Source organism: Triticum aestivum, chromosome 3A (assembly GCF_018294505.1).
Source record: "Triticum aestivum cultivar Chinese Spring chromosome 3A, IWGSC CS RefSeq v2.1, whole genome shotgun sequence".
Classification (NCBI taxonomy): domain Eukaryota; kingdom Viridiplantae; phylum Streptophyta; class Magnoliopsida; order Poales; family Poaceae; genus Triticum; species Triticum aestivum.
Genome location: NC_057800.1, coordinates 334,728,688 through 334,800,286, shown reverse-complemented (window position 1 = coordinate 334,800,286; position 71,599 = coordinate 334,728,688). Strand labels below are relative to the sequence as shown.

The 71,599-nt window shown below is 49.0% G+C and overlaps 2 protein-coding genes across 4 annotated transcripts; both read right to left on the bottom strand.

Annotated features, from left to right (window-relative positions):
- Positions 1–14,921: 14,921 nt before the first annotated feature.
- Positions 14,922–65,097, bottom strand: LOC123061257 (protein FAM91A1). Of its 3 annotated transcripts, none has more exons than XM_044484267.1 (10): positions 64,702–65,097; positions 52,760–52,877; positions 50,433–50,529; positions 29,847–29,953; positions 27,453–27,575; positions 27,177–27,330; positions 17,922–17,982; positions 17,442–17,806; positions 15,639–17,178; positions 14,922–15,398 (listed from the first exon to the last, which is right to left on the bottom strand). In XM_044484267.1, the coding sequence occupies exons 1-10, from the start codon at positions 64,818–64,820 to the stop codon at positions 15,152–15,154; spliced, it is 2,931 nt and encodes a 976-aa protein (XP_044340202.1). In that variant the 5' UTR covers positions 64,821–65,097; the 3' UTR covers positions 14,922–15,151. The 3 variants fall into 3 exon arrangements, with proteins under 3 accessions (XP_044340202.1, XP_044340203.1, XP_044340204.1); XM_044484268.1 differs by lacking the exon at positions 64,702–65,097 and adding an exon at positions 53,039–53,308; XM_044484269.1 differs by lacking the exon at positions 64,702–65,097 and adding an exon at positions 45,609–50,256.
- Positions 65,098–66,828: 1,731 nt separating this feature from the next.
- Positions 66,829–70,629, bottom strand: LOC123061256 (uncharacterized). Its single transcript, XM_044484266.1, has 3 exons — positions 70,456–70,629; positions 67,806–68,152; positions 66,829–67,728 (listed from the first exon to the last, which is right to left on the bottom strand). Exons 2-3 carry the CDS (start codon positions 68,145–68,147, stop codon positions 67,066–67,068), a joined length of 1,005 nt encoding a protein of 334 aa, XP_044340201.1. The 5' UTR covers positions 68,148–68,152; positions 70,456–70,629; the 3' UTR covers positions 66,829–67,065.
- Positions 70,630–71,599: the final 970 nt, after the last annotated feature.

Below are 71,599 nucleotides of genomic sequence, written 5' to 3'. Positions count from 1 at the left end.
TCTGTTTGCTATGCTTTTGTGTGCAAAGAGGCATTATTTTCATTCGAGGACGTGCCTTCCTCTTTGCCTCCTGCTGTCACTAACATTTTGCAGGAGTTCGCTGACGTTTTTCCACAAGACGTGCCACCGGGATTACCGCCTATTCGAGGGATTGAGCATCAGATTGACTTAATTCCCGGTGCTTCACTGCCAAACCGTGCACCATACCGTACCAATCCAGAGGAGACGAAGGAGATTATGCGTCAAGTACAAGAGCTTCTCGACAAAGGTTATATACGCGAATCCCTTAGTCCTTGTGTTGTTCCTATTATTCTAGTGCCGAAAAAGGATGGTACATCACGTATGTGTGTTGATTGTAGAGGCATTAATAATATTACTATTCGTTATCGTCATCCTATTCCTAGGCTAGATGATATGCTTGATGAATTGAGTGGCTCTACAATATTCTCCAAAGTTGATTTGCGTAGTGGCTACCATCAAATTCGTATGAAATTGGGAGATGAATGGAAAACAGCATTTAAAACTAAGTTTGGATTATATGAGTGGTTAGTCATGCCTTTTGGGTTAACTAATGCACCTAGTACTTTCATGAGATTAATGAACGAAGTTTTACGTGCTTTCATTGGACGATTTGTGGTAGTTTACTTTGATGACATATTGATTAATAGCAGATCTTTGGAGGAACATTTGGAACATTTACGTGCTGTTTTTATTGCTCTACGTGATGCACGTTTGTTTGGTAACCTTGGGAAGTGCACCTTTTGCACCGACCGAGTATCTTTTCTTGGCTATGTTGTTACTCCACAGGGAATTGAAGTTGATAAAGCCAAGATTGAAGCTATTGAGAGTTGGCCGCAGCCCAAAACGGTCACACAAGTGAGGAGTTTTCTTGGCCTCGCTGGATTCTATAGGCGTTTTGTGAGAGATTTCAGCACCATTGCTGCACCTCTCAATGAGCTTACAAAGAAAGATGTGCCTTTTCTTTGGGGTACCGCACAGGAAGAAGCCTTCACGGTATTGAAAGATAAGTTGACACATGCTCCTTTACTCCAACTTCCTGATTTTAATAAGACTTTTGAGCTTGAATGTGATGCTAGTGGAATTGGATTAGGAGGTGTGTTATTACAAGATGGCAAACCTGTTGCATACTTTTCTGAAAAATTGAGTGGGCCTAGTCTGAATTATTCTACTTATGATAAAGAATTATATGCTCTTGTTCGGACTTTAGAAACATGGCAACATTATTTATGGCCCAAAGAATTTGTTATACATTCTGATCATGAATCTTTGAAACATATTAAAAGTCAAGCTAAACTGAATCGTAGACATGCTAAATGGGTTGAATTCATTGAGACTTTCCCTTATGTCATTAAACACAAGAAGGGAAAAGAAAATGTTATTGCTGATGCATTGTCTCGTCGCTATACTATGCTTTCACAACTTGACTTCAAAATATTTGGTTTGGAGACCATCAAAGATCAATATGTGCATGATGCTGATTTTAAAGATGTAATGCAGAATTGTAAAGAAGGAAGAATGTGGAACAAGTTTGTTGTTAACGATGGATTTGTGTTTCGTGCTAACAAGCTATGCATTCCAGCTAGCTCCGTTCGTCTTTTGTTGTTGCAGGAGGCGCATGGAGGAGGATTAATGGGACACTTTGGCGTGAAGAAGACGGAGGACGTACTTGCTACACATTTCTTTTGGCCAAAGATGAGACGGGATGTTGAGCGTTTTATTGCTCGCTGCACTACATGTCAAAAAGCTAAGTCACGACTCAATCCTCATGGTTTATATATGCCTTTGCCTGTACCTAGTGTTCCTTGGGAGGATATATCTATGGACTTTGTTTTAGGTTTACCTCGAACAAAGAAGGGGAGGGATAGCATATTTGTTGTCGTGGATAGATTCTCGAAAATGGCACACTTTATACCATGTCATAAAAGCGATGATGTTGTTAATGTTGCTGATTTGTTCTTTCGTGAAATTATTCGCTTGCATGGTGTGCCAAATACTATTGTTTCAGATCGTGATACTAAATTTCTTAGCCACTTTTGGAGATGTTTATGGGCTAAGTTGGGGACTAAACTGCTTTTTAGTACTACTTGTCACCCCCAAACTGATGGACAAACTGAAGTAGTCAATAGAACGTTGTCTACTATGCTTAGGGCTGTTTTGAAGAATAATAAGAAAATGTGGGAGGAATGCTTGCCTCATATTGAATTTGCTTATAATCGTTCATTGCATTCTACTACTAAGATGTGCCCTTTTGAAGTTGTGTATGGTTTCCTACCTCGTGCACCTATTGATTTGTTGCCTCTTCCATCTTCGGAGAAGGTTAATTTTGATGCTAAACAACGTGCTGAATTGATTTTAAAAATGCATGAGTTAACTAAGGAAAACATTGAGCGCATGAATGCTAAATATAAACTTGCTGGAGATAAGGGTAGAAAACATGTTGTGTTTGCACCTGGAGATCTTGTTTGGTTACATTTGCGTAAGGATAGATTTCCTGATTTGCGCAAATCAAAGTTAATGCCACGTGCTGATGGTCCCTTTAAGGTGTTAGAGAAAATAAATGATAATGCATATAAACTTGAGCTGCCTGCAGATTTTGGGGTTAGTCCCACTTTTAACATTGCAGATTTGAAGCCTTATTTGGGTGAGGAAGATGAACTTCCGTCGAGGACGACTTCATTTCAAGAAGGGGAGGATGATGAGGACATCAATACAATTGTTACACCCACAGCCCCTGCTGCTATACATACTGGACCAATTACTAGAGCTCGTGCACGCCAACTAAATTACCAGGTACTTTCGTTTCTTGGTAATGATTCTAATGTTCATGAGAATATGATGCTGCCTAAATTGGATACATTTGTTTTGCTTACAAATGAAGGGCCTAGCTTGGAGAAGGATGAACATTGGAGCAAGAACAAGCATGGAGATGATGGCATGCGCAAGGGGAACAAGAACGGAGTTACAAGTGATGATTTCAGGACTTTGAAGCCACCATAATGGGTGCATGAAGCCTTGGACGAAATATACAAGATGCCACTTCATAAATTTCATCCCGAGGCTAATTTAGGTGCTGCGTCACCTTATTATTGGGCCAGGCCCATGTAATTTCGAAATACATAAGTATAGGCTATTTTTAGAGTCCGTATGTGTGGGGAAAGAAGAGATAGGGTTGATTTCGGACCCCTCCACCAAGGGCCATGAAATTCCCCCCTCTTCCTCCATATATACAGCCCTTAGGGCATCGTTTAGACTTTGGGTTTTGTTTAGATTAAAAGTTCGCCATAGCTGCAACTTCGCGTACTTTGTTTGTGTTCAACGACCAGACAAAGGCGTCACAGAACCCCACCTTGATCAATAAAGCTTTCATCTTATATTCGCAATATCCAGATTGCAATCTCAGTTTCTTGCTTGTTCTTCGTTTGCTCGCAGGAAACAAGCCCTCGTGGTCAGGTTGATCGTGCTCCGGCGTGGTCAATAACCTCTCGGAGTTGGTTTAGCGATTGCTAAGGCGCGACGTCCTCGCACGTTCGTAGTCGGATCGTCAAAGTCGACTGCCACCAAAGCGATATCCATCATCTCATCGAAAGACGGGACACCTTTGCCTCTATCACAAGGGCAACAATCAAGTGTCAAGTACACGCATCGCCACCAAGCTCAACATCAACAAGACACCAATGGTGTTCCAACCAGGCGATCTTGTATGGCTTCATCTTCACAAGGACCGCTTCCCCAACGAGCGGAAGTCAAAGCTACTACCACGAGCCGATGGACCCTTCAAGGTGCTAGCATGCTACAACGACAACGCTTACAAGATTGACATCCCATGCGACAAGTACAACGTAAGCGACATCTTCAACGTCAAAGACTTGTCCAAGTACCATGATGATGAAGATCACGATCCATGGACGGATCTCTCCCAAGGGGGGGGTGATGCGGAGCATCCTTCCATCATTCCCATGGACTCTACACCAACACATCAAGCACCACGTGGACCCATGACAAGAGCTAGAGCACATGCAATGGAAACTGAGGTGAACTCCTTCCTACTTGATATGCATATGGACACAAAAGAACTTGGTTGCTACCGCACCAAGATACTCTATGCCTCATTACGTATCAAGAGGAACACCACCAAGAAGCTAAGGAGCATCACCAAGTCCAAGGAGAAGCGCCCCAAGTCGCCAAGGAGGAAGGAGTCCCCAAGAATTTGGACAGAAGGTCCCAGGCGACCCCGTGCCCACGGACTACACAGGGAGCTACAGCTGTAGCACCTCATGCGCAGGGGCGTGTACCGTGCGCATGGGACCCCCGTGCGCACGGACCCTACAGGATGTGCAGCTGAGATTGTTGTTTGGCCTCCACTTCGCATCCACTCCGTTTCCTACCTCCCCACTATATAATTCGTACCTAGACCATATGTTAGGGTCAGCAAAGACATAGATGAGAATTTGAGAGCTTTGCTCCTACCAGCTCCATTGGAGATCAAGGCCCCTTAGGAGAGGATCCACTTGTGGAAGACCTCCATCTTGGAGAAGACTACCATCATCAAGACCTCATCTCCTAGGAGTGGGAAGAACTCTACCATTGTATCTTTCCTTTGATTGAGTTTGTGAACTTGTGGATCTTGTGTTGCTACTCTAGTGGATGTGTAATTGGGTATTGTTGGAGTGAATTCCTCTTTGTGTTTTCTTGGTGTTCATCCATTTTCCCCTCCAAGTGTGAAAAGATCCATCTTAGGGTTTCACCCTACAACACTGTCTTGGATAAGAACAACTCCTCAACCAAGATACCATCCAAAGATTTTATTCTTAAGCAATATATTATCTTTCAGATCTTTTTATTATTATCAACTGGCACATCTAATTGGACCAACCCTCTATACATTGAATCTGCCATGAATTTACCACTCGCATTTAGATTCCACCCAAATTCATCGCAGCCTTGATGTAGGGTAGAACCCTAATCGCCCGATCTTTCACGAAAGGAGCGGATCCCGCGAAGAATGTGAAGAACACGAGGAAGGAAACGAGGAAAAACACAAGGGGAAACACAAGACGAACACTCAAACTAACAAGAACAAGTCACACATGTGCTAGACCCTCGGGTACATAGAACGATACACGAATCCACAGACAACTAAGGACGATACAAAAAGGTAGCCGGTTCTTCTCCGTGAGGAGGTCTTGAATCCACGGGGGGATCTTCTCCGCGAGGAGGTCTTGAATCCAAGTGGATCTTCTCCGAAGAGGGGCCGCGGTCTCTCTCGTGGAGTAGATCCGGATGGATGAGCGAAGCTCTATCTCTCAAATGAGCTAAACCAACGCTAACCCTAGAAAGTTGTACGGGATAGAGTATATATAGTCTAGGTGACGAAAGGGTACACGGGCCTCGGCCCAAGAGGCTGCGGGCAGGCAGGGCCGGAAGTTCCGGGCTAGGCCGGAAGTTCCGGGCGCCGGAGGTTCCGGGGAGGGTCCGGCCTAACCAGAGAGTTGGCGCGGAGGAGATGTGCTGGCATCCGGGGGCCGGAAGGTCTGGGCCGGCCGGAGGTTCCGGGCGCCGGAACGTCCGGGATGGGGTCCGGGCTAACCCGAGAGTTGGCACGCCTGGGCTGGTCGAAGTCATCGGCGACCGGAAGCTCCGAGTCGGCCAGAAGGTCCGGGGACCGGAAGTTCCGGGCTCTGGCCGGAAGTTCCGGGCTGTCCAGAGTGTTGATGCATGTCTCTTCATCTACAGTCCTCGGCTCTGAGTCTTGAGCGTTCTACCTGATGACACATAGTATATCGGACTTAGGCAGTAGCCATGTCTCACTTGAAGAGGGAGAAAACTCAAGTAGGAGTGATGTCACCTCGGATTGAATAGCACGTGCCCTAGCCCTTTTCATTGGTCCACTTGGAGCTTGGATAGTTGATGTGGCGTCCATGGGGATGGTCGTGGGATGCTCCACATCATCTCCCCTCCCTTGGGGAAGATCCGTCCGCGGATCGAGTTCTTCATCACCATGGAAGGGAGAGAGATCTTTGATGTTGAAGATGTCGCTCACGTTGTACTTGTCGCGCGGGAGGTCGATCTTGTAAGCGTTGTCGTTGTAGCGTGCGAGCACCTTGAAGGGTCCATCTGCTCGTGGTCGAAGCTTAGACTTGCGTTCTTGTGGAAAGCGCTCCTTGCGAAGGTGTAGCCACATGAGATCACCAATGTTGAAGACCTTAAGTTGCCTGTTGACGTTGAGCTTGGTCGCAAGGCGTTGTACTTGGCGCTCGATGGTGTGTCTTGTATCTTCATGCACCTTCTTGAGATGGGTCACTCGTGCACTTGCATCCAAATTGATTCGCTCTTGGAGTGGACGAGGTAGAATATCCAATGGTGACAAAGGGTTGAATCCGTAGACGACCTCGAAAGGGGACTTACCGGTTGTTGAGTGTCTTGCTCGGTTGTAGGCGAACTCGGCGATGGGTAGACACTCCTCCCACTCCTTGATGTTCTTCTTGATGAGTACTCGAAGTAGAGCGGAGAGTGTTCGGTTTGTCACCTCCGTTTGGCCGTCGGTTTGAGGATGGTACGCCGTGGAGAAGAGTAGCTTGATTCCGAGCTTGGCGCATAGGGTCTTCCAAAAGTAGCTAAGGAACTTGACGTCGCGGTCCGAGACAATTGTCTTTGGCACACCATGGAGACGCAATATTTCCCTACAAAAGAGATTAGCAACATGTGAAGCATCGTCTATCTTGTGACAAGGAATGAAATGTGCCATTTTGGAGAAACGGTCCACAACGAGAAATATGGAATCTTTCCCATTTCGAGTTCTAGGCAAACCAAGTACAAAGTCCATGCTAATGTCTTCCCAAGGTTGGTATGGAATCGGTAAAGGCATATAGAGACCATGAGATTGAGCTTTGGACTTAGCTTTGCGACATGTAGAACACCGCTTGGTGAAACGATTGACATCTCGAAACATCTTAGGCCAAAAGTAGCTTTTCGAGAGCGTGGCGAACATCTTGTCGCGTCCGAAGTGTCCCATTAAGCCTCCTCCATGAGATTCCTGCAAAAGCAACAAGCGAAGAGAGGACTCGGGAATGCAAAGTTTGTAGCTCTCATAAGGTAGCCATCTTTAATGTGATAGCGTTCCCAAGATGTATTCGACAAACACTTGGCATAAGGAATGGAAAAAGTTGTATCATGCTCATATAAGTCTTTGGTATGCTCGAAGCCAATGACATCTAACTCAAGTTGCATGACAAGCATGCAAATGCGGGAAAGAGCATCCGCTACTATGTTTTCTTTACCCTTGATGTACTTGATGACATAGGGAAAAGACTCAATAAATTCACTCCATTTAGCATGACGCTTGTTCAACTTAGTTTGTCCCTTAAGATACTTGAGAGTCTCATGATCGGTATGAATGATAAACTCGTGGGGACGAAGGTAGTGTTCCCATTCATGCAAAATGCGGACTAAAGCATATAGCTCTTTGTCATAGATGGGATAATTGAGTTGCGCTCCAGAAAGTTTCTCACTAAAGTAAGCTATGGGGCGCTTCTCTTGCGTTAACACACCTCCTGTGCCATTGCTACTAGCATCGCAATGAATTTCAAAAGGCTTGTCGAAGTTGGGTAAAGCAAGCACGGGAGCATGAGTAAGCAAATTCTTAAGCTCATTGAATGCGGTATCTTGGGATGGTCCCCAAATAAACGGCGCATTCTTCTTGCTCAAAGCATGCAAAGGCGAAGCAATGGTGCTAAAATCCTTCACAAAGCGATGATAGAAACCCGCAAGACCAAGAAAACTACGCACTTGATGCAAGTTGGTTGGTTGCGGCCAAGTCTTAATAGCATTGATCTTGGACTCATCTACATGAACACCCTTAGAAGAGACCACAAAACCCAAGAAAACGAGCTTATCAACACCAAAAAGGCATTTCTCCATATTAGCATAGAGACGCTCTTTCCTAAGAGTTTGCAAAACGGTGCGGACATGGGTGACATGCTCTTGGATAGATTTGCTAAACACAAGAATGTCATCGAAGTAAACCACAACAAATATACCAATGTAAGGGCGAAAGACATGATTCATAAGGCGCATAAAAGTGCCCGGTGCTTCCGAGAGACCCATAGGCATGACTAACCACTCATACAAACCAAACTTGGTTTTGAATGCGGTTTTCCATTCATCACCCTCTTGTATGCGGATTTGATAGTAACCACTTTTAAGATCAATTTTAGAAAATATAGTGGCACCGCTAAGCTCATCAAGCATATCATCTAGGCGTGGAATGGGGTACCTATAGCGAACGGTGATAGCATTGATAGGTCTATAATCGGAGCACATGCGAAAGCTACCGTCACGTTTTGGCACAAGAATGACCGGTACGGCACAAGGGCTCAAACTTTCACGCACATGTCCATGGTCTATGAGATGCTTTACTTGCCTTTGAATTTCTTTGGTTTCTTCGGGGTTGACGCGGTAGGGAGCTTTGTTCGAAAGCAGTGCTTCGGGGATGAGGTCGATGCGGTGCTCAATGCCTCGTAATGGAGGTAGTCCCGGAGGTAGCTCATCGGGGAAAACATCTTGAAATTCCTGCAAAAGAGAAGACAATACTAGAGGAGTGTGAGAAGTGTTAGTTTGTGGTGCATTGTCCTTGCACACGAGGACGTAGTGTAGGACACTAGATGGGTTCTCACACACTTCTCTCATCTCACGTTTGGTGGCAAATAGAACGAGGTTCTTGTTTTCGCTCATCGTTGAGGCACTCAATTTGGGCTTGTGGCGCTCACTCTCTTTTTGGTGGCTCACTCTCTCACCATTCTCTCCACGATGGGTGTCTTCTTATCGGCGATCACTTGGCTTGGAGACATAGGTCGTAACACAAACTCCTTTCCTTGCATCTTGAAGCTATAGTGGTTTGTACGCCCATTCTGGACGACTCCTCTATTGAATTGCCATGGCCGTCCAAGGAGAAGATGGCAAACGGTCATTGGGATGACGTCGCACTCCAAGGTGTCTTCGTAGGCGCTGATTTTGAAGGAGACTTGTACTCGGTGCTCTACTTGGATAGTGCCGGAGTCACTAAGCCATTGCACTTTGTATGGATGTGGATGCTTCGTCTTGGGCAATTGGAGCTTGGAGCAAAGTTCTTCACTTGCGAGATTGTGACAACTCCCTCCATCGATGATGACCTTGACGGATCGTCCACTGATGCCGGCCTTGGTGTGGAATATGGTGCATCTTTGGTCTTCATCTTGGTGATGTTGGAGAGTCAAGACTTTGGAGACAACAAGTGCGGGGCTTGAGTCTTCATCACAAAAGACTTGTTCTTCTTCATTGTTCACTTGGCGGTGCATGGCGACTTGCTCAAGGGCTTCCATTTCTCCTTCGCTCATGGACTCATAGGTGCCATCGTCGTTGAAGATCATGGTGCGCTTGTTGGTGCACTCATAGGACTTGTGGCCTCGGCCTCCGCAAGTGAAACACTTGAGGGAGCTCGTCTTGACGGTCTCATCGGTAGGGGTTGATGATGATGAAGCTCTCGGCTTGAAGTTGCTTGTAGTAGGCGAAGCTTTCTTGGAAGTCGACTTGTCGATGCTGGAAGTAGACGGTCTTGTAGTCGGTATTGGAGTCGTTGAAGCTTGGTTATTGGAGAAGCCGTAGGACTTGGATGAGAACTTGGCATACTTGAAATCATCTTGCACTTGGCGTTCCCCTTTGGTAGCTTGGTGCACGAGCTCGATGAGATTTGAGTATGGTTGGAAGTCGGCGATCTTCTTGATAGGATGATTGAGTCCATTCAAGAAACGTGCCATAGTTTGCTCATCATCTTCCGTCACATTGGCTCTTATCATTGCAATCTCCATCTCCTTGTAGTATTCTTCAACGCTCTTGGTTCCTTGCTTGGGTTGTTGGAGTTTCTTGAAGAGGTCGCGGTTGTAGTAGGTAGGCACGAAGCGTGCTCTCATGACATCCTTCATTTGTGCCCAAGTAGTGATGGGTGGACCACCTCTTGCCTCGCGGCACTCAATGACTTGTTCCCACCAAATGAGGACGTAGTCTTGGAACTCAAGGGATGCCATCGCGATCTTCTTCTCTTCTTCATAATTGTGTAAACGGAAGATCTTGTCAACTTTCAATGCCCATGAAAGGTATTCTTCGGGATCGTTGCTTCCGTTGAACTTGGGCATGGTGAACTTGAGCTTGCCGTAGCGTTGCTCTTCATTGTGTTGGGGTCGAGGATGATGACGCCCATGTTGAAGATGATTGTCCAACTCGTGGTGCTCTTGACGCGGAGGGTTGTCAACCTCGTGTTGCTCTTGTCGCGAAGGATTCCCATTGTTTTCATGCTCTTGATGAACTTGATGGTCTTGGCGAGCTTGTGGAGGAACGCGTCGAGCTCGAGGGGGAACTAGACGGTGCATGCGAGCTTGAAATCGTCGCTCGTGAATTTCTTCGCGAAGTGCTTCCTCTTCTTCACGAGCTTGTCGGCCTCGGTCGGCAACGGCTCGACTCGCATCGCGTAGAGCTTGTTGCGCCTCAAGTGCTTGATCGTCATGGTGTTGTTGTTCTTGACGTTGAGCCTCGCATCTTGTGCATTTTGGTGTAGACGCACGCGTTCTTCCTCTTCATGTTGGCGTTGTTGTTGCCATTCTCGAGCTAGCGCAAAGGCTTCTTCGGCTTGACGTCGTCGGCGCTCTTGAGAGTCGGTATCCCGAAGCGGATTGAGGTTTGCTTGACGGTCGGTGCGCGCGGCTCCACGAAGAGTGTTCGATGTCGGTGTACTTGAGTCGGAATGGCGACTTGAACGGCTCCTTCTTGAAGTGGAAGAAGAGCGGTTGAGCAACAAAGCGCGAATCTCGTCCATCCTTGCGCCATTCTCTTGTTTGTGATCGTCGAGCTTGTGGTCGAAGTAGTCCCTTGTACGTTGCTCGGAAAGTCACAAGTCGGCGGCAAGGTTGTCGATGCGTTCACTCATAGCTTGTTGCTCTTGATGCAAAGCACGTTGTGCACCAAAGAGATGACTCTTGGTGACGAAGGAGTTCATGTCGTCGTCTTGCTCCATGAAGAGTGGATTGGTAGAAGTACTTGGCCTATCCATCATTCCAAGACAAATGTGAGTGGTAGAAAGAGAGGAACGAGTACCAAATGTACCTTGACCGAAGTTGAAAGTGGATCGAGGATCACACCAATGTAGGACAAGGAAATAGCACAATTGGTACGAGTTCTTGTCGGTTTCTCACACCTACACAAGTAAAAGCTTTTGGTGGAGCTTGGTTAGGATGGTGGCACAAAATTTGATGTAATTGTAAGTGAGGTTCAATAATGTTGGAAAAGATTCGCAAGATGCAATGTAACAAGTAGACCAAGCATATAGGGTACACGGAAACACACACACAAAAAGATAAGTGGGGTTGTGCAACCAAGGGTGAGCCAAAATGTGGAATCCACAAAAATACTCTTGTTGCACAACACTAGAGAGACGCTAGCACGATTGCACGATAGGCGGGTACAAGAACTTGTGCACAACCTACTTAGCAAAAATGCAACGACTTCTATCCCAAATATTTTGAATGCAAGGTGTTGCTATGATATGATCCAAGATGATCGAGTATGACAATCTTAATGTTGTATGATGCTATGGTTCTTGCTTAAAAACTCTTTGCTTATCTTTCCTCTTTGCTTAAAAGCTTGGTTGGCTCTTTGATGTTTGAGCTCTTTTCTCATGCAATGCTTGACGAACCAAGATAGCAAGTGAGTATGCGATGACAACTTTGTGACACAAGAGATGATACCAATATAGGCAACAATGATGTATGTATGTTATGGGAAGTATGATCACTAATGTGCACAAGTCTCGTTGCCGGCAATACTCAATGACTAGTCTCGATGGGTAAGCAACGCAAAGGAGTAAGGCTATGATGGCTATCAATGTAGTGGCAAGAGTGATATGTCCAATACCAAGATGAGGTTACCGGTCTTGCTTCCGGTATGGTGTCAAAATGGTGGCACGAATACCAAGTCGTAGTCGAGGTGGTCGTTGTTGATGACGCGTCCGTGGCGGAGATGAGCAGCGGTGATGTCGATGTCGAACCGTACCTAGATAGCCGAAACACAAAAGGATACGGTACCGCAACTCAAATTCTCAAACTTCAAAGTAGCAATTGTGTCGGAGAGCGAAACGGTCTAAAAATAGTTGGGTTATGCGGGAGTGGAGGAGGTATGAGGAAGTATATATGGTATATGGTGAGCACCGGAACAAAATTTGGTGGAATTTGGGCGGAGTTGTGGAAGTAGTGCGAACTTTCTGTCGAAGCCGGAAGTTCCGGGCAAGACGGAGGGTCCGAGGTCCGGAGGTTCCGGGGAAGGCCCGAAGGTCCGGGGGCCGGAAAGTCCGGGCTGGACCGGAAGTTTCGGTGGTTGGGATTCCAAGAACAGAGACTTCAGGATCGTGGATTTGGGCAGAAAAACTGGGGGAAAGGCCCAAATCCGAAGGGGAAAAAGAAGAAATTGGAGGAAAAGAAAGGTGGGGAGGCTAGATCTACAAGCCACACACAAAATTCACGGATCAAGACCAACAAAATCTCAACACACGAACAAATCACAAAAAAAAATTGGGGCTATTTTTGGTGGGGATTTTCGGATTAGGACGAAAAACAACAAAATTAGGCTAGAAACACAACGGGGAGGCTCCGAAATCATGATCAACCTTGCTCTAGATACCAAGATGATGTAGGGTAGAACCCTAATCGCCCGATCTTTCACGAAAGGAGCGGATCCTGTGAAGAACACGAGGAAGGAAACGAGGGAAAACACAAGGGGAAACACAAGAGGAACACTCAAACCAACAAGAATAAGTCACACATGTGCTAGATCCTCGGATACATAGAACGATACATGAATCCACGGACAACTAAGGACGATACAAAAGGGTAGCCGGTTCTTCTCCGTGAGGTCTTGAATCCACGGGGGGATCTTCTCCGCGAGGAGGTCTTGAATCCAAGTGGATCTTCTCCGAAGAGGGGTTGCGGTCTCTCTCGTCGAGTAGATCCGGATGGATGAGCGAAGCTCTATCTCTCAAATGAGCTAAACCAACGCTAACCCTAGAAAGTTGTACGGGATAGAGTATATATAGTCTAGGTGACGAAAGGGTACACGGGCCTCGGCCCAAGAGGCTGCGCGCAGGCAGGGCCGGAAGTTCCGGGCGCCGGGGGTTCCGGGGAGGGTCCGGCCTAACCAGAGAGTTGGCACGGAGGAGATGTGCTGGCATCCGGGGGCCGGAAGGTCCGGGCCGGCCAGAGGTTCCGGGCGCCGGAAGGTCCGGGACGAGGTCCGGGCTAACCCGAGAGTTGGCACGCCTGGGCTGGTCGAAGTCATCGGCGGCCGGAAGCTCCGAGTCAGCCGGAAGGTCCGGGGACCGAAAGTTCCGGGCTCTGGCCGAAAGTTCCGGTCTGTCCAGAGTGTTGACGCATGTCTCTTCATCTACAGTCCTCGGCTCCGAGTCTTGAGCGTTGTACCTGATGACACATAGTATCTCGGACTTAGGCAGTAGCCATGTCTCACTTGAAGAGGGAGAAAACTCAAGTAGGAGTGATGTCACCTCGGATTGAATAGCACGTGCCCTAGCCCTTATCATTGGTCCACTTGGAGCTTGGATAATTGATGTGGCGTCTATGGGGATGGTCGTGGGATGCTCCGCATAAGCCTTGTGATAGATGTACCATGGCAAGGCGATTTATCAAATCGTTCCACGATGCAAATCAGGGGCCTATTAAATCTCATCTGAATGTCACATTCGGATGAATGGATTCCAGAACCACCATGGCGATAGTATCACCCTTATGATAGAACAATATTATATAAAGCTAGATATTGTTTTCGGAGTGTGGCATTACCTAGTGACTTGTCCTCCCAAAATCTAATTTCCAAACCATCTTTTTGATAGAGAATGATCCATAGAGAAAGAAATATCTTCGTAGCCATTAAACCAGCCCAAAAGTACGAGTCCTCAGGCCTCCAATATACTGGAACACTGCCTTTGAGCCAACATATTTTCTCATTATGAGGGTTTGTCATACACCATCTTTCGTCAGTAGCTTAAACAACCACTTACTGAGAAGGGAAGTGTTCTTAACTTTAAGGTCACAAATACCCAACCCCCCTTGGTCTTTGGGACGGAAATTCCCAATGCTACAAAACAACAACAACAACAACAACAAAGCCTTTAGTCCCAAACAAGTTGGGGTAGGCTAGAGGTGAAACCCATAAGATCTCGCAACCAACTCATGGCTCTGGCACATGGATAGCAAGCTTCCACGCACCCCTGTCCATAGCTAGCTCTTTGTCGATACTCCAATCCTTCAGGTCTCTCTTAACGGACTCCTCCCATGTCAAAATCGGTCGACCCCGCCCTCTCTTGACATTCTCCGCACGCTTTAGCCGTCCGCTATGCACTGGAGCTTCTGGAGGCCTGCGCTGAATATGCCCAAACCATCTCAAACGATGTTGGACAAGCTTCTCCTCAATTGGTGCTACCCCAACTCTATCTCGTATATCATCATTCCGGACTCGATCCTTCCTCGTGTGGCCACACATCCATCTCAACATACGCATCTCCGCCACACCTAACTGTTGAACATGTCGCCTTTTAGTCGGCCAACACTCCGCGCCATACAACATTGCGGGTCGAACCGCCGTCCTGTAGAACTTGCCTTTTAGCTTTTGTGGCACTCTCTTGTCACAGAGAATGCCAGAAGCTTGGCGCCACTTCATCCATCCGGCTTTGATTCGATGGTTCACATCTTCATCAATACCCCCATCCTCCTGCAACATTGACCCCAAATACCGAATGCTAGCACAAAAAAAAAGGAGCAAAAGGCTTGAAAACGTAAACGTCTACTTGCAAATTATGCAAACGGAAGGACTGGACAAATGCAATCTCCGAGCAATGTTTGGTCATTCATGTGAAAGACATCAGCTGACCTCACATGGCACATCAAACGGCACCGAACCCTTTGTACAACAAAATATTCCCTCAAGAGTCGAGATTAATGAAATAAGCCTTTCGAGAAGCATTAGTTGCAACAGTTTCAGTTCTGATTTACCAGCATAGACGGAGATATTGGAGCAAAAGCGAGATGACCACATGGACGCATCATATGAGGGTTGATGAAACTGTTGATGCCTCAGCTATCAACCAGAGAGGTTGGCGTGCTTGAAGACAAGCACCAATATCGAAGGGGTGTAATTCAACTCCGTCAAAGATAAGGTTTAGTCCTGGCAAGGTTACATCCTTGCTGTGTGCATCTTCTTGATCTGGCTTTCCTTCATGGGTGGATGACTGTTCGTCAGAGATGTGTTTGGTGGTAGCCTCTTCCTGCTCCGGAGAGAGTGAATATGACCTTTTGAGGTTCACAACATTAGTCACAAATAAATAAACATGAGAAGAATATGAAACATATGACATGAAACCATAAATTCACAAATACTTCCTCCATTCACAAATATAAGATGATTTGGATATTTCAATATGGATTACATACAGACTGAAATGAGCGAACAAACACACTAAAACATGTATGTATACATCTAATTCACAAAAAAGTTAGAACTCTTATAGTATTTGTGAACAGAGGAAGTACCTGACAGTCCTCCCATCAAAGCCCACAACTTCTGTGCCGCATCTCTGTCGGACAGCAAGTTTTAGCCTCTCGTGTTCACTTGGGGTTCTTGTGTTGGTTGGTGCTGAAGGATCATTTGCTGGATCCCATCTGCTACTAATACTATTGATTAAAGTGCGAGGTAGATCCCTTGAGCTTCCCCTCTTGTTATATAACTTAGCTACTGGTCCAGTTGCTTGATATTCACTACAAAGTTCTCTGAGACGCCTCCTTACATTTTGCATCACATCATAATGTTCAGTGAGATCATCTTTCTGAAGTATACGAGACGCAACCACCCTTTCACAAATCCTCTCACATAAGTTTGGATTGAACAAGGGAATTCCAAACTCCAAACTCAAGGGCACCCACTGGTAACTTGCATTTTCTGGGTGAAACTTATCCGATTCGACAAGATTGTTAAGTCTTAATAGACGAAGGTAGCCAAGCGTGGTCAACTGAAATTTACTGGATAGGTCTTTCAGTACTGAGGTCAAATTAAAGACCTGTTCCTTTGGCAAATTCGCTTGAGCTACCACAGATGCAATTGAATGATCATCATTCTTCAGGGGTAAAGGGATATCTACTGTGACAAGGCTTCCTGATGCGTTGAGATCATCTATTCTAAGCGGTTGCACTAACACGGCAGATTGCTTCAACATCGAGTTCAAGCAATGTAAGAGTAGATTGCCCTTGACCAAATTCCCTTCAAACTTCCCTCCTAGTCCACCAACCATAGAGCCATCCCAAGACCATAACAATGCTTTTTCACAACCAGCTAATGGTTCAGGAAGCAATCTGAAGCGTTGTCCTTTCAAGAAAACAGCAGATAGTGGTCCAGAATGGCCTGCAGTATACAATACTAGCTTCATCCAAGGTGTCATCGCAGAATAAGAGGGTGGACCAAAATGAATCGTGCCTGAAGGACCAGGAAGAACTGATGAAGAAGGAAGAGGAACCATTGACACAATAATGTCATAGTCACGGAGAAATAGCCGTTCTAGTGTTGCTGGAGCAAGTGAAGCAAGGCTCTCACATCGGAGGACATCAACAGTGTACTTCCTTTTTATCATCAACACATTGGTGCCAGTTGAGTCATTCTGAGCCTCAATTCTAACCATGTTTTCCCCACGTTCTGGTAAACCCATCGACACTGATGATATATTCTCATCTTTATTATCTAAAACACCAGTAGAGCAGTTATGCTGGGGCACTTTACCAAGGCCATCCTCAGCTCTGTCCTCGATGTTTGCATTGGCCAGATAGGCTGTAACATTTTCATGCAATAAATTTGTTGGAGTCTTTGTTTCACCATCTTTATCAGTACTATCATCGGTAGAAACTCCACCGGACTTTAAGCACTCGAGGGACCACCGCAGACTGAATGCATGATTAGCAAACTCCTCTAGCACACCCTCAAATTTCTTTCCTTCTAAACTAGCCAGATCACTGCATAGTTCCGCAATGCAAGAATCACCTAATTTTCCAGCTTCATACAGCGTGACAGCATGAGATTTTAGACCTGCAGTAGGTCAATTACGGTGCTTAGTAGTGTGCTTATTTAGGCAATACACTAGGTATTAAACTATTAACAAGTACTACAGACGTCATGTAGATCAGCAATGTACAGGAGAAGAAGGGATCACTATATTTCTATATATTATATAAATATACAGAAGTAAAATCTTAAACATGAAACAGGAAGGTGTCCCAAGAATTGGTGTTCAAGAGATTTCAGCTCCAAATCTCACAGGTTCTGCATTACAAATAAAGATAGTATCTAACCTGGGGACAATGAACCCATCATCAAGTATGAAGTAACATTGGCATCAACAACAAAACCTACATGAGCTGTCCCGGATATTCTCCTGGGTCCATTAGTATCGATGCTAAGCAACTGTTGATTGGACTTTTCTGAGTTGATACTTGCATTTGAACCTTCATCATCATCACTAAGAATGTTACTGAGAGATGGAGGTTCACCTTCGTCTTTAAATACAGAGTCACCATCCACAAGTTTTACAGCCCAGCCCAATCGGCAAGCAAATGATGCCGCTGCCTGCAGCTGATAAAGGTCAGCTTGTAAAGTTGCAGCCAATTCAGCAACAGTAGCATTAGCACTTGACACAACAAATACAGCATAAAGTAGCCTGCAATCAAGAAAATCAGGTAATGGATTTTATCACAATACAACAATGCAAGTGAAATATATATTTGAATAAGAAATGAAGGTCATCATCACACAGAAGGATTGCTAGCACTTACTCTTCGATTGGGTCTTCATAGGATTGATCCTTGTTAGAAACAAAGCCTTCAAGCCTAGAAACTGAACAAAAAGAAACAATATAGTAACCTGAAAACATGTTTTCTTAGCACAAATCGCAACGCGTGCTTATTACTTCAATCAAAGGAACAACATTACACGGCCAATTTACCAATTCTTATTACGAAGTAAGAAAATGACTAGGAGATTTTGATATGATGATCAGCAGCATTAAATTGACACCATTGCATTAAATGGCATTTCTTTTCAAACAATGCTCTTGGGCTTCATATCCATAAGAATGACTAGTTTTATATTGTTGTCTTTTCTAACAATACTAACATGGTGAGCTACACATAGATTGGAAAGCCATAAAAGATCTTGTTTTTAAGATAGCTTTGTTCGCCATCCTTGCATGCAATTTCGTATACTGTAGAAAGCAAAAGAATGTGATCCATGGCAAGGGGTCTCGGACCATGCGACCATGGCAGAGGCATTCTTCGATCACTTCCTCTCACTTCTTGGCTCAGCTTCCTTGGTTCCCACTCGAAAGACTGGACATTCGAGGGGAAAGCTGACATGATGGCAGGTGTTGGAGTACGACGATCCCTTTGCAGTTCGGCTAGGGTTATCGACAACGCACAGAGAGCAAATCCAACAGTTCACACGCGGGGAATTGTCAGGTTCGGGCGGCCATGGAGGCGTAAAACCTTACTCCTGTGTTTGGGTGGCTTGACTTGGGGCTCAAGTTACAAGTGCAGCTTGCCGGAAAAACGTGAACAAGCTGCAACTACTGTGTAAGCATGAGCAGGCTGTCGACCCGTGCCAAGGTAGCCATGGGCCTCCTTTTATAGACGAAAAGGGGTCACCACAGTGGCAACATGCTCATTACAAGTATGTGAATAGTAGTCTTGATGCTATCCACCCTAATCCTGCCGGAGTAGGACAAGGGCATCTAATGCACCGTGAGCTGGTGGCCATCCTTCGGCAAAAGGTGTCTCTCCTGTGCCGTCAACGTGGATGAACCTATCTTCTTGACACGTCCACCATACGGGTGTCAATAAAGTTGATCTGCATGCGAGGTGCCGACACGTGTCCTGTTGACTCCCATCGGGCCACCTGCCCGCTCAACACCTCACCTTGACAAGCCATCAGCTGGTCAATGAGGTGGAGCGGGCGGCGGGCAAGGGAGAGCTTTCCTGCAAGGAGCCTTGGCTTGCCGGTGCGAAGCTTGCCGTCAACTTAAGTCTTGTCCTTCAGTACTAACGCAGTACTTCTCGATGACCTGCCTAGAGGTCCTCTTCACGGTCTTGGTGTCCAAGAGGTGAGGCTTGGGTTGAGCTATCCTCCGGCAAGCCCTTGCCGTCCGGAGGGCTGCAACTGCCTATGCACAAGTCTGGAGTACTAAAGGACCCATGTTTTAGTACACCGACAGGAGCCCCCGGGCCTGGGCCGTACACGCATGTGAGGCATCATTGGGCTAGGCCCAAACAGTGCACAGGCACGCGTGGCAGGGAATAACTGTTGTAATCTTCTCTTTTACCACGCCCCCACAATGCGCATTAAATGCGGAACGTGAGAGAGGTGGAACGAAACGGCTGCCAGGGGTAGTGCACCTGAAAAGCGCAGCCACGTAGGACGGAAAAAAGCCAGCCTCCGCGCCTTCCCCATTAAAAGGAAACCGCGAGAGGCACTGCTCATTTACCCCCTTCCGCTCCCAATCTAGCAGCCGCCTCCTTCTGTTAGAGTTATATTATTGATGGCCTTTGGCCTTTTGTATTCTAGCTTCTTGGCATTCTCTTGTACATGTATATATGATGGCTTTGGCCTCCTAATAATATCAAGTTGCATATTCCTGACATGGTATTAGAGCCTAGGTTCTTTTTTTCCGCACGTTTGCAACTCGTGCTGAATCAATCGGCGGCCGTCTCATCCCCAACTTCGGTTGCCACTGCCCTCCGGTCGCTGATCTGGTAGTCGCCGTTCTCCGGGACCGTCCTCGAGTGGGTGTGCGGGGCGCGCTGCCTTCTCAGGCCCCTGCTTGTGTCGTTTTCTCTCCTCGCTGGTCCAGATTGACGAAGGGCTCGCCTCCCGGTCTAGATCGAAGAGGCTGGGTCTGGCAGCCTGTACGCTTGATCGCTGCTCCCTCCTGGCGCCGCAGCTCCTCCACCGAAGGGGTGGAGGAGCACGTCCTGTCGCCGCCCTGCTAGCTCCGGCCGCCGTTTGCTCTTCGGGCCGGCCGCTGAAGTCCGGCGCGGATCCGCCTCAACTACAAGCTTCGGTCGCGGTGCTCCTTCGTCCCTCAACCCGGCTGCCTCCGCCGCGGATCCCTGGCTTCCGCCGTCGTCGCTGATCTTCTTGCCGGCCGTCGCACCAGCTCCGCCGTTTCCGCTACCTTCTGTGCGCCGCCGCCATATCGCGTTGTTCTACTGTCGCGGAGGCTGAATTGCGTCGTGTGGGGTTTGGTCTTCCGTGAAGCAGGCTGGCTTGGCCCTTGGCTGATTAGAACTGGCCCGTTTCTTTCCATTAAAAAAAAGTACTATGTCATTGTCTTTAGTCACTGGTTGTCCTTTGGTCGTCAGCTCACAGAGGCAGCTTCCATCTTTGCTCGGTGCCCCTCCTCGGGCGTTGTTGTCTGTTACTCCGAATTTCTCAGATGGCAGTAGCCGCTCTTCATCGACTTCCTTTGCGGCCTTCACACGATATGGTGCCTGCTCTACGTCGACTTCTCTCGCGGCTTTCGCATGCGGTGGTGGTCGCTTGAAGCCGACTCCTCCCGCGGCTTCCACGCGCGGTGGCGGTCGCTCTACGCCGACTCCTCTCGCGGCTTCCACGCGCGGTGGCGGTCGCTCTACGCCGACTCCTCCCGCGGCTTCCGCGCGCGGTGGTGGTCACTCTACGTCGACTCCTCCCGTGGCTTCCGCGCGCGGTGGTGGTCGCTCTACGCCGACTTCTCCCGCGGCTTCCGCGCGCGGTGGTGGCCGCTCTACGTTGACTCCTCTCATGGCTTCCGCGCGCGGTGACCGCTCTACCTCGACTCTCGCGGCTTCCGCGCACGACGGTGATCGCTCTATGTCAGCTCTCCAAGTGGCCGGCTCTCCGTCGACTCGCTACTCTCAGTCGACTCTACACGCGGCTTCCATGGGTGGTGGAGTTTGCTTATTATCGGCAGATGTTTCTACCTCGACCCCTTCCGCCATGTCCATGTCTCCTCGTGAGATTGCGCAGCTGCAGTCTCTACTTGCTACTTGGGATTCTTCACCGACAAGATCTGCAGGTTCCGTGACTGACTCTTCTGGCAATAAGAAACCACCTTCTACTCCTTCAGGTACATCCCCATGGATTATTGATACTGGAGCATCTTTTCATATGACCTATGATTCTTCCACTTTGACCTCCATTCGACCTGTTGAGTCTCATGTTCGTGTTCTTACGGCTGATGGCACTCCCCTCCCTGTAGCTAGTCGAGGCACTCTTAGCACTTCTTCATTTCATGTTCCCTCTGTCGCTCATGTTCCTCGACTTACCATGCAGCTCATATCTGGTGGTCAGATTGTTGATTCTAATTGTAGGGTCATCCTCGACTTTGATTCGTGTTCTATCCAGGATCGTCGCACGGGTGCTCTACTTGGTGCTGGCTCTCGACGCTCTGATGGTCTCTGGGAGCTTGACTGGCTACGTCTTCCTTCCGCTGCCTCCGCTGCCAGTCTCGTAACCCCTGTTGCTGCATCTACCAGCTCTTTTCAACAGTGGCATCATCGTCTTAGCCATTTATGTGGTTCTCGTCTCTCGTCTTTGGTTCATCGCGGTGTTCTGGGGTCTGTCTCCGGTAACGCTTCGTTGGATTGTCTGGGTTGTAGGCTAGGTAAGCAGATTCAGCTACCCTATCCTCACAGCGAGTTGGTGTCTGAGCGCCCTTTTGACCTTGTTCACTCTGATGTTTGGGGTCCAGCTCCCTTTGCTTCAAAAGGGGGTCATCGCTACTATATTATCTTTATAGATGATTTTTCATGGTACACTTGGATCTATTTCATGTCTTCTCGTAGTGAGGTCTTATCTATATACAAAAAATTTGCTGCCATGGTTCAAACCAAGTTTTCCACTCCTATTCGTGTTTTTCGCGCAGATTCAGCTGGTGAGTATATCTCCCATGCGCTGCGAGGATTCCTTGCTGAGCAAGGTACTCTTCCTCAGTTCTCTTGCCCTGGTGCTCATGCTCAGAATGGTGTGGCTGAGCGCAAGCATCGTCACCTTCTTGAGACGGCGCGCGCGATGATGATCGCCGCCTCTCTTCCGCCTCACTTCTGGGCTGAGGCTATTACCACTTCCACGTATCTTATTAACATTCAGCCATCTGCTGCTCTACAGGGTGGCATTCCTCTCGAGCGTCTTTCTGTTCGCTCTCCTGATTATTCGGTGCTTCGCTTGTTTGGTTGCGTTTGCTATGTTTTGCTTGCCCCTCGTGAACGCACCAAACTAACCGCTCAGTCTGTTGAGTGTGTTTTTCTTGGATACAGTGATGAGCATAAGGGCTATCGGTGTTGGGATCCCATCAGTCGTCGGATGCGTATTTCTCGGGATGTGACCTTTGATGAGTCTCGTCCCTTCTACCCGCGTCCATCCTCCTCGGCCTTTTCCATAGAGGATATCTCTTTTCTTACATTTCCGGATACACCTCCCCCTGTGCCAAGTATTCCTACTCCTCGTCCTACTGTTGTAGATTCGACACCGTCCTCTCCTACGGTTTCTTCTCCTCCCTCATCACATGACTCCCCACCTTCATCATCGACACCTTCACCTTCTCCATGTTCATCACCGATACCTTCCCCTTCTCCACCTTCATCGATACATTCCCCGTCTCCATCTTCAGTGATTCCACCTCTTCCCTCCTTTCCTTTTCATTATACTCGACGTCCACGTATTGTGGACGAGTCCACTGATGTGCCCTCTACTTCTGGTGTGTCGTCTTCCTTCTCTCAGTCGACTTATGGTCTTCGTTCTCGGCCTTGTCCGCCCCCTGATCGATATTCTCCTTCTCGCTATGGTCTTTCGACCGTTCTTGAGCCGACTTCTTATCGAGATGCTATTGTGCATCCTGAATGGCAGTTTGCGATGGCAGAGGAGATTGCTGCTCTTGAGCGCACCGGCACATGGGATCTGGTTTCTCTTCCTCCCGGTGTTCGTCCCATCACTTGTAAGTGGGTCTATAAGATAAAGACTCGCTCTAATGGTTCTCTTGAGCGTTATAAAGCTCGTCTTGTTGCTCGTGGCTTTCAGCAACAACATGGTCGCGATTACGATGAGACTTTTGCTCCTGTGGCCCATATGACCACTGTCCGTACACTTCTTGCCGTGGCTTCTGTTCGCCATTGGTCCGTGTCTCAGCTTGATGTGAAGAATGCCTTTTTAAATGGTGAGTTGCGCGAGGAGGTTTATATGCAACCGCCACCTGGGTATTCTGTTCCTGATGACATGGTTTGTCGTCTTCGCCGCTCTCTTTATGGCCTTAAGCAAGCCCCCCGTGCCTGGTTTGAGCGCTTCGCTTCTGTGGTGACTGCTGCTGGTTTTTCGCCCAGTGCTCATGATCCAGCATTGTTTGTCCACCTTTCTGCTCGTGGTAGGACTCTTCTTCTTCTATATGTTGATGACATGATCATCACTGGCGACAATTCTGAGTACATTGCCTTTGTCAAGGCCCGCCTCAGTGAGCAGTTCCTTATGTTTGATCTTGGTCCTCTTCGTTACTTTCTTGGGATTGAGGTTTCATCCACCTCTGATGGCTTTTATATTTCCCAAGAGAAGTATATCCAAGATCTTCTTACTCGTGCGGCTCTTAGTGATGAGCGCACTGTTGAGACTCCTATGGAGCTCAATCTTCACCTTCGTGCTTCTGATGGCGAGCCCTTGTCTGATCCGACGCGTTATCGTCATCTTGTTGGGAGTCTTGTCTATCTTGCTGTCACACGTCCGGATATCTCGTATCATGTCCATATTCTGAGTCAGTTTGTTTCTGCTCCCACTTCTGTTCACTATAGTCACCTTCTTCGTGTTCTACGCTATCTTCGTGGCACGATCTCTCGTCGTCTTTTTTTCCCCGTTCCAGCTCGTTACAGCTCCGGGCCTATTCAGATGCTACATGGGCTAGTGATCCTTCGGACCGCCGTTCACTTTCCGCTTACTGTGTTTTTCTTGGTGGTTCTCTTATTGCCTGGAAGACGAAGAAACAAGCTGCAGTTTCTCGTTCGAGTGCAGAGGCCGAGTTACGAGCTATGGCTCTTCTGACGACAGAGGTGACTTGGTTACGATGGTTACTGGAGGATTTTGGTGTTTCTGTTACTACACCTACCACCCTCTTGTCAGACAGTACAGGTGCTATCAGTATTGCGCGGGATCCGGTGAAGCATGAGCTTACCAAGCATATTGGTGTGGATGCCTTTTTTGTGCGCGCTGCTGTGCAGGATCATGTTATTGGTCTTCAGCATGTGCCTTCCGAGTTACAGCTAGCAGATTTCTTCACGAAGGCCCAGACTAGAGCGCAACATGAATTTCATCTCTCCAAACTCGGTGTTGTGGATCCACCATGAGTTTGAGGGGGGCTGTTAGAGTTATATTATTGATGGCCTTTGGCCTTTTGTATTCTAGCTTCTTGGCATTCTCTTGTACATGTATATATGATGGCTTTGGCCTCCTAATAATATCAAGTTGCATATTCCTGACACCTTCATCTTCCTCCTCGCGCAAGAACAAAGCACTCTGCTCCTTCCGCTGCTGCTCCACCGCGCCATTCCTCAATCCCCAGCGCATTCACCATGGCCCCAAAAAGAGCGAAGAAGGCGATGGACCCGGAGGCAGAGAAGAAACTCAAGAGGGAGAAACAGCGGCGGGAGAACACCATCTTCCCGCCAGCGTTGACGGCCGACGACCTAACTTCAAGATATTCGTACGTCTGGTCGAGCCAGACCGACAATCATCCGGCTACAGAAGTCCTCCCGGGGTCGGCTGATCCAGCGGACAACCAGTTTCACTTCTTTGCCGGGTATTTCTATGGCGGGCTCTACCCACCTTTTTCAGATTTCTTCGTGGAGGTCATGCAGTCCTACGGATTTCATTTGCTGGATTTTGCTCCCAATGCCATCACTTGCGTGTCTATTTACGCACATCTGTGCGAAAACTTCCTGCGGATAGCACCCAATCTTGACCTGTTCCGGCACTTCTTCATCCCCCAGATCGAGAACGACGCTCTCTCCGGCAGCATTACCTGGATTCCAAGAACGCGGATGAAGGAGCACTATCTTGAGGGCAAGCTGCACACCAAGTGGAACAAGTGGAGGGCGGATTGGTGCTGGATTAAGCAGGATCCACAAGATGAAATCCCTCCCTTCTGCCGCCTCCGAACCCAGAGGATCGGGAAGGGGAAAACTTGGAGCAATATCGGGCCCAGCAACGCCAAGCTCGGGATGGCGCTGTACAGAATCCACCGTCTCAAGGCCGTCGGGCTGACCTTAAAGGTGGTTGGGGCGGATATCACCCGTTGCCGGATCGCCCCGCTGCATCATAGAGGAGGCCGAAGGGCATGGGAGTACCAGAACCCCAACGACCCAATGTGCCTGCACCCTGGGGCCGACAGCAACTTGCCGGTGATGGAGCACTACTTGCTCATATGCCAGCTCTTCAACAAGGGCTGCGAGTTCCTCTTGCCGGAAAAGGTGGTTCTGCTCTGCAACAACTCCACCAAGGGCGAGACCCTAGCGAAGATACCGGAGTGCAACGCCGACGCCAAGGGGGTTGTGGAGCGGTGGACAGAGCCCTCCAAGGCTGAGGTGGAAAAATTGCTTGCGGGTTTGAAGGAGAAGGCCGTCCGGGTGGAGAACGACATGGTTCACCCCCACCAGAGATGACGAGGCCGTCTTCCTCAAGGCCAGAGCAGAAGAGGCCAAGGAGGCTAAACGCCTCCAGCAAAAGGTCGACGCCACCGGCAAAGGGAAGCAGGTGGTGGAGCACAGGGGAGCACACTGAAGACGGGGCCAGTGCACCCATTGAGGATCACGCCAAAGAGCGGCTCGCTAAGGAAGATGCCGAAGAGCATACCGGCGAGACCACCGAGGATGACGATCCCGTCGGGGAGCACGAGGACGATGAGGAGGAGCTCGCCGGAGAAACGGAGGGAGATGAGTACATTCCCCCAACTCGCACCAAAAGTGCCTTTGCAAAAAGGCCCGACAAGAAGAGGGAAGCACGCCTTGATCTGCTAAGCACGGAGCTTGTTGGGACCCAGGTGGCCGGCAAGGCTTCTCGTGCGCAGCCTTCTCAGCGCCAACGCCCTCGCGTCCCAGCATCTCGGCAATTGACTTCGTCGGTTGCTGGAGAGGTGGGTGCTCCATAGCCCCCAGCTCCTTCAAGGATGAAGCGTGCTAGGAACCCGCCACGACAGGAGCCGAGGCGGCTGCGCTCTACGACTTGTCCGTCCTCAGCGAGCCTGATGAGGAAGAGGAGTAAGCACCCCACCCTCCTGTCATCACGCTTTTTTTGCATCGGTTGTTGATTCTGATCATCACGAACAACTTGTTGTTGATTCTGATCATCACGAACAGTAGGAGGCGGACGGCGGCGGCAGCAGTCAGAGATGCGGTAGCGGCGAGGGAAGAAGGGACAACAGCGGCCGGAAAGATGACGCTGCAGCGCGAGATCCGACCTTAGCACGAGTTGCGCATGCAAAAAAGTAAACTAGGTCTGAAACCATGTTAGGAAAAATGCAACTTGTATTTCCAGGTGGTCATAGGCCGCCAATATATTATGCAGAAAACCCCTTATAGAACGGAGAAAATACAACGGTTACACGGCTAAATATATATAACTCTAACATTTTTCAGTACTTTTCTAAAATGTACGGGCGATGTATTAAATGTTGAACCTGTCAAAGCAAAAAAAACTATTCACTCGCATGTTTGTACAACCTATATGTTTGGTTTCTATCAAAGATAAGAAATTTTAGGACAAATCATTTACGTCATAACTTGATCGAAAAGGGAAAAGGTTATCCAAATCATTTATTGGCAGTCACGAGACAAGATAATACATGCCCATGAAACAAAGAGAAAACATGAATATGGGATTTAGATACAAGACAGCATGAGCAACAACGCCAATCAATTAGAGTAATTTTAACATGAACAAACTAAACAAAGCACTAGACAATTTTAACCTAGGCATTACATGGGTGTCTTATCCTCAAAAAATATTCCATGAACTCTATATACCTTTGAAGCGGTCATCAGTGTAAACAGGCACATCAAAGTACACTAACCCTCTTTTATAGAGGTCATCTATAATCTTCATATCAAAAAGAATATATGAATTGGCTTCCTCTTTGCAGATTTTGTCTATGGTTGCTGTTTCTTCTTCTGAAAGTTTCTACAGTAGATTAATAAACATTAATTCTTATCAGTTCTACATGAGACTACACAAAGAAATGATAGCTTCATATAGACCAAACAAGAAGCTCATCTTCCATACTGAGAAAGAGGGAACCTGACCTTGAACTCTTCCAATGTAAAGTTAACCAGACAAACTCCCCACCAAGGCTCGACTGGGAAGTCAACAGGCTGTGTAGGCAGTAAATCTTTTGCGATTGATTTGTTCAGCTTCCACATTAGTTTCTGAAGAATTAAACAGAGGGAAACCCATCATTTACTAGGATGATCGATCTTGCTGCAAGATAGTTTACCAACATGATAAACCTCTCTAGGTATACTAAGAACAAAGTTAACCTGATTTTCGAGACTTATCATGAACTAAACTAACATGATTTTTTTAAGAGAAAAAAACCCCAGCCTGATAGTATATGCACGGTGTGGTCTAGAACATTATACAGCTCAGATTAACTTAGATTTCTCACAAAAAAAGAGTTGACTAACTTTTATATCTATGCAAGAGTTCATTTATGATCTTAGGATTAAGTTATTATTTATGTTCTGGTTATCTAGATAACACCGAGTAGTTATAGTTAATTACTAGTTATTGTAATAAGAGCATGTACAGTTTGCAAGCGCTCAGAGAGATGCTTAACAAATTAAGCTGATTTGATTTGCCATGTGGACCGCATTGTCGCTTATTTTTTTACTAGAATACACACAAGCGTGCGTATCTTATACTCCCCCCGTTCAATAATATAGTGCGCATAGATTTTTTGAAAAGTCAAACATTGACCAAGTTTATAGAGAAAACTTTGGCATTCTAGATGAAAATGTTTTACTCCACAAACTTGGTCAAAGTCTATGAGGTTTGACTTTTCAAAAAATCTATATGCACTACATTATGGAACGGAGGGAGTATGGAGAAAGGGTATAGAGCCCATCCATGGTACACTGTAACATAGGCACGATGTGCCAATCCACTTAATCCTGTTACATGATTACTCACCTGAACATAGGCACAATTTGCAAGTACGCACATTGTTGCTTATTTTTTGAAGCATGAGTGCTTGATAGGCACCAACACTTAAGAAATGCTTATGTATTTGATTAACACGAATTTCATCCAAGCACCAGCAGGTAGGGGCTTGCATTAATTAATCATTTATGTTCTGGTCTTCTCGATAACACCAAATTGTAGTTATCATAGTAAGAGCATGTAAAATTTGCAAGTGCTTAGAGAGGTGCTTAGCAAACTAGGCCGATTTTTGTCATGTGGGATGGCATTCGTGCTTATTTTGAATCATGAGCGCTTGATAGACACAGGTGCTTATGTATTTAATTAGCACAAAATTCATATATGAATCAGCTTTTGGGAAGGGGAGCCTTGGCGCAATGGTAAAGCTCCTGCCTTGTGACCATGAGGTCATGGGTTCAAGTCCTGGAAACAGCCTCTTACAGAAATGTAGGGAAAGGCTGCGTACAATAGATCCAAAGTGGTCGGATCCTTCCCCGGACCCTGCGCAAGCTGGAGCTACATGCACCAGGCTGCCCTTTTTAATCAGCTTTTTCCTTAAGTGCCCGAGGCTTGCCAATGGTAGGGGCTTGCATTGGAGTAGATAAAATTTACGTAAGTGCTTGATGATGTGGCTAGATACTCTCCCTTTAAGCACTCGCGCATAAGTACCTTGCACTATGCATGCGTAGGGTTCACCAGATTGATGGCTAATTGAATTTATTCTTGCATGAGAAAAGCTAGTATTTCATTTATTTTTCCAAGACTTTAAATCGCATGTTATTGATCTTTCTAATGGATAAATCAAAATCCCGCATAATCAACTATTTAGGCCGATACTAAAAGCAATAGGGCTCAGATATAAATGCATGTGCAAACAGAGGACTAAAAACACAGAGGAAATTAGATCATATCACAGAGAACGTGCAAGAGCACATCCTATCATACGAAGAAACAACAACAACAAAGCCTTTAGTCCCAAACAAGTTGGGGTAGGCTAGAACTGAAACCCATAAGATCTCGCAAACAACTCATGGTTCTGGCAGATGGATAGCTGCTTCCATGCACCCCTGTCCATGGCTAGTTCCTATCATATGGAGAAAAGCAAAACAAATTTACAAGAGTCCAGTCACGACAGGCTTTTCATCTTAAGGGAAAGGAAACAACCGAGGACCAAACCTAGCAGTACACACCCTCAAGCCTATTCCTCATGGTAGTTCATGCAACCAACGGCGATAGACTTCTATGGAAAGAAACCATTTTATTTCATAGTAATGCTATGGTGTTCTTATGGTTAGTTTGGAGTGCAGAATTGGAAATGGAAAACAGAATTTAGCATTCATGGAAACGAAACTTATAGATGAATTTCAAGTGTTGGATCACAATCCATTCAGCCAAAGCCCCTTAAACCCTATGTATGTAAGTATGTTTCACAAGATTGAAAGGGCAATTGTTACCATGAAAATTAAGTAATGAGAACATTGACAATAGTGCAGTACTACCTTTGATCTGCATTTGTTCATAATATCAATAAATTCATTTCTTCCAATACCAGTCAGCCTTAGGGCATCAGCAGCAGTGAAGTTTGGAATACTATCATATGGTTGTTCTGCAATGTAATTACACATGTAAGAAATATACATAAATATTGTTGATGAATAAAGCAAGTAAAAATCCCATCAGTTGTGATATTTCATCTCATATTTCACCGTGGCTCCAAACTATTATTGGGATAAGCAGTAAGAACACAACGTCCCAATGCTGGGAAGTGGGATGCTGATGCACTTTTTTTTCAGAAAAGGCAAAGCTTGTGTTTCTATCCATTGGTAGAAGAAAGATTTACAACCGTACAAGCCCAAGACTAGGCCAAAACAAACAAGCACTCAAGACAAGACTACGACAGCGGCTGCTAGACAGACACCATCCACACAAACACACAGCACGGAAACCCCGCCACAGGAAGCGACAATCCAACTCTGCGAAGAGGGCAAAGTTGGGCCTCTCCCGCTTTGGAGAGAAGACACATGGCGTCGTGGACCACCGGTCTCGCACCGCCGCTAGTGCCGAGGCCACCACACCTCACCGCATCCCTTGATCCTTGTCCATCGCAAGATACTCCAACATCCGTTAGTCAAAACCCCTCGAGAACCCCAGGCTTGGCCCCTGCTAAGGCGTCAGGCAGGGGGGTCTCTAAGTAAGCACCCTCGTTCAGAAAGGATGTTGCTCTCACCAAAGCTCCAGGGGATTCTTGCTCCCTTGGGGGTTCCTCGATCCCAAGACCGCACTTGGGCAGAGCGACCACCGGTGGGGAGGACAACGCCCCGGGAGTTGGGGCCACGGCTGTAACGTTTAGGCTCGGCTGCTAATCATAAACCTTTGTGCAGCCTTCGAGAAGAGCAAACCAAAACAAAGGCGCCAAAGAAACTCACATGTCAGATCTAGGAATCCAGTTCACCAGCCTAGCCCACCTAGCGGCTGAAGGCGGCAATCGAACAAAGCCGCCGAAGGGACGAAACCACTTCACTTTGATCGCCAAAGAACACGAACGTGGCTCCCCACCAGCCAAGGGACCAAGAAAGGGGCCCCTTCCATTCCCACTGGCCATCAAAGAGAGCCAGAGGAGTTTGGACAAAGAGGAAACGAACAAACCATAAAGGAATCTGTCGTGGGAGTAAGTCTGACAGTAAGGATAGGGGATACGAAGGATGAAGCAAGGCCCTAACTACGGCGAGGTTGTACACACGAGTTTTATGAATTCAAGCCCCTCTCGGAGGAGGTAACAACCCTACGTCTCGGTGCCCGGAGGCTTGTCGACTGGAATGTGTGTGTGAGTTACAGGGGGTGTGAACCCTTGTGCCAGAGGAGGGGGGTGGCTTATATAGAGTGCGCCATACCCCTCCAGCCCTCAGTTACACAGGGTTCAATGTAAGTTAAGACAGAGGCGTTACTGGTAACGCCTGCTATAATGACCATTAATGACCTTTAAGACTACGGAGTGAACGCCTGACCGTTGCCATCCTGAGGTGGCTTTAGATCTTCTGTACTCCGGGTGATTCTTCGACGGTCGAGTGACTCTATCTTGGTCGAGTGGAATTGGGGTATCCGAGTGGAATAGTTGGTCGAGTGGCTTGCACTCCAAGGTGATTTCAGTCGGTATCTTCTGTTGTACTTCAAATGTCTTTGACTCTAGGGCAATGTCCTTGGGTAGGGCGTCTAGGTCAAGCCTATGACACTACCCTAAGTACATGGCATCGCCATTAGCCCCCGAATGAATTGAGGTCCGAGTGAAGTAAGGTTGAAGCTGTTTCCGATTCGATTCTATGCTTTGGGGGCATTTCATCGGAGTCTGGAAATCGTACTGGAACTTTAACCTTGCGTCAGTCGCCTCGATCGATTCTGTGGTCGTCGAGTGAATTACGTCGTAAATCTTCGAGTGACTTAGAGTGTGAAATCTTCGGCGCGGTTGATTGCTCTGCGGTTCCTGGATCTCACGGGATTCGAAATTTTGGAGAAGCACACGGGACGGAGCGCGGCACAGTAAGCGGAACAGATAGACAGAGGCGCCTCAATTTCCGCGCCATCTTTTTCGCCACGTATCGGGCGAGCATCTGCTGCGGGATGTGATAAGATCGCTTGGGCCCACCGATCAGCCACTCGGAAGCAGCCCCATAAAGAGTGCTCGGGCCGATGCAATGCACAGTGCTCCTCATTCGGTCCTCTTCTCCTCTGCTTCTCCACCGCGCATCTCCCCGCTCTCGACGTTCCGCCTAGTCCGCGTGCACGCCACCGCCATGGGGAAAGACAAGACCGCGGCCCTGGAGCGCGCGAAGGTGTCAGCGCGGCGAAAGGCAAAAAGACTGCTCGGGGGTCGTCGTCGCGGTCCGGTCTGCCGCCTGGTTGGATTCAGGGGGACTGGATCCGCTCCACCGTCGTGCAGGAAGATTTGAAGAGGCTCGCCGAGGACGGCATGATTGCTGACAAATCTTGGAGGCTGCCGGAGGGGGAATCCGAGCCCCGGCCGCATGAGGGTGAGCGTGTCCTCCTCACCACACACGTCGATCGAGGTTTTTCCTTTCCCCCGCATCCGTTCTTTCGGGGTTTCTTGAACTTTTTCGGTGTCCAGATTCACCATTCCCCGCCCCCACCCCCAACACCATCACATATCTCACTGCGTACATCTCTTTGTGCGAAAACTTTCTGGGCTGCCAACCACATTGGGATCTCTTCAAACACATCTTTACTTGTCGTTCTCTTCACTCGGAGTGTTTTTTGAAACTTAGACGAATACGGGATCGCAGCTAAGCCCCCGAGTGAGAGGGTTGCTCTTCACTCGGAGTATTTTTTGTAACTTAGGCGAGTGCGGGATCGCAGCTAGGCCCCCGAGTGAGAGGGTTGCTCTTTACTCGGAATATTTTTTATAACTTAGACGAGTGCGGGATCGCAGCTAAGCCCCCGAGTGAGAGGGTTGCTCTTCACTCGAAGTGTTTTTTGAAACTTCACGAGTGCGGGTCGCAGCTAAGCCCCCGAGTGAGAGGGTTGCTCTTCACTCGGAGTGTTTTTTGAAACTTAGGCGAATACGGGATCGCACTAAGCCCCCGAGTGAGAGGGTTGCTCTTCACTCGAAGTGTTTTTTGAAACTTAGACGAATACGGGATCGCAGCTAAGCCCCCGAGTGAGAGGGTTGCCCTTCACTCAGAGTGTTTTTTGAAACTTAGGCGAATACGGGATCGCAGCTAAGCCCCCGAGTGAGAGAGTTGCTCTTCACTCAGAGTGTTTTTGAAACTTAGGCGAATCGGGTTCGCGGCTAAGCTACCCACTAGGGGATTTGAACACACATGTTTATGTGAAAACAATCATTTAAGATATTGCAAAAATCATGTCTTAGATAAGCATACTGAAGGATTCTTATTACAACTCGTCGATCCGAGTGTTTAGGTATAAAAACGGCGGAGCAAGTCCGCATTTCACGAGCATGGCTCGTCTTCTTTCTTGGCTACGTTGTAGAGGTGATACGCCCGTTGTGGAGCACCTTGGTGATGATAAAGGACCCTTCCCGGGCCGGAGCGAGCTTGTGAGGTCGTTTCTGGTGCACTCGGAGCACAAGGTCTCCTTCCTAAAACGCTCGACCTCTGATATTTCGGACATGGAATCGACGTAGGTCTTGCTGATAGATGGTCGACCGGATCAGAGCCATCTCTCGTTCTTCTTCTAGGAGATCAACTGCGTCCTGGCGTGCCTGTTCTGCTTCAGCTTCAGAGAAGAGTTACACTCGGGGAGCATTGTGTAACAAATCACTCGGAAGCACAGCTTCAACGCCATATACCATGAAGAAAGGGGTTCTATCAGTCGACCGATTAGGAGTCATTCTCAATCCCCACAAGACAGACGGCAACTCAATCACCCAAGCTCCAGCCGCATGCTTGAGGTCGCGCGTCAATCGAGGTTTCGGTCCTTGAAGGATCAAGCCATTCGCTCTTTCAGCTTGTCCATTCGACTACGGATGCGCAACGGATGCGTAATCGACCCGAGTGCCTTGGGAAGCGCAGAATGCTCTGAACTCATCAAAAGTTGGACCCGTTATCTGTGATAATGCTGTGAGGAACTCCATATTGGAATATCAGCTCTCTGATGAAGCTAATGGCAGTGCTTGAATCAAGATTCTTGATAGGCTTGGCTTCGATCCACTTGGTGAACTTGTCGACTGCTACGAGCAAATGAGTGAAACCGCTTCTGCCAGTCTTCAAAGGTCCAACCATGTCCAACCCCCAAACTGCAAAAGGCCAGACGAGTGGAATAGTCTTCAAGGCAGATGCAGGCTTGTGAGACATGTTTGAGTAAAACTGGCAGCCTTCGCACTTGTCGACTATATCTTTAGCCATCTCATTCGCTCGCGGCCAGTAGAATCTCGCTCGGTATGCTTTGGCCACGATGGTCCGAGAGGACACGTGGTGACCGCGGGTCCCCGAGTGGATCTCATTTAAGATCAGTCGACCTTCTGGAGAGATGCAACGCTGAGCTACTCCAGTAACACTTTCTCTGTAAAGCTGTCCACTTATCACCGTGAAGGCTTTGGATCTGCGGACAATCTGGCGGGCCTCATCTTCATCCTCTGGGAGCTCCTGCCTGAGCAGATATGCAATATATGGCACCGTCCAGTCGGGAGTGATCACTAAAACCTCCATGATCAAGTCGATTACTGCTGGAAATTCAATCTCAGTCAGATTGCTTGAACTTATCGGTTGCGGGTGCTCCTCTGTAAAAGGATCTTCTTGAACTGATGGGGTATGGAGATGCTCTAAGAACATATTACTGGGAATAGGCTTCCGAGTGGAGCCTATCTTCGCCAGATCATCAGCTGCTTGATTCTTGAGTCGGGGTATATGGTGGAGCTCCAACCGTTCAAACTTCTTCTCTAATTTTCTCACTGATTGCAGTAACCAATCATGGCAGGGCTCCTGATGTCCCACTCCTTCATTACTTGATTGACCACCAAATCTGAGTCGCCGTAGATCATCAGGCGACGGACGCCGAGTGAGATGGCCATACGCAACCCATACATAAGTGCCTCATACTCAGCTTCATTGTGTGAAGAGTCGAAGTGAATCTGGAGGACATAACTGAGCTTATCGCCTCTTGGGGACACCAGGACCACTCCAGCACCAGATCCGTTCAACATCTTGGACCCATCAAAAAACATAGTCCAATATTCCGAGTGAACTTGAGTCGGCTGCTGCTGCTCGATCCACTCCGCCAGAAAATCTGCTATTGCCTGAGACTTGATTGCTTTCTTTGCTTCAAACTTGATATCCAAAGGAAGGAGTTCAATCGCCCACTTGGCCACTCGACGGTTGCATCTCGATTGTTCAGAATTTCTGATAGTGGGGCGTCGATGACGACTGAAACCGAGTGGTCTGCGAAGTAATATACAACTTTCTTCATGGTCAAATAAATCCCGTAGACAAGCTTCTGGTAATGTGGATACCTTTGCTTGGACGAAGTCAAGACTTAAGAGATATAGTACACTATGCGTTGAACTTTGTAGGCTTTGCCTTCTTCTTCCCGCTCGACGGTGAGCACTGTGCTGACAACTTGTCCAATGGCTGCAATATATAACAATAGAGGCTCTTTGCTGACTGGGGCAGCAAGCACCGGCTGGGTGGAAAGCAGGGCTTTGAGCTCTACAACCGCTGCTTCGGCTTCGGGAGTCCACTCGAACTTGTCAGACTTCTTCATCAGTCGGTAAAGAAGCAATGCCTTTTCACCGGGACGAGAAATGAATCGGCTCAATGCAGCCAAACAACCAGTAAGCTTCTGAACATCATGCACACGCACAGGGCGTTTCATTCGAACAATTGCTCTAATCTTTTCTGGGTTTGCGTCGATCCCTCGTTCGGAAACGAGGAAACCGAGTAGCTTTCCACCTAAGACTCCGAATGTGCACTTCGACGGATTGAGCTTGATATCATATCTTCTTAGGTTGGCAAATGTTTCAGCGAGGTCAGTCAGCAGGTCGAAACCTTTACGTGACTTGACCATGATATCATCCATGTATGCTTCCACGTTCCGACTGATTTGAGTGAGCAGGCACTTCTGAATCATGTGCATGAACGTGACTCCAGCATTCTTAAGGCCGAAGGGCATGGTAATATAACAAAAGCACCCAAACGGGGTGATGAAGGCCGTTTTTATCTCATCGGGTCCATACAGTCGGATCTGATGATACCCCGAATACACATCCAAAAAGGATAAACGCTCACACCCCACAGTTGAGTCGACAATCTGGTCGGTGCGAGGGAGAGGGAAGTGATCTTTCGGGCAGGCCCGATTGATGTGCTTGAAATCGATACACATACGAAGTGAATCATTTTTCTTGTACCATGACGACATTGGCGAGCCACTCGGAGTGGTACATCTCGCGGATGAACTCAGCTGCCAACAGCCGAGCCACCTCTTCGCCAATTGCCTTTCTCTTCTCCACGGCGGACCAACGGAGGTGTTCCTTGACAGGTTTTGCTTCCGGGTCGACACGCAAACGGTGCTTAGCCAGTCCCCTGGGTACACCCGACATGTCAGATGGTTTCCATGCGATGATGTCCCAGTTCGCACGGAGGAACTGGATGAGCGCTTCTTCCTATTTACTGTCGAGTATTGTTGAGATGTGAGTCGGGGCAGCATTGGGGTCTTCCGGGTAAATGTGGACGGGCTTTGTTTCTTCGGCCGACTGAAATGCGGACTCTGAAGCAGGCTTCTTAGCTCGCAACAAATCACTCGGATCTGCATTTTTCTTATATTCTTCCATCTCTACTGCTGCCATCTGCTCGTCGGCAATCTTTGAGCCTTTCTGAAAACATTCCTCTGCTCTCTGCCGATTCCCTGTGACCGTGATCACTCCTCTGGATCCTGGCATCTTCAACTTAAGATATACGTAACACGGTCGAGCCATGAAACGAGCATATGCGGTTCTGCCCAGAATTGCACGATATGCACTGTGGAAATCTACCACCTCAAACATCAACTTCTCCTTGCGATAGTTCTTTGAATTACCGAAAACCACATCAAGGATGCTCTGACCGAGTGAATCTGCTTTATTTCCTAGGATGACTCCGTGGAATCGCATGTTGCTCTCACTGAGCTTGAACATCGGAATGCCCATCCCTCAGAGGGTCTCAGCATACAGAATGTTCAATCCACTGCCACCATCCATTAGAACCTTGGTCAGTCGGGTACCCCCAACGACTGGGTCGACCACCAACGCTTGCCGCCCGGGGTAGCAACGTGCGCTGGGTGATTGGGCTGGTCGAATGTAATGGGAGTTTTTGACCATTTCAAATACGTCGTGGCTGCCGGAGCAACCATGTTCACTTCTCTGTTAATAACTTTCAGTCGACTTTTGCTCTCTAAGTCAGCAAAAATTACCAAAGTAGCATTCACATTGGGGTAATCATCATCTTCCTCTTTCTCTTCTTCCTTATCAGAGTCCTTCTCTGGGGGCTGACCCTCTCTGAATTGCTGAATCAGGAGCCGACACTGTCGAGTGGTATGCTTGGGTAGAATCAAGTTACCCTCTTCATCTTTTTTCGTGTGTATGTGACATGGTAAATCGAGGATGTCGTTACCGGCCTGATCCTTCACCTTCTTGGGCACCCACGGCTCCTTAGGTTTTCCTTCGAATTTTCCTTGATTCAGAACCGCAGCCTCGGCGGGACCTGCAACTTCAGCCTTATGCTTCTGCTTCCGACTGGAATTTCCACTTCGGTGTCTTGGGCAACTGGTTTTCCCTTGCCACTGCGGAGTCGGTCTTCCTCTTCGCCGTTAGCATACCGAGTGGCTATTTCCATCATTCGGGCCAGAGACATGTCTTCGGACCGACCGAATTTCAGGTTGAGCTCTCTATACAGGACACCCTCTTTGAAAGCGCAAACTGTCTGGTGCTCTGACACATTATCTACAGTGTGATGAAGGGTAGTCCATCTCTGGATGAAGTCTCTCAAAGTCTCATTCTGCTTCTGAACACAGTGATGCAATTCAATCAGCCCAGCAGGTCGCTTGCAGGTGCCCTCGAATGTTTTGATAAACACAGTGCTAACTCTTCCCAACAAAAGATACTTCCAGGGGCCAACTGATTCAACCAAGCTCTGGCCGAACCCTCAAGCATCAAGGGGAGGTGCTTCATGGCTACATCATCGTTGCCTCCACCAACCTGCACTGCCACTCGGTAATCTTCTAGCCATGTGTCGGGCTTCGACTCACCGGTGAGCTTACTCATGCCTGTCGCCAACCTGAAGTTGGGGGGAATCTCAGCAGCTCGGATGGCTCTACTGAAACATTCGGGTCCAGAAACAAATGCTCTGCTTCCAATCAGACGGTCTCTGTCTTGTCCCTCTTTGTGTGCCTGGCCCTTGTCATCCAAACCTTGTACGAGGAGTGATCTCGCATCAAACCCAGGCTCTCTTGGATCGACTGAAGCCCTCCGCTCATCACCATACAAACGCCTGTCATCATACCGCCGGGGCGCATACGATCCGCCCTTCGAAGGGGGCGAAGGCACTCGAGGGTGGTCATCATGGGCATATCGATGATCATACTGTTCGTGGCCTCGCCCCAGGTACTGGTCCTGGCGGCGACCACGATCGTCATGCCGCGGAGGCGATTTTGGGCGATGCGCCGGCTAAACTGTGTCTACAACCATGGACCTACTATGGATCCTATTGCGCGACTGAGAAACGGCTGAGTTTTGTTCCCCCACTGCCCGAAGCAATGCTCGGATCTGCATCAAACCTTTGCCAGCTTCTGAACGAGATGCCTGAATTGATTCGGCTATACGTGTCGCAGATGTAAGATTTTGGATCTAAGTGCGGTATACCTGAGGTTCAGGCGGAAACAACTGCCGCGGCCGTCGACTGTATTCAGGGATCTGTCGACGAGCACGTTCGTCGAGTGAGTGTTGGAGATTTTCCCGACGCGCGCGCTCAACTAAAGTAGCCAGGCGCGCAGCCTCCAAGGCCCAAGCCTCAGAGGTCTCTCCAATGATGGGGGTGTGGAGTGCCTCATTGCGACGGTGCAGCTCTTCCCTTTGCTTTGAAGTCAGAGCTTCGGGGTGATATTCATCATGACCATGCGACGGGCCGCCATCGCCGCCGTCGCCGCGGCGGAACCCAGGTGGGCTGCGAGGCGAGTCGACCATGAGGACTTCCGCCACAAGGTCGCTGCTTCCGCACTCGGAAAGAGTGTCCGCACTCGGTCGAATGGTCTATAGAGGGATTCGTCGGGCTCGATAGCCGCAACTTGAGGGGTGGCCGACTGGCGAGCCACCGCGTGCTTTACCCACCGCTGGAGCCGCGACCGACTGGATCGCTTGCGGGGGCGTACAACGAGGAAAGTGGATGCCGCGGGAGCCGACCGATACTGGGTCGACGGCTGCCGCAGGAGGACGCCGCAAGCACTCGCCCGGAAATGCGCCATCCCGCGGATGGGAAGGTCCTCGACGTCGAAGGGGGCTTCTTGGAGCCAGGCGGAGTCATCGGCGATGAAGAAGAGCGCGCCAAGACGGATCTCATGGCCCAAAGCCAAACCACCGCCGAAACCATGTTGATGGAGATCGAAAAAACCGCAACCTCACCGGAAGTCGCTAAGACGCCGGCCCCACGGTGGGCGCCAACTGTCGTCGGAATAAGTCTGACAGTAAGGATAGGGGGTACGAAGGAGGAGGCAAGGGCCTAACTACGGCGAGGTTGTACACACGAGTTTTACGAGTTCATGCCCCTCTCGGAGGAGGTAACAGCCCTACGTCTCGGTGCCCGCAGGCTTGTCGACTGAAATGTGTGTGAGTTACAAGGGGGTGCGAACCCTTGTGCCAGAGGAGGGGGGTGGCTTATATAGAGTGCGCCAGACCCCTCCAGCCCTCAGTTACACAGGGTTCAATGTAAGTTAAGACAGAGGCGCCTGCTATAGTGACCATTAATGACCTTTAAGACTACGGAGTGAACGCCTGACCGTTGCCATCCTGAGGTGGCTTTAGATCTTCTGTACTCCGAGTGATTCTTCGTACGACCGAGTGATTCTTCGTATGATCGAGTGACTCTATCTTGGTCGAGTGGAATTGGGGTATCCAAGTGGAATAGCTGGTCGAGTGGCTTGCACTCCAAGGTGATTTCAGTCAGTATCTTCTGTTGTACTTCAAATGTCTGACTCTAGGGCAATGTCCTTGGGTAGGGCGTCTAGGTCAGGCCTATGACCCTACCTAAGTACATGGCATCGTCAGAGGTGCCTGTTAAAGACGGAGCACAAAAAAGGTTTGGTGCAGCGGCAAACGAAAGGTCGAGTGACACGCCCCCTGTTACCTTATATGACAATCCATAGTTACCGGATTCGGGGTTCACTCCATTCACGATTCGGGTTCGAGATTCGCGATTCGGTAGTGCCTAAGAATCAAGTTCAGTGGGGGGTATACAGCTCTAGTTCGTGAATCGGGTGACCGGTTCGTGAATTCGATGATTCCGATTCATGATTAAGAGCACTCCAATTCGTGAATAGTATTTTCACAAAGAACAAAAGGAAGTTTTGCAAAAAAAAAAAGTTGAATAGTTAAAGACCAGATAATGGACTTGGAAAATGCCATTGCATTGTTGACTCTTCGCCCATAGAAAGCTCTTAATGAGTGCTCTAATCAATGGCACAAATATCAAAATCTGATTAGAAGATGAATGGAGAGAAAGTTCCCACCATAGATTTCGCTTGGAGGACGTAATGGTTAGTCTCATTCAAACCAGATTCATTCTTCTAAAAAAATCCAAACTAGACTCATTGTCTTCTGCAGGAAGCCCGAGCTATTCCCCAACTCCACCCCGTGTGTTCTCCAAATCCAGAGCTCCTAAATCCGGATAGCCAGCAGAGTAGAGAGACACAACGCCTTACCAATGATGGAGGTGATGTGCGCGCAAAAAAGGTGTTGCTCGACGGAAGTGATGCGAAAGATGAACATTCACTTTAATGCGTAAACTTGAAAAATACGCCGAACTAATTCTAAAACATGGCATGGAGGGGGAAATGGTGGAGGCCGCGTTCTTCTTCAACGACCGTAAAATGGTGGACTCCTCCAAGCTTCGGGCCACCGTTCGCGTCTTCTTCAACGACCTAGGCTACGACCACAAGATCGCACCCGAGCCGCCCAACCATGTGGGATGCCCTCGCTATTTGGATGATGGCCACTACGGGGGCGGCACAGGAGGGTATGATGACTATCACGGCGAGCACCACCACCACTCGCACCACTCCAACTTGGACGACAATGAGACCTCAGACCGCAGCTGCTCCCCCTCACACAAGCCTTCGGATCCGGCCTTGGGCCGTGGTGGCACGGTGGTTAGGCAGACCCGTGATGCGCTGCCAGTCCACCCACCCGTCTCCAGTCACATCCGCCGATCCAATGGACCCAGTGCTCTCCCCGGCCAGCGGTGGTTCCCCGTTGCTCTCGGCGAAGGAGAGTGGCACATCCAGTGTCAGACTGCTCGTCACTCCGGCCTCCTCCTTGCGCTCCCCTCCTCCTTGCGCTCCCCTCCTCCTTGCGCTCCCCTCCCGAGGCTCTCACCATCAACGTCTCCACCGCCACTGAAGACCCCGCCACCCGGCCCACCTTGGTGGCCCCTCCTCCCGACCTGGCGGCCACCCACCCCGAGCTCAATGCAGCGCTGCCATCTCCGGTTGTGCCTTCTCCCATGGAGCAACTAGGGCAAGAGCCGCCTCCCCCGGCTGTGCATCCGACCAAAGAGCAGCCCGGGCAGGCTCCCCTCTGTTGCGCCTCCTGCACGCCGCCTCTCCTGGGCACTCTGTGGCTTCCACCCCCTCGGGTGTTGGGGCCTGCACCTTGCGTCGCCCAGGCTTTGACCGCGGCGGCCCCGGGCACCCCGACGACCGCAGGCCTCAGTGGTGACCACTCCAATGGCCTCCCACCCCCACCCACCGTGGACCGCGGCCTACTCCAGGCAGGCCAAGCCCGTGTCGACTCCGGTGACGGCCTATAATCGCAGCTCCCGTCTTGACGCGGCCAGACCGATGGACAGCCCCGAGCGGGTAGAGATCCGGGCGGCGTTTCGAAACCTCAAGTCAGGTACTACAAACATTCTTGCTAGTTCGTCCAATTGCTCATTCTCTACTCTAGAATCGGCTCCACTTGGTCATCTGGCTAAGGTCGCGGCAGACTCGGCAATCGTCTTTAGGGGGGAATTAGGTCGCTCCTTAGTTCAGATTGAGGCAATTCACGCTCGCAAGATCCTAGATGGGAGGTTGACCGAGACTCACGCCCGCCTTGTCCGCGCTTCTACCTCCAAGACATCCACCCTTCCCAAACCCCGTGGGTGGAATTACCTCGACGGAGGTGAAAGTTCATGGCCGCACACGCTCCCACACCGCAGCCTTATGTGAACAGAGTGCCTCCCTCATTCTAGGGTCAAGCAGCCCCCCGATGGCTCCTTGATGCGAGCCCTCTTCTAGAACATCCGCGGCTTCGGCCAAGAAGGCCGCCGCCACCAACTCATCGAGTACATGCGTGATGAAAGGATCGACATCGTGGCCATTCAGGAACTAAGCGAACGGACTTTGCCCTTCCAGAACTAGAACGGCCGAGCTCCCACCTGTTTGCCTTTCACTGGCTCCCTTCTAGTGGGAGCGCCAGCCATTCGGGTGCCATCCTTTTAGGCGTGAAGGATGCCACCTTTGAGGTGGGTAGCATGGGTAAGGGCTTTTTTTGTTAGCATGGAGATTTTCGAGCAGGCTCTCAACTTCAAACGGGAGATTGTCATAGTCTACGGCCCCACCGACTACTGCCGATCAGCGGCCTTCCTCGACGAGCTTCAGAGGAAAGACTCGGCCGCCCAATTGCTGGTGGTGATTGGGGGCGACTTCAACCTCATCCGATCCGTCGAGGACAAAAGCAATAATCTAGTCAACCTCCCCCGGATGCAAATGTTCAACGACTGCATCACTGATCTTGGCCTCAGAGAATTAGATAGGATAGGGGTCAGGTTCACCTAGACCAATAGACAGATTGATACGACGCAGTCTGTTCTTGACCGCATCTTTGTGTCGCCGGAATGGGAGCTCCGCTGCCCCCTTGCTTCTCTCTGTGCCATCACCAGGATCGGGTCTAACCACGTCTTTCTGCTCCTCTTCGGAAAACGACCGGCCTTCTCAACCTACACGGTTCCGCTTCGAGACCTTCTAGCTTAATCAACGAGGGTTCGTCAAGGCCGCCTGCGGTCGGTGGATTGCTGCTCGTGCGACCCCTCACCGTTCCCTCTCGGCGGTTGACTTTTGGCACTTCTACGCTAAGCATGCTTGCCAGTTCATGAAGAGCTAAGGGGCTAACTTGGGCCAGAATCTGATGGAGCGTAAGAAAGCGCTCCTTGCCTCCATCCAGGCATTAGACCTTCGGGCTGACTCCTCGGGCCTGTCTCCCGATAAGTGGATGGTTTGAGGGCCAACTCACGATCATCTATACCGACGAGGAGGCTTACTGGCGCCAAGGTACCCAGGCGGTGGGACCTCCAGGGCGACACTAAAACAACATACTTCCAACTTTCCAAGCAATTGCCAACGGTCAGAGGCGTCGCAACACCATCCCCCTCCTTTAGGACGGTGATAACCTCCTCCAACGGCCGTCTGACATTCGCGCCCACGTCGATTGATTCTACAAAGCCCTCTTCTCCCACTTCCCTAGGGGAGGAGTGGCCCTTGCTCCTAATACTTGGACGGGCCACCAGCTTGTTTAGACAGTGGATAACGCGGCCCTCACGGGCCCTTTTGCCGAGGAGGTCCTGGCGGCCATTAATGCCATGAATCCGGCATTCCGCCTCGGGGCCCGATGGTCTCCCGATGAAGTTCTTCCAGTCCTTCTGGAGTGTCACCAAGCCAGAAGTTATGGCACTATTTGGGGAGTTCTATGTGGGATCCATAGACCTTACCCGGCTTAATTACGAGATTATCACTCTAATCCCCAATGTTCCCGGGGCCTTAGACATCCGCCAATTTCGCCAGATCACGGTGATAAATGTGATCTTCCACAGTCTGGCAAAGGGGTACGACTATAGGGTGACCCATCCCAACCAATCGGCCTTCATCCAAGACCGATACATTTTGGATGGGGTCTTGGTTTTCCATGAGGTCCGTGCTAGACACCAGAAGGCGATCTTCCGAAAGATCGACATCCATAAAGCCAATGACACGGTCCATTGGTCCTTCATTCGGGAAGTTTTGCTTCGTAAAGGCTTCGATGATCGCTGGGTCACCAGAGTTATGCAGATGGTGTCCAGCGGACGTACCGCGATTAACATTAACAGGGAGATTGGTTGCTTCTCTCCCCACCCCTTGTGGATTAGACAAGGTGACCCATTCTCCCCCTTTCTGTTCAACATGGTGATCGATGCCCTCGCAGCCATCCTAGACAAAGCTAAAGCCGTGGGCCATATCCGTGGCGTGGTCCCTCATCTTGTGGGAGGGGGTTGGGGTCTCCTACAATACGCTGACGACACCATTATTATGGTAGATGGCTCCACAGCCGACATCACAAATCTGAAATTTCTCCTTCTGTGCTTTCAATAGATGTCGAGCCTCAGGGTCAACTTCGAAAAGAGCAAAGTAATGATATTGGGCTACTCGCCTGCCGAGCGCTAGAGTATTGCTAACCGCCTGACGCAGTGGCTTTGGCGGATTGTGAAAGGGGAGGGTGGTCTTTGGCTTGACATCATCCGAAACAAATACATTCGGGGCCAACCGCTCACCTTCTGCCAGCGAGTTGGCGGCTCACAATTCTAGCAGTCCATTATACAACTCCTTTCGGTCCTTCGCATCGGGACCACCATCTCGGTGAGGTCCCACGCATCAACCCTACTCTGGTTCGACCGGTCAGCGGAGGATCGCCCATTCGCTGCCAGATTCCCAGATTTCTTGTCCATTGCGGTGGACCCTAGGATCTCTGTCGAGGTGGCCCTTATTGACTTGGGGTGCCTCGTGTTTCGGAGGCCATTTGGGCCTTTGGAACTTGCCGCCTGGCACGAGCTCCTTGAGAGTATCTCCCTCCAGTCCCAGACGTGGATCAAACACACGGCCGCATCTCCTGGCGCCTGGAGACGTCTGGCCGCTTCTCCACCAAATTGCTCTATTAGGCCGTTGCATCTCCTGGCCCGGAGCCCCTAGCTCTTGTCTGGGCAATTTGACTCCCACTGAAGATTTGGACCTTCCTTTGGCAATGGATTTGGGGACGGGTACCTTCAAGGGTGGAGGTACTCAACAAAAACGTCCCTGGGGACAGGATCTGCCCGCTATGCGGGACGGAGGACTCGAATCACACCTTCTTCACATGCGTGTCTGCGCAATTCTTGTGGAGCTGCTTCCGCTAGGTGGTCGGCGGTCGTTGGTGCAACACCAACCAATTTCCCCAACCTATTCGAGGAACTCCAAACCTCCACCCTGCGTACCCGCCACATTAGGTGGACAGCTATTGGGGTTCTTGCGTGGACGCTATGCAGGGCCGGCCCTATGTTTGGGAGGGCCTTTGGCGAACTCGATGACGTGGGCCCCTAATACTATACGTATATGTGTGTTTCTGCACATTATATAAGCATGTAGGGTATGTCTAACTTCATTTGCAAAATATTAAGAGTAATTTTTCAGCCATACATGATGAAGAAAAATAGTACATACAATTAGAAACACCTTAACAATTCTATACCATGTATACTAAAAGTGCTGACGGATGAACCATTGCATACCTTTGAAAAACTGAGAGGACGGTGATCAATGAACTCTTAGCTTCACGGACGGCCGGACGGCAAGATCAAGACGGGTCAACGACGGCACGGTGCAAGAGAGCAAAAATCGGGAGCGAAGCCAGGGCCGGCAGCCGGTAGGCTGTAGCGGCGGCAGCTAGCAGGGCGCTGAGCGGCGGCAAGCGGCAAGAAACTGGAGCGACGGTTGAGTCTCAAGCGACGAACACAAAGACGATGAGGCAGTGATCGCGATGTGTTTTTCTATTCTTTGATTGAAAGTAGCGATCCCTACGGATGAATGGATGTGCGAGAAGCGATGCGACGCTTGACCTTTTCCTCGCTAGCGATCAGCCACCAAGTCCATCATGCATTCACGCTGCTCCTTCTACTTTTTTTACTGGGCTATACATATACATGCATCACCAATCATGGGCCCCCTACCAGACCTGGGCCCTAGGCGGTCGCCCCATCCGCCATACCCCAGGGCCGGCCCTGACGCTATGGACGGTCCGAAATAGGCTTGTGATTCAATGTGCGCCTCTTCGACGTGCTACTGACGCGATTTTCAAAATGGGTGGCTATTTGCAGCTCTGGCGGCTGCTTAGCCACCCGCAGGATCGGGACGCCATCGACATCTTCATTGCAGATCTTCGTCCGTTGCCCTTCCGCTTGGCTCATCCACTTCCCCCACCACCTCCGGATCTGGATTGGGTATTGGGTGCCGCTCTGGACCTTTTGGGGCGCCCCCTTGGCCACTGCTTCCTTTTTCTTTCGTTTAGGGCTTGTTGAGTTGTGACCTCAGCAGAACCCTGTTGTGCGATGTTTGTGTGCTACATGTGTGTGTGTGGTGTGAACTTATCTGTTGTATCTTTCTCGCTCTGGTGTTTGCTTTATATATAAAGCGGCGTGATGCGGAAAAGCAGGGCGCTGCTGAACGAAGTCAAGCCGTCAAACTCGATATCTTCGTCGTTGTCGCACCAGGTCTTGACAGTCGTCGTCGTTCTCCCGCCACCCCGTCCTGGTCACCGTCGTTGTGCCGTGCATCACTACCATGCATGCACCGCGTCGAGGTCGCTGCTCCTCGGCCACCAAGTTTGTGCCGCAATTGCATATTCACTGGCCAGCAGTAGAAGGGTCGAGCAGCTACACACATGCCCGCACCAGGTTAGCCAACGATTCCATATTTTTGGTTCATTTTGGGTTCGACGAATTGGGTGCTGATTCACTAGCGATCTGAGCAAATATGAACCCCGTTCTAAATCAATCCATCGGAATCGGCACTCAAAGGCTGTTTTAGCGAATCCGATAACTACGTGACAACCGAAGGTCCAAGACGTATGCGGCGTTGGTACCGCCTTTCCCGCGGCGAGTAATCCCCAAAGGCAAAGGAAGGCATGCACTATCAAGACAAAAGGAGAATGGGAGGCAACCGCTCTGTTTTCCACACCAAAACGCTCTGTGGCGCTTGTTATTCTTGTTTCGCCGAGGCTTCTCGTTCCCATCGCGTGCTTTGGAGGTGCTTGGGTCTCCACTGCGGTTACTCTTCCGAGCTAGCCAGTTGTCTTCGGCTACGCAGAATCAAGGCATTAAGTGTGAGGGCCGCCGTAGACTGAGGCTTTTCCTGTCTGAGCTCTCTAGCGAGCCATTCATTGCGGATGTTGTGCTTAAAAGCGGCGATTGCCTTGTCGGCCATGTAGTCCACTATCTGATTTTTCTTTGTCAAGAACCGATTCCAGAATTTTCTGGCCGACTCCTCTGGCTTCTATGTGATATGGCCGAGGTCATCGGCATCCAGGGGTCGGGCGTAAGTGCCCTGGAAATTTACTTAGTAAGCATCCTCAAGGTCCCCCCCAGTTGCCGATGAATCTTTAGGCAGGCTATTAAGCCAATGCCAAGCCGATCCCTTGAGTTTCAAGGGTAGCTACTTTATGGCGTGGAGATCATCGCCTCAGGCCCTGTGGATATGCATGAGGAAATCCTCGATCCACATAGCGGGGTCCGTAGTTCCTTCATACTACTCAATGTTATGGGTTTAAACCCTAACGAAAACTGGTGCCACATAACCTCATCGGTAAAGCACATAGGGTGGGCAGCTCCTTGGCCCCTGGCTGTAGCATGACGCGCATCGGACACGATAACGTGTCGGTCACGCGTGTAGTTTCGTACATCACCATGCTTGGCGAGCCAAGCCAGATAGCCCGCCTGTCCAGCAGGCTGGCGTTCCCTGGATTTGTAAATTGATCAAGATGGAGGCTTTGTCCTTAATGGTGGCCTCTCTCGTAGATTTTTTTTCTTGCGGGGCTGAGTTGGATTTACTCCTCCTCGGCACCCGGTTGTCTCGAAGACTTCCTCATTCCTGCCGGTAGGCCAATCTCGGCCGCGAGGAGGGCGATCGGGCACTTCGGCCCAGTCGCGCTTTTATAGCACGTTGCCATCGGCCTCCCCATCGAGCTCCGACAGCAGGTTCCTTTTGGGGTATAACCAATTAGCGAAGGCATGTCTATCCTCGAGTTCTTGTTCAACCCTCAGGAGCTCAATCCATCGATCATTGAGCTGATCCTGATCGGTTCTGAGTTGCTGGGATTTTTTCTTGTAGCTCTTGGTCGTGCTGGTCAGGCGCTTGCGGAGTGTCTCTGGCCGAGGCTCCTTGAAGGTAGGCAGCGGCGGCATGTCGTCTTCCTCCTCGGGAAGATAGGCAGCGGCGGCAGCTGGGTCAACGTCGTCTCCCTTGATAGCGTCGTCACTGTGCTTGTTCGCGCCGAGGTCGTCGCCGGCATGCGGGTCGTTGTTGCAGTCATGAGCGGTGCCGCCGTTGGTCTTCTCACCACCACTTGTGCCCCCATTACTTGCGTCGTTGTTGCCTGTGCCACCATTACGGCGGCCTCATCAGCGGCATTTGGGTGGTTTACTGCTTCCTCCCCCATCTTTAAGGGTGTCCACCATGTAGACATCATAGGTGGAGGTAGCCGACCATGCACCGGTGACTGCCTCCTCGAAGGTGCTTGCTAAAACATCGTTTAAGTCCTCGACGGTAGCGACTAGATGGGTAGAGGGTGGACCGAAAATTCCGAACTCTCCAACCTTCTCCCAGATCTGATCGTAGATCGAGGCATGATCGTATGAGATAGTAAGGTCCTGAATCCGATCTAACATCTCGTTCAGAAGGGTGATGTCGGCCTCACCCATCTCCTAAAAGTAGGCGGGGATCAACTAAAGTTTGCCAGAGGTGCCACTGGATGCAGCCTCGGCAGTTGCGTCGGTAAGATCTGACGTCTGACTCGACGGGGTAGTACTCGGATGCAAGCTAGAGGCTAGACCTGAGGTTTGGGCGGTTCCGAGGCCCTGCTGCGAGATTGAATCTGGTGCTAGGACGATGGCGTCAGTGAGATCTCCAGTCTGGTCTGCCACCCAGCCCGAAACGGTTAGCTCGCCATGGGAGTCACGACATACTCTAGATTGCGAAACCTGATGGTCTGGCCTGGGGTGAGATTCTCGACCTAGCCGAGGTGGCCAGTTGAGTCGGCGTGCAGCACAATGCTGCCGAAGGCAAAAGGTTGTCCGAGGAAGGTCTTCCCGCAGCCAATGTTGTCGTCATCCGAAGATGAGCCATCGCGCCTTTGTGACCACACAGTGGGACCTGCATAGGCCAGCAATGTTGGAGCTAAATACGGCAGATCTCGGGTAGGGGTCCCGAGCTGGTGATCTCGGCTAGATGGTAACAGGAAGTAGGAGAGACGGTGTTTACCCAAGTTCGAGCCCTCTCGAAGAGGTAAAACCCTACGTCCTGCTTGTATTGTATTGACTGTGGATGGGGTATAAAGTACAGGTTGATCTACCTCGAGATCGTATGAATGAGTCTAAAAGTCTTACCTCTATGGACTAAACCCCTCGGCTTATATAGGGGCCGAGGATACCTAGGGTTACACATGGTCGGTTGCATCTAGAGATAAACATGTCGAATATTTGAATATGCCTTGAAGCGTGCGCCAAGTCTTCGAAAGATTCAATCTTGAGTATGCCGAGGGTCATGGCCCATTCTTCGGTTGTCGGTGGGCCTCAGCCCGACCCATGAATGGTAGGCCGACGTTGTGAGTACCCCCTAATCCAGGACACCATCAGACGGGGCTCCGAGTGCCCAGCATAGTCCACAGCCCCACTCGCGAGCCTGAACAGCAGGAGCACCACAGCTCCACAAGCAACAATCTTGCAGCCGCCCGCGTCCACCAGGCCATGCTAGGTTAGGTATGTTGGCTAACAAGAGGGGGAGAGCTATTGCTTGCTACCAAGAGCATGGAGTGAAGCCAAGTCGTTGCGAACGCACAACCCAAGCGCAACCACCGTGAGCACCAGTGCACAGCCGAGATCCATGTAGGGAGGCGCCCGAGAGCGGATGACAGGGGAGGAGAGTTCAACAGCCATTGGCAACCGGCATGTTGTACACTAGGACGTATGTGAAATTTACAAAAAGACTGAAGAGCCATATTTTTCTTCTACTATCATTAGTGAGTGATGATAGCTGGACATGCTCCAAGTGCATGAGACGCCCATGATAAAGCAAGAGGTGGAAAACCAAAAAAAAAATTGTGGGGGTTGAGGGGTGGGGGGTGAAGGCTGGCACACACCTATCATTACATTTCCCTGTTCTACAAAACTGAACAGATGAAAAACAATTGAATCAACCTGGGATACCAGCAGATTTCAAAGGATGCCTCCATTATTACTTTATAAATGTGGAAATTTTCCAGCAGAAAATAATTAAACTGATCTGTAGGACTGCAGCACAAGATAGAATTCTTTGAAAGAATCTTGCTGTTAACAACAGATTACCGTTCTTCATAGTTTCGAACAGGATGTCACAGTAATATCTGAATGGTGAGATCCTCAATACTCGGCATATATAGTCTGCAAGATGGTATGGGTATAACTGCAAAACATTATGTATGAAGTGAGATATTTGAGCTTTTCAGGTGAACTATTTACCATAGGAGAGCCATTCTTTGTAACAAGCTGGGTTGGGTTAGACTGGTTTCTGTGACATAAACAAAAATGACAGTTCCATGCAAGACGTAATTCCAAGTGCTGTTTCATCTTTCCAAGATAAGAGAATGTTGAATCATACCATATACCCAACAACCATCAGAACACATCAACAAAAGAGCAACATGAGCTTGCAGAAGCAATTACAGAAAAATAATAGAAACTGTAACTGGCAAGATACAGTATGAAAACAAGGTATCTAAAATCAAAGAGTAAATTCCACATTTTACCCGTTTGATGTTTACCTCATTTAAAGTTCTCTGCCACATTTTACCCCAAAGCTGTTACATTGTGTCAAGTTCAACCCAGTATAATAATTTGCGCCAATTTGGAGAGGCTAGGTCCACTTGTCAGGCTGACATGGCTGGTGACTAGCATTCCAACTAGGAAGCGTAAACCAGTTGGGAGTGTACTACCTACCCACACAACCTGACCGCCTAACCAGCAACCCCGCCCATGTGGAGTAACCAGCGAGTGCTGCCGGCGAGCTTTATCGCGTGTCGCCGCTCCTCCTTGCCGCTGTTTGCTCATCTCTAGCCCACCATGTAGTCTCACAGAGTGAATCTGGCTTGACCACACCACCAAACAGGTGCAGTCTACTGGGCTAAGGTGAGTCTGCGGATTATGCTGGTGGGCAAGAAAGCAGGTCTAGTCGTGCGGATAGGGAAGACGCACCGAGCTGGTTTGCGCTTTGGAGTTGGGATCCAATTCACTAGCCATGTCATCCAGACATGTGGGCCTAACTCGTCAAAATCAGAGAAAATTCATTAAATTGAAAAAACTTGACACGACGTAACAGCTACGGGTCAAATGTGGCAGCAAAATCCAAATGGGGTAAACACTTTACTGTCCTAATTTAGGTCACAAACTTAATAGTGTGCGCAGGACAGGTCAAGGTGACACCTGGGATAATCTCACTTGCCCAGGGGCCGATGTATCACATTCTATGTGTGGGTCTCTTGGAATATTGCAAAACACCCCACTGAACCTAGCCATAGCATTTTCTTCCTCCACTCTGTTCACCTTTATGTTAATTCTTGTGATTTGTCTTCTCTGACAAAGTGAACATGGAGACAAACAGGCTGGCCAGAGAGATAGAGAACATTCTGCTGCTGCGGCCAAGAATCGGCAGCTGGTGGAGGTTAGATTGCTTTGTTCTCCCAAAAAGAGAACATATTTATGGGGACAATGCAAAACTGACTCATTGCTGCCCTATATCTGCAACCTCGGCTACACGACACCATGACATGTTGATAGGCACGCACGACGCAGTGCAATGCAAGTGATTAGGTGCTGCCTTGTTCGGCATGATCTCGTGTATTATTCCAACCTCTCGCGTCACACTGTTAGACTTGGTGTGAGAAAAGGCATCAAATGAAGTTGGCGATGCATGCGTCTCGCAGTTGATGAACAAAAAGGCAGCCACCTTTGACGATTGTCCACCACCATCAGTACTCAACCGGTAAACTGTCTGGGGAAGATTGACGGTGCAGAAGATGAGAAGTTTGAGAAAAGGTGCAGCGATCAGGAGGGGGCAGTAGGGAAAAAAGATAGTGTGGCATGTCCAGCGGGTGGTGATTTTAAATTTCAGGAGGCCTGAGGCCTGAGCTTGGCACTTGACACTCAGGGTGGCACCTAATTGATCAGGACTGCACACAATGATCAAGTTATGGGACCGAAATGAAGACTTGTGAAGTTCTGTGACTTGGTTGCACCCAACACAAAAGATGTTGTATTCGCACTGTATTTTACTCATAACAGGTTGAAAAAAGGGTATAGTAATGCGCTAGTGAATGTTTATCAAGAGAGGATTGAAATTTTCCCTCAACAAGTGCCCAATCTTATGCAAAAAAAAAGGGCAACCTGGTGCATGTAGCTCCCGCTTGCGCAGGGTCCAGGGAAGGGTCCGACCACTTTGGGTCTATAGTACGCAGCCTTTCCCTACATTTCTGTAAGAGGCTGTTTCCAGGACTTGAACCCATGACCTCATGGTCACAAGGCAGCAGCTTTACCACTGCGCCAAGGCTCCCCTTCCCAATCTTATGCAAAAAAAAAAAAAAAAAAAAAAAAAAAAATCTAAAATGTTATCAGGAAAATGGGAGGTATTAGAAACGTACTGCAAGATTGCGCCGGAGATAGCGCATCATTTCTTCATAGTATTCCCCTTCCCTGTAAACTCGACGGGCAAAGCAGGTATTCCATTGTAATCGTTTTCGGATGCAATAATCCACAATCCTGCCACAAAAATTAACAACACAAGATTACTCCTGAAAATTTAACTCTATCAAGAACAGGAATCAAAATACGAAGTACTACAAGGGAGTTCTTTGGGAAGGCCTCTTATGAAGGAACCTACAATGATATTTGTAAGACACGAAGTATTGGTACAAAGGTACCTTATTAGAACACCAACCCTTAACTAGAAGGCTCCCTCCTTTACACCCACTCCACAAACATCAATATTTTTGTGTGCCAAGTCATGAAGAATGGATTGCACTCCAGCCTCCAAAACCAGCGTACCTCCACTGACCATGAAGAGTTGTTTGATTTGTCTTTGTTGTTGCAGGATTGTCATCTCTCGGATGCCCCGCCACAACAGCGTATACCTGAGGTAACGCAGGTTCTGAACCCGTCACACCCGCCTGACGAGAACAGGCACAAGCGCCCCTGGATGCCGAAAATGGAGTTCCCCAGATTTGAGGGAGAAGGGTTTCGTATTTGGTCACGCATATTTCTTTTGTACCAAATTCCAGAGGTGCTCAAATTGATGTCTGCATCTCTGCACTTGCATGGTAATGCAGCACAATGGTTTCAGTCGTCCCCTCAGTTCGGTGCTGCTACTTTACAGAAATTTTATATGAATGTGCACAGAACTTGTATGCGAGATTTGCTTGTGCTGAAGCAACAGGGATCAGTGGGGTATTGTAGTCAGTTTAACCAATTGGTGTACCAGGTTAGACTGTACGAGGGTGTAGTTAGTGAGACTATGTTAGTCACTCATTTCATTCTGGACCTGGAAGAAGAAATTAGACATGCAGTTGAGCTCCAGTGCAGTGGAGCGAAGGAGGAGGCTCGGCTGCTGTTGTATTTATAGGAGGGTTAGGCGCGGCTGTGAGTGTTTGTGTTTTGCACGAAAGTCATGACGACGTATTGCTGGGCTATTGAAATCAATCATGCATGAGTCACAATCGGACACGGCTGATAAGGAAAACCAGATCTTTGAATTTTTCTGGTACTTATCGTGACGGACGAAAGTATTGAAACAGGAAACAGATATCAAGAATATGTTCCCTTCTTTGACACAAAGGTACGTGAGACCAGTAGGTTTGTGCATACCACTTGAGGTTGCGTCCTGGGTTCAAATCCTAGAGACAGGCATTTATTTTTCTAAGCCGGATTGCCGCCACACTGGCAAGCTGACGCAGAGACCCAACGTGGCCCATTAACAGAGTGCGCAAGCAGCGCAGCATGGAGGGTTGGCCCATGTTTTTCTAAACAGCTATTGTCGCTGCACTAGCGGACAGGCCGACGCAAAGGGCCAACATGGCCCATTAACAAAGTGCGCAAGCCAGTGAGCAGAGCAGCGTGGAGGAGGCGGGCAGCCGGCCCAAGGGCGGTGTGCGATGTTGAAGTGTATATGTAGATTGCCTAGCCCTTTCCATCAGTTCGGACTTTTGGTTGCGTTGACTAGTGCATGAAGCTTAACATGGTATCAGGGCTTTAAGGTCTTGAGTTCAAGTCCTGGCTTTCGTAATTTATCCAAAAACTGCTGATGCCTCCCTCTGTGGTCACGTACAGGCCTCTTGAGCTATACCTCTGAGTCTATTCACGTGTTGACTTCGCGCGTCACACGTGAGAGAGGGCGTTGAAGAGTACATGTAGATTGCCTAGCCCTTTCCATCAATACGACATGGAGCAGTAGAAGCAGTTTTCAAGAAAAACGGTCAGAAAAAATCATCAAAACATGAAACGATGGAGGTGAGGTGGGAGATGGAGTGCCAAGGAACAAAAGAAACATAAGATAGCAGTCTACATATTCTTGCATGATCTTATAACAATAAAATGGTAAATAAATCATGGTGATGCATATAACATATTTATGCCCCATTGCAACACATGGACAATATTTTTTTCCTTTATCTCTCCGGCGCAACATAACTCTTATGGGCCAAAGATACAGGGGCAGTCCAAGCCAAAAAGGGAGGAAGAGAAAAAAGTAAAGGCATGTCTCATCCTATTACTCATTGCCTAGTCCACATGATCTTTTATGATTACAAATAAATTTTATCGCGATGTAGTACAAAACAATTGTCTTAATATTGTGGGTACCGCGTATGCTAGATTTTCAACGCAGATGGCGAGGTAATAAAGCTTTCATTTTCTAAAAAGAATGAATATGTATGCTAGAACCTCGTCTTTCTTCGACATTTTGATGAACTTATGAGTTTTTTTCCGGAACACGCATGAGAATTGCGCGTTCATAAATTAAGAGAGAAAGCAAGTTTAAGAATTACAAGAGGCCGGCCCTTAGGCTAGCCGAAACCCTTGTCCACCATCCACCACACACACCTAAGACAGACTACTCTCAGTCGCCCACAGCTTCACGAATTACCCGCCTCTTCTGCTGCGCAAACTACCACACTTTCCACTCATCAGCGATGTGAGCCGTTATTCGACTAGTGGTCAAGGAGATTTTGTCAAAAACACTCCTGTTCCTTTCCTTCTAGATGGAGTTCAGCACTAGGATGATGTAAGAGTTCAGCTCCTTCCTTGCCGCCACCGTGGTGTTACTAGTCGTTGTCCACCAGTCCACCACCACGTCCTGCTGGGATGGGGTGAAGCTTTCCCAGCCCTTAACCCTCAACGCCTCGAACCACACCGTGCGCGCCAGAGAGCATTGCACAAGCAAATGATCAAGAGTTTCAGGCTCTTGCAGACACACCAGGCAGCTCGGCTGGTGTGGTAGGCCCCTTGCGGCAAGGCGATCAGAGGTCCAGCCCCTGTTCTTGACGACCAACCACGCGAAGAACTTCAATTGCGGCTGCGCCCAAGAGTTCCAAACTTCATTTGCTACAGGTATCTCAGTTAAGCCAAAGAAGAAAGCACGGTAGGCAGTCCTTGCCGAGTAGCACGGTAGGCAGTCCTCCCTCTGCACGCTACCCCACGACCTGCAGAATTAATGATCATGGCAATTGTAAATTGCCCCACAAGCCATTGATCATCACCCTCATGGGTGCCGACATCGAAGAGATCCAATATCTCCACCTCACACCAAAACCGCTGCGGTCGAGCACCTCCAGGAGAAATGGCCAAGCAAGCGAGTCGAATGCCTTTGCCACGTCCAGTTTGAGAAACAACGACGGCACCTGCTTCCTGTGTAAAACCTTAACCGTCTGATGGACCAAGGTGAAGTTGTCCTGAATACTTCTTCCTGAAGTAAATGCACTCTGATTGCGTCCCACTAGACTGCCCAACTTTTTTGCAAGAAGGACCGCAAGAATCTTTGCGATGATCTTTGCAAAACTATGAAGAAGGCTTATGAGCTGGTAATCGCCAATGTCCACCGCATCCTCCTTCTTTGGTAGCAGGATGATTAGGGCTTCGTTAAGCAATTCAAAGCTGCGGTTATCCCCATGGAAGAACTGTTGCACTGCGGCCAGCACCTCCGCCTTGATGATATCCCACATTACTTGGTAAAATTGTGTCGTAAACCCATCTGGCCCAGGGGCCTTGTCGGCCAGCAACGATTTGATGGCCTTCCAAACCTCCTTCGCCGTGACAGGTTCGTCAAGCTCCGCGAGCTCCTCGTGAGATAGATCTAACTCCGCCAAGTTAACTGTGTGCTCCCTCTCGGCCGTGCTTCCCAGCAGCTGCACGAAGTGGCTGAAGGCGAGCTCTTGCATGCCCTCTTGATCGATGCATTGTACCGCCCCCTTCCTCAACTTAAACTGATGTTACGCCGCTGACGCTTTGCCGCATTTGCATGAAAGAACGTTGTGTTCTCATCCCACTCGGAAAGGTAAGTGATACGCGAATTCTGACACGCAATGGTTCACTGCAGGAGGCCAGACCCAGGCATTTCCGCTTGAGATCTGCCCGAAGCCATCTTTTGCTGGGTATTGAGCGCTCTGTAACCTTGGGATTCATTTTAACAGTTAAGATTTACTAACATCAACGGGCTGTGGATCTAGGAAATTAATCATGTTGCATACTTATGGGAATGAGTTAATTCTATTTTTCCTACTTGTACACATATTCTAGCACGTGCGCACGTTATTAGACTTACTTGGAAACAAATCTAGCACATGGATTTCACTTCCTTTTGCATATACTCTCTCCGTTCCTTTATATAAGGTGTATTTGTTTTTTCAAAAGTCAAACGAGTGCATGTTTGACTAAGTTTTTAGAAAAATTATATCAATATCCACAATATGAAATTTATATACTTGATGCATCATGAAAAGTAGTTTCACATTTTATCTATTAGGTATTGCAGATATTGTTGTTTTATTCCATAATCTTGGTCAAACATTGAAATGGTTGAGTTGCACAGAAATCAATACACCTTATATTCTGGAACAGAGCGACAACAGACCTCTACATACAGAACATAACAGTTGCATTGGTGTCATGGCTAGCTCGTTCTACAAACAATTGGTTGGTCCTAGGTTCAAATCACAAGAAACATTAGAGTTGCATGTTGTATGCTCTTTAAAGAAACCGAATATCATGTGCTTCACAGACTTCGGGGGAACTTGACAGGCTTGGTTCACTTTCACCCAATCTACCTATACCAAACAAAAAGCTTTCACAAGCTTATGCGAGAGGTAACAAGTGAGTCCATCTTTCACCTATGATCTACTCTAAACCCAAGCCCTGCAATGTTCCAAACTGAGACCATCACATGCCACTCCGAAGCCTCCTACCTGAATGCAGCTAGTAACGGGAACGTCAACCGCCGCATGATGGGTCGCTTTCGACGCGTGCTCAACGACCTAGCGCTCAAAGAAGTGTACCTCAGCGGGAGACGCTACACTTGGTCGAATGAGCAGTCGCCCCCAACCCTTGTCCACCTCGACCAGGTGCTTTGCACCACGGACTGGGAGGAGCTTCATAGCGCGTGCCTCCTACGCTGCCTCGCCTCCGTCATCTCCGACCACAGCCCCCTGCTTCTGGACTGCTCTCCAATAGCGCCTCCACACCGGCGCTTCCACTTCGAGGATTTCTGGATTCGCCTCGACGGATTCCACGACGTCGTCGCGGCCGCATGGCACTCCGTCCACATGACGGACCCATTCCGGCGATTCATGTTGCGCATGCAGGCCACCACGCGCCAGCTCACTAGCTGGAGTTCGCGGACCGTGGGCAATGTGCGCCTCAGGCTGGCGATCTCACGCGAGCTTCTCCTCAGGCTTGACACCGCTTTGGAGAGTAGTGCTTTGTCCCCGCACGAAGACTGGCTGCGTCGCCAGATCAAGGCCTCCTACCTAGGCCTTGCTTCCCTAGAGTGATCCATCGCTCGCCAACGCGCCCGCCTTGCGAACCTCAAAGACGGCGATGCCAAGACATCCTTCTACCACCGGCAATGCTCATATAGGCGGCAGAAGAACACGGTGCACAGCCTGATGGTTGACGAGGAAATCATCACGGACCAGGGAGACATGGCCGCGGTAGCTTACGCGCACTTTGACGCTCTGCTTGGCACCGCCGCGCCCCGGGAGTGCACTCTGGACCTCCCCGCCCTCATCACGCCTGCCAGCCTCGACGACCTCGATGCACCTTTTGACGCCGAGGAGATTTGGCAGGCCATCAAGCGCTTGCCCGCGCGCAAAGCACCCGGCCCCGACGGCTTCACCGCTGACTTCCTGCGCACATGTTGGCCCATCGTCAAGCAGGACCTCATTGACGTGTTCTAGCAGCTCTACGCGCTCCCGGGCCGTGGTTTCAGCTGCCTCAACCAAGCGCTCCTCACGCTGCTGCCCAAGCGCGCGGACGCTCGCTGTCTCGGAGACTACAGGCCGATAAGCCTCATCCACCTCGTCGCCAAGATCTTCGCGAAGGTCCTCTCGCTGCGTCTCGCGCCCAAGCTCAATGCCCTCGTCAGCGCGAATCAGAACGCGTTCATCCCTAGACGCTCGTTGCATGACAACTTCGTCCTCGTCCGGCAATCCGCACGCCTCCTCCATCAGCTCAAGGCCCCCCGCTTGCTGTTGAAGCTTGACTTGGCACGGGCCTTCGACTCGATCAGCTGGCCGTTCCTCTTCGAGGTATTGTGCCAATACGGATTCGGCAACCGCTTCCTGGACTGGCTGGCCATTCTGCTTTTGTCGGCCAGCACCAAGGTGCTCCTGAACGGCAAGCCCAGCCCAACCATTTAGCATCGCTGCGGGTTTCGACAGGGTGATCCCCTCTCGCCCTAGCTATTTGTCCTCGCGGTCGACACGCTTAGCCGTCTCCTTCACCGAGCCACCGAGACGGGCATCTTGCAGCAGCTTCACCCGCGGCGCCCGATCCCGGCCGTCTCGCTATATGCAAACGATGTGATCCTATTTTGCCACCCCACCCAGGGCGACACCATGGCTGTGAAAGGAGTCCTGCAGCTCTTCGGACGCGCGTCGGGCCTCCAGGTGAACTTCCTGAAGAGCTCTGCCACACTTATCTGTTGCGACGCCGACGACGTGGCACCCACCATCGACACACTTGGCTGCCCCATCGTGGACCTGCCTATCACATATCTTGACATCCCGCTCACGATCAAGCCCCCATCCGCTGCCCTGCTCCAACCCGTGGTTGACAAAACTGCTGGCATGCTGCCTACCTGGAAGGCGCGCCTCATGAACAAGGCTAGCCGCCTTGCTTTTGTCAAGGCCGTGCTCAGCGCCATCCCCATCCACCAGCTGCTGGCGCTAGCACCACCGAAGCGGATCATCAAGGCTCTGGAGAAGATTCAGAGGGGATTCCTTTGGGCCGGGCGGGCCGAAGCCAACGGCGGCCACTGCCATGTCAACTGGCGGCGCGTCGCACGGCCGATCTCGCTTGGAGGACTTGGTGTCCACGACCTCGAGCGCACAAGCCTCGCCCTCTGCACACGTTGGCTGTGGCTAAGCCGCACCGACAGCGCCAGGGCTTGGAGTGGTCTTGACCTGCAGTTCTCCGCCGACGAGCGCGCCTTTTTCTTTGCCTCGACCACCATGCAGATAGGCAACGGCCAGCTCGCCTTGCTCTGGGAGGACCGCTGGATTGACGGACGCTCCGTCAGCGAGATCACGCCAGCGTTATACTCTTGCATCCCCAAGAGACGCCGCAAGTTGCGGATGGTGGCGGATGGCCTTCAGGCCAACAGTTGGGCGCGCGACATACAGGGCACCATTGGGATTCAAGAGATCGGCGAGTACCTGCAACTCTGGCACATGATTGAGCACACAACGCTCTCCGCCGAGCCAGATCATCTATTCTGGAAGTGGAGCTCCAAAGGCACCTACACTGCGCAGTCCGCCTACCTTGCCACGTTCCACGGATCCACCGCATGTGATGCTTGGAAGCTCACTTGGAAATGTTGGGCGCCGCCCCGGGTACGCTTCTTCCATTGGCTCGCCCACTTAGACCGGTGTTGGACCGCCGACCGCCTCGCCCGTCACGGCTTGCAGCACCCCGCGTGCTGCCCACTTTGTGACCAGGCGCCGGAGACCCTCCAGCAGCTCCTCCTCGCCTGCCCGTTCTCCCGGCAGGTTTGGTATGAAATCCTGAGCTGGCTAAGGATTCCCTGCAACCCGCCTGATGGCAAGCCATCAACCAACACCTGGTGGCTCTCCGTGCGGCAGCACACGCCCAAGCCTATGCGCAAGGGCCTCGCCTCGGCGACACTACTCATTCCTTGGATGCTGTGGAAGCATCGGAACGACTGCGTCTTTGACAAGAGTCAGCCCTTCTATAGCTACGCTACTGGATAAAATCAAGGAGGAGGCGACCCTTTGGGCCAGAGCCGGCGCGTTGGGCCTGCGTGCCCTCATCCCCCAGACCTGGGATGTACATTAATTGCACCACCCTCACTCTGTATAATTGCCTCCTAGGAGGATGTAACTGAAACCCCTTCCTTTTCAATGCAATGAAACACAAATCTTCTGCGTTTTCTCGAAAGAAAAAAGGATGAGAGCTAGGGAAGTGCCAGGTATATAGCTGAACCTGTGTCGAATTGTCTCTACTAATTAATTGTAGTCGCTTTTTGAACTCAAATGCAACCACCACGGATTGCAGGTTGCAGCAGAGCTAAACCATGGAGAGTTGTGAGAGGAAGCTGTGTTCGGTACGGCTCCTGCTCTCAGATTCTGTACGGGAATCAAGGGAGCAGAGCCGAACACCCGGGCTCCGAGAAAATACGATTCGCGGATCGGCAAGGAGCGGAGCAGAAAATACACTAGCGCGGAGGAGCGACCAACAGGTCGATTTTATTTTTGTGGAATCCAAAAGGCACAGAGAAGTTAAGAGATATTACCCACCATTGCCATTACTAACCCCTAAAATCTCATACCGCTTTGCTTAATCTGTTCCATCTCCCTTCTTTCTCCCGTATGAGGAACAGAGAGAGGCGACTGGCGGCAGCCACGGCTGACACTGAGGCCGTGACCGACGGCAGCCACGGCCATCACTGGAGACCGACGAAGGCGACCTGCTACACCGCTAACTCACTTCTTCCATTTATCCTGTTAAGGTATGGTTCCCATCCCCAAACCCTAGGCTGTAGATTGGTTCATGTTCACCTGTCCCCATTGCTTGTATCAAGATTTTCCCATCCCCTCTCTAATTTCAACACGACATGTGCCAAGATTGATTGAGGAACTCGGTTTCATAGAAAATCATGTATATTCAAGATAGATTTCAGATTGGCTGTAGATAACTAGTACGAAGTGCAGATGTACGCCTCTCACTAGCTGATTACTGAATGTGAGTGTGTTCTGTTCCTTTTATATATATGCTGCCAATGAGTCGCTTCCCTAAATAATAGATTAGACGTACTATCAGATTTCTTAGTAGTAGTACTAGCTAATTTATTTATTGTGAGGTACTTATGCCTTCATATATATTAGTAATAATACTAGAAGACTTGTTCCGTGCATCTCCAACTTCATTTAATTTTTATTAGCAGCTGGTACCGTTGCTTACGTGGATTTATGCCGAACACAGTAGCAATGGAAGCAACTGCTGAGTTGAATGAAGAACACACTCGCTTGGTTTGTGAGTTGTTCAAGGAACAAGTTGAGGCTGGAAATCGCCCAAATACACATATGAATAATACTGGGTATATGACAGTGATTGATAAATTCTACCAGAAGACTGGAATACAGTACAACAAAAGACAGTTTAAGAACAAATTGGATAAACTAAAAAGTGTGTGCTACATTTGGAAGAGTTTGAAAAAGGAGACAGGTATGGGCTGGGATTCTGTGAAGCAAACGGTTACAGCTTCTGCGGAGCGTCGGAAAAATCTTTAAAAAGTGAGGTACTGGTCGTTTTCTATTTTCTGCACATACAAAACATGCTTCACCATCCGTGGATGTCTAACGTTTAGTACTTGGCGTTGACAGAAATACCAAGGTTGTGGTAGGTTTCAGAAGGCTGGACTTCAAAATGAGGACCTTTTGGCCAAGATCTTTGAAGACTTGCGCAACACTGGTGAAGACCATTGGTCTCCTGCTAATGGTAGCTTGCCTCAAAGTCCTTAGAATGTTGATGCTGAAGACCACAGAGATGAGAACCAGGACAAAGAAAGTGAGGACGAAGATGAGTCGCCAATTAATAATAATCTCTACTCTTATAAAAAAAACGAGTTGGTGATGATGGTGTGCCTGCCATCTTGCAATATAGACCGTCCGATCTATATTTGACGGATAGAAAGCAAACTATGGCAATTTTGCAAAAAGATATCCACACCTCTCTCCACATTTGCAGATAAGGCCTTCCCTCGTTCATCCTTATCTCCCACAACCTCATTGTTGAGCAATTAAAAAAGGAAGCCTCTGGAACAATTTGGCATGGTGGTTGTTGCCGGCATCGTCCATCCCCATGCCTCCGCTCAGTCCGACCACCAATCACCACCACACCCTATTCCTCACCTTATCTCTCCTCTTTCTCGAGATATCATTAGTTTTTACACATGGGATTACTCCCGCATGGGTCAATCACAACAGGTGTTTTATAAAAAAATGCATCTTGATGTTCCGTGCAATGCGCGGGCATCTTGCTAGTAAAGGAAAAAGAGCAGGTGGTCCTATAGACGGAAAAGGGAAAAAGTCAAGGAGTGGTTCTGTGATCATGCAAGACCATTTGAACGAAATTGTTGAGCTGAGCAAGAAGTCGCAAGCAACCATTGAATCCATTGCTCAGAAGAGGGAGGATGCCTCAGTTTGTACCATCAAAGATGCCATGACTCTGGTTACAGAATGTGGTGGTGTCATTGGCACTAATGAGCGCTTCATTGCTTCTGAAATTTTTGTAAAGGAGCAAAGAGAAATGTTTATGACCATACCTGATGCTCGTGCACGATTTGACTGGCTTAAAAGGAAATATAATGCCAAGTATGGCAAATAGATTATAATATTTTGGTTGTAATTGTTAAGGCATTCCTATAAGTAATATGCCTTCAACACGCCTATCTTTCAAGTTGCACTTAGTAATTTATTTGGCTTGTAAGACCCTGTCCGGTTTGTCACAAATTACCTATATGAATACAGTCATTTGAATCTTATTCCTATTTATGTATGTCATTATTGCCATCGACTCGTTTCTCATTGTGAATTGTCTCATGTATGTTATATGCATAGATGTCCTCAAGCGAAAGTGATAGTGGAGGGAGTAATTACTCAAATGAAGAGTGTGACGAAGATGTACAGCTGATCAACTTACATGAAATGATGATAAGCAATCTTGCTTCTGCTGTAACTGTTGTTGAAAAGTACCACATGGCCTACTTGGATAAGAATGAACCTAGGACTTCAATTCTCAGTGGAATGGGCTGGGTGAAAGAAACCTTGCGCGCTCCAGGGGAGAGCCACCGCATGTTTCGTATGAATTCTACAATGTTTCACAATCTGCATGATCTTTTAGTGAGTACGTATGGTCTGAAATCAACTACGCATATGAGTACTTTTGAAGCTCTACCACTCTTCTTGTACATCTGTGGTGGATATCACTCAAATCGGGGAGCGCAAAATCAATTTAAGCATTCCAGTGGCACAATCAGTAGAAAGTTTGATCTTGTTCTGCACAGCTTGGTAAAGATGTCTAAAGATTTTGTGCGACCAAAAGATCCAAACTTCTCTACGGAGCATGGTATGACTGATAAGCATTTTCGTAGATTTGATTGGAGTCCTAACTATGTTCCGACAATACCAACGAGGTATAGGAAATATATTATTTCTCAAGATGCATCAGACTCATCAACATCAAGCACGAGTGATAGGTCAATGGATAAGTTCCGTGACGACCTTGCAAAGGCAGTTGCTGAATCTACAAGCTAGATGTTGTGAATATTTTCTATGTCATATTATTTTTTGTTCCGAGACAACTATGGGTAGAACATTTTATTTCATCTATTTAGATTGATCATGTTCATTATATACACTTGGAGAAGTTGCTACACATATAACATATATTGTTATATACATACACCACTCTGTTATTGTGTGATAATCATGGGACCACTTGTAGCACACACATGTGATGGTTACAATTGCAATCAACGTAAGATGATGCTTCAGAAAAGCTCAAACTGAATTGTTAGCTAACGCTCCATACAATATTCCTATTCCTATATAATATGTTAATGTTCACAACATGTCATGGTATGCCGGACGTATATGCAGAGGAGTGACAAAAGTATCACAATCAAAGGCAGTATGGTCTATTTATTCCTAAACCCACAAATCAGTGTTTTAGGAGCCAACTGATAGCCAACACTTTTGTAAAGCTGATCCAGATCCTCATGGGAGTGGATTCTCGGAGGATCAGGAGCAGGGAGCTGTAAAATGAGGATCTGGGGCTCTAACGAACAGGCTCTAAATACCTGCGGTGCCACTCGTCCTTGGTGTGGAGAGTGGACTGGAGACGCTTGGGGAGGGACTCCCACGGGCACTCCTCCCGGATCGCTTTCACTACCATCTGCTCCTCGACCGCCGCCGACATCGGGTCTCCGCCGCGCGATGGCTTGGTGAGCGGGTGTGGTGGATCTGACCACGCGCTAGCGAGATCAGACCAAGATCTCGCCGTGTGGGGTGAGAAGGGGGCTAGGGAGCTTGCGATGCCTAAGCCGGTGCGTGCTTCCCGCGGTGATGCGTCGCTGTGCTGGGGGTGGGGAGTAGTAGGAGGACCGTGGAGAGAGGGGGGACTTCCCCTGTCCAGCTAAACCGCAGACGAATCTTTGAAACTTGCCGACTACCATGTCAAACGGGTCTTCTCACTAGCTCACGTCATGTCCAGTTTTCTCCTTTCTCGGAGAGTATATACAGGAGTAACGCTACACTTACGGACACAGTCTGTTACAGGGAACGTACGGGCTGATGTGGAAAAATCTTAGGGATTAGTTTGGATTTAGGGTGGCCCACAGCGCGAAATCAGGGGGGCAAAGGATTAACTGAAGGAAATTGTTTAAAAACAGCCGGCTGATTACAGCGCGGCCTAAGCCTCCTCCGATGCGCGACACGCATCCATCAGACCCGCACACCGCTTCTCCGCCCCGTCTTTAACCCCACGCGAGACGTCTCAACCACAAAAGAAGCAACTGGTCGTTGACCCAGCTCTCCAGTGGCTTTGAAATTCATCTCTTTCCCTTGGTCGATGCTCTTCTTCTACCTCCTGCCCCGTCTGTTTTTTCACCGGTGAAATCGGAAGCCCGCTGCAAGCCGCCCATGTGCTGTCGTGACCAGCTCGGGAGGCGACACCCGCTGCCAGCCGCTCGGGGACCCTGGTGCAGGGGGGTCACCGGCTCTGCAATGGGGGTCGCGTGGCGGTGCTGCAACGGGCGAGGGGCGCGCGGCGGCAATGCAGTGAAGCGCTTGTCGGTGGCTCCCCAGTGCTGCTATGCAGCGCTCACCGGCGGCCCGAGCTGCGACGGCGCTGCAATGATTGCTTCACCAGCAGCTGCAATGGAGCTTCACCGGCGGCCTGGAGCTTCTATGCAGCTGGCGGTGCTGTAATGGAGCTTCATGGGGCGTCGCCGGTGCTGCGTCGGAGCTATCGCTGCGCCGCCGGGGCTGCAATGGAGCTTTACTGGTGCTGCATGCCGGATGAGGCACGACGATGTCGAGTCACCGGCGCTACGATGGCTGAGGCGGTCGGTGCTGCAATGAAGCCTCGTCGCCGGGCACCGATGTTGCAATGAATTCCTCGTCGCCGGCCACCGGCCACCAGCGCTGCAATGAAGCCAATCGTCGCCGGCCATGGGGTGTTTCTCATACTCTGTAGCAGCGCTGGAGCGTTGACCCCATCCCTGGTGCTGCTCGCCGTCCACAAAAGCTACGATGCGTGACCCACAGATGGAAGCGATGATTGAGGAGGAATCGCGCGGCCCTAATCCATCCCAGTTGAGTGAATTCGACGGCAGGCTAGGCGGCTTAAACTTGGACAAAATCAGCCGCCTGATTTGTAGCAGGCACCTTAACTGAAAGAAGACAGGTACGTCTGTAACTTTCTTCCCGTGCCAACTCGCCCGTAAGTCTAGTATTTTCGGTATATACAGTTATACACTATGGACGTGTTTGGTTGCCTGGGTGCATCTAGCATGCATTGCATGAAGGAGCTTGGTTGGGGCTAGTTTGGTTGACCTCATGCAAAACTGAGTTAAAATGTGTGTTTGGTGTACTGCATGAGATGAGCTAGGCTCAGGTCAGATTTTGTTTGGTGTGTTGCATCTGAGGTTGTATGAGAGATGCAGCATACAACATATGTTGTTTGGTAGGTTGTATGATATGAAATTTGACTCAAGGGTGATTGATCATGTATGTAAAATAATGAGAATATAATTTTGGTAATATGCACTCCAAATCAGATATCTTTGCTGATTGAAGTAATAAAAGAATATATGTTCACACGTCTTAAAAATGACTGAGATGATTGAAGTAAGAAAAACAAAATTTCAGCAGCATCTTTGCTGTTTGTATAAGTACACAAGCAGTTTATATACACATATAAGCAATTTATGGTACAAAATAACTAAAGAATCCTTCTTTTCCGGTCCAGCACATAAATCAAGACGTACTAGAGTTCACATATTAGATAGCCACAAATCCATGTGGTTCATATTACAGTCCAGAGTTCACATATTAGATAGCCACAAATCTATATTGTCTTTACATCACATATATATGGGGATAGTTTTTCTGACCAAGTACAATAAAATATGGCCAGCTTCGTTGAATTGGAACATATTTGCTCACACTCCACCCCTGGGCACTTCATCGTTGGTGACAGGCATTCCATCCTTGGGCAGTCCTTCCTTGGGCACGGGCACTCCACCGTTGACCTTGGAGAGGTAGTGCATGACCCAACGAGTGCGACGAGTCTCCGACATCTGCACGAATGAGTGGCTCCTAGCCCTGTTGGCATTCTCACTGAGATAGTCCAAGACAATTAACAGATCATCCTCGGTAAAACCAGGGAGCTCCATGACAGCATCATAAAGTTCAGGATGTGCCTCTCCGGTGGACTTGATAACAATAGCAACTTCACGGACTGCTTCGGACATGTTGCTCATGACCAAGACTTCTTCTTCACTCATCAAGCTAGCCCTCTTCCTTTTGCCAGTGGAGCTAGACGCATCCTTACATGGTTCCTTCCCATGAGGAGCAGCAGCAGTTTCCTCATGAGCAGCAGCAGTAGCACTCAAGCCAGGTTCATTCCCATCAACAACAAATTCAGAACCACAAGCTTCAAGGTTTACAAATGATGAGGAGGTTCCCACCATTGAAGGAACCCCAAGAGCCTCATTAGATGTCATTGCATACCTTCCTGTAGCAATACCACTTCCAAAGATAGCAAGCATCTGAACATAATTCTCTAAAAGCACATTGAGGTACTCAACATCTTTGGGATGGTCCTACATGAAGCATAAGTAATTCCATGAGCATATGTAATTAAATAGCTAATGATCAGCCACTAAAAGCTAGTACAAACCTTGATATGGCCCATGTAGTGCTCTTCCTCCAGCAATATGATATAGTTGTTATCATCCCAAAGTGACCCACTAATGTCTCGGAGCTTACTTATCTTCACCCACCTAGCACGCCACTTGCGCAGGTGGTTGTACACTTGGGTCCCGGTTATGGAAAGACCAAAGTGCTCACTACAATTCTTAGCCACCTGGTTTAGGTGCACCTCCTTAAAGCCCTTTTCCGTCTTCACTCCACTAGCAATGAGCTCAACAGAGCGACGTAACATGAACCCAGACATTGGAGATGTCCAGCGCAATGGGTGATTCCCACCGCTATGCCCACCATCAGCCGCCATCTCAGCCATCACTCCTATGTACAGAACAAACAAAAGGAAAGAAAAATGGTTACATAAGAGAATAAAATTTTATATCAAGTATAAACAGAAGTAAATAGAAGTAAAGAACCAATAAACAGAAATAAAGTGGAGCTCAAACAGCAACATAAGGTAGCAAATAAGACATAAATGTTTCAATTTGGGTACATGACAGAATTATTCATAATGCATTACAACATAGAATTGAGCTCTACACTTGAGCTCTACATGGTAGAATTATACATAATACATTACAATATAGAATTGAGTTCTACACTTGAGCTCTACACACGTGAATTGCCCCTATTGGCAAACATATGCCCAACCCAATCATCTCTAATTTGTGACCAGGTTCTATTATCATGTTCTATGTCAATCACACCATCCGATGCTGGATTTCCAGTCCAAGTGTGCTCAAGTGGTACAAACTCATCCTCTCCCCACTAAAGTATCCAATTATGAAGAATGCAGCAAGCTAGGATGATTTTGACTTGTGACGGATAAGGGTGGTGAGGCTTGTTGTCCACAATTCTCCACCGGTTCTTGAAAGCTGCAAACGCCCTCTCAAACGTGATCCTCGATGAGGAGTGGCGGAGGTTGAATATTTCCTTCTCATTTTGAGGGACACGTTCACCAAACTCAGTAAGATGATAGCGAGTAGCCCTACATGGTCGAAGAAATCCTGGCCTCACGGCATAGCCCGCATCCACGAGGTAGAATTTTCCTAACAAATAAGAGGTCATGTGTTGTGTTACTACCAATAGTTTGAAACGATCAAAAGCCACTAAAAATGGTTCACTAATACCTGCAGGGACAACAAATCCATCATTCCTTTCCAAAGCATCAGCCAAAATGAGTGCATCATGGGCCGACCCTTCCCAACCAGCTAACACATAGGTAAACTTAAGGTCAAAGTTAACCGCAGCCATCACATTTTGGGTGGTGCCACCTTTCCGACCCCTAAATGTCGAAGCAATAGCAGCCGGTACCTTGGCAGCAACATGGGTGCCATCAATTGCACCAACATAGTCCTAAGAGAAGAGGTGAGGTATATTTTTGTAAAATATGGGTTATCCGGCATGTCCATAGAATTCTAAATGGTAAAGTATTACCTTAAAGTAGGGATAGAAGCCCCTACTGTGTAGGATTTTTGGATGAACATTGGAAGGGGGCTGGATCATCTCATCACGCAACTCCCCAATTGCATATAAAACTGCCTTGAAGTATTGACTGATTACTTCAATTGACCTCCTAAATATGGGTTTCATTGCCCTAAACCTATGGTTGTGCCCAACTACAAGAAGGAACATCGCAAGCTACTCCTCAATGCAGGTATCAATGTTGTCTTCCAACAATTTCCGATCACGGAACAAGTTACACAAGTTATAAAATGGGGCCATGTTCATCCTTAGTAGGTCATGGCAATTTATATCATTGGTTTCATAGATAACGTAGATTGGACAACCTAGCTACGTCTCTCTCAAGCATAACGTAACGAATTGGAGCACGATAGTTTCTAATTCTAGCCCTTGTAGTTATTGTGGCCATATAGGCACACAAAACAGCAACCAAACCAGCAGCTTGCACTATCAGCGTATCTCCGGTCTTCCCGTTGTCATCCATCTATATAAATCCAGCACATATTTATAAATTAATAAAGGCATGGGAATTGATAATATTGACATTATTTGCATCATAAAAAAAATAAATACATGAACAAATTGTTGAGGAAGTTAGCTCACATAGATCTATGATAATCAAAAAAATTAGCTCACAAATATATGCACCTTTCTTTCCTACCTACTGATTCCTTCTAATTTCCACAAGTTAGCTCACATAAATCCATGATAATAAAAAAAATTACTAGCCCAATAGCTCACATAGAGGCATGCTAATCACACAGATCCAGGAGAGGAGGTTCAGGACAGGGCCTGTACAGGAGCGACGGGATGCATGTGCATCCCGGCAATGGGTTGCATCTGCGTGGAGGGCAGGGGTGAACGTGTGAGCACGCGCATGTGTGCGTGTGGGTGTCGTGCATGTACATGAGCGAGGGGAGCAGCTCCCATGGCCACGGCGGCCATGGCTGCGAGCTCAGCTCCGACCTAAACACGCCCACGTCGGCCATGGCCGGGAGCTCGGCTCCGACCAAAACGCGTGCATGGAACGGGAGCATCCCGCCTAGCTGCCTGCTCACATCCGCATCGGTAGAAGCAGCAGCGCAATGGAAGAGAGAGATGAGAGGGATCCGTGAGGGATGGGGACAGATGGAAGAGGGATGGGAGGAGGAGAGTCCAACCTCTGCGCGAAGAGGATGCGCGTCGGCGACGTGCCCACAAGGCGACGGGGCGACGAGATCCGTTCGCAAGAGAGAGGAGAGGGGTGGGAAGAGCGGCGCGAATGCGGGTGTGAATCGACAGGGAGAGAAACCCTATCCCTCTTTGCTCACGTGGGTGCAGGCGTGGGTGCAAGCTCGCGAAAACGACCGAAACTTGCGTGCGAGCTCAGCCTGGCTGGGGGGCCTATTTTGCATCAGTCGGGCCTGGCCCAGAACGATGCGCAGCCTACCAAACATTGCAAAAAATGCATGGTGGGTGCGATGCAGGTGCGAGGCAAGAAACCAAACACGCACTACGTTTCTCATTGCCCACAGGCCAAAGGCAAAAACGATAGTAGAGTATGTTTAAAGAAGTGTATATACTATGCTAAAGTTTTTGATTCAGCTGCATCACCCCCATCTCTAAAACAGGTTACATAATTCTGTGAGGCCCGCCTAAGCGCGAAAATTTTCCCCTATGGTCATGCTAGGGTTTACTTTTTCTCCGGCTGATCCCCCGCCAGACCACCATTACCTTTTATTTGGCCACAATCTTCCTGGGCGGTTGAGAGTGTTAGGTTTCTTGTGTTTGTTGAGTTTTTTTAGAGATATACATGGTGGAACAAGAACACAAGGGGAAAGGCACTGGCGGAAACATGGGGAAGGATCCAATCGATGTGAGAGGAATCATTAATGGTTGGCCAAAGGAAGGAGTTGCGGCTGGTCCGCCGTCAATGGATGGTGGGGGAAGTGGCGGTAGTGGTCGTGAGTACGATAATGGAGAGCTTAGTGCACGGCTAATCCCAACTATGGAGGATCGTTTTGAGGGGCTAAATTTGCATGGGAAGGAAGCAGTGGAACTTAACTTTTTAATAGAACCGAAAGAGATGATAAATGAGGTGAGATAGAGTGCTCTCTCTAGGGTTCACACAACCAAATCATATAATCATGCGACACTATTCAATGCAATGAGGGTTGCATGGTGATGGTGTCCTGAATTAGAGGGTCCTAGCCCCGTGGGTCCCCCAATCATTGGTTGGGCCAAGGACCCCCAGGCGTGGGACACATTTGCCTCAAGATGGAATCTTTCGAAGACTTAGCGCATACTCCAAGATACATTTGAATC

Bases quoted from the DNA above. Each gene is read 5' to 3' on its own strand.
- LOC123061257 (XM_044484267.1), bottom strand. From the start codon at position 64,820: ATGTCGGCGGCGGTCGAGGAGCAGATGGTAGTGAAAGCGATCCGGGAG. The intron at 27,576-29,846 runs GTAGTACTGCAC...TTAATTCTTCAG, and splicing joins TGAACAAATGCAGATCAAAG to AAACTAATGTGGAAGCTGAA. The intron at 17,983-27,176 runs GTATATAGAGTT...CTTTTTGTTCAG, and splicing joins CACTGATGACCGCTTCAAAG to TTTCTAGGCTTGAAGGCTTT.
- LOC123061256 (XM_044484266.1), bottom strand. From the start codon at position 68,147: ATGGCTGAGATGGCGGCTGATGGTGGGCATAGCGGTGGGAATCACCCA. The intron at 67,729-67,805 runs GTTTGTACTAGC...TGCTTCATGTAG, and splicing joins ACTACATGGGCCATATCAAG to GACCATCCCAAAGATGTTGA.